The sequence below is a fragment of the Haemaphysalis longicornis genome, unplaced genomic scaffold (genome assembly GCF_048455015.1).
Source record: "Haemaphysalis longicornis isolate Haplotype H1 unplaced genomic scaffold, Haemaphysalis longicornis Haplotype H1 scaffold_7, whole genome shotgun sequence".
NCBI classification, from domain to species: domain Eukaryota; kingdom Metazoa; phylum Arthropoda; class Arachnida; order Ixodida; family Ixodidae; genus Haemaphysalis; species Haemaphysalis longicornis.
This window is the reverse complement of record NW_027526422.1, coordinates 25,751,776-25,817,141: the sequence shown is the minus strand read 5'-3', so window position 1 is coordinate 25,817,141 and position 65,366 is coordinate 25,751,776. Positions and strand designations below refer to the sequence as shown.

At 46.6% G+C, this 65,366-nt stretch overlaps 1 protein-coding gene across 1 annotated transcript; it reads left to right on the top strand.

Annotated features, from left to right (window-relative positions):
• The first annotated feature begins 9,527 nt into the window (after positions 1–9,527).
• Positions 9,528–50,101, top strand: LOC144144865 (sodium/glucose cotransporter 4-like). The gene is made up of 14 exons (XM_077676353.1): positions 9,528–10,136; positions 28,450–28,521; positions 29,348–29,452; positions 31,598–31,657; positions 32,352–32,456; positions 34,681–34,786; positions 34,986–35,066; positions 36,364–36,587; positions 38,747–38,882; positions 39,459–39,566; positions 40,463–40,782; positions 41,256–41,477; positions 43,897–44,125; positions 45,784–50,101. Exons 1-14 carry the CDS (start codon positions 10,005–10,007, stop codon positions 46,008–46,010), a joined length of 2,127 nt encoding a protein of 708 aa, XP_077532479.1. The 5' UTR covers positions 9,528–10,004; the 3' UTR covers positions 46,011–50,101.
• Positions 50,102–65,366: the final 15,265 nt, after the last annotated feature.

Below are 65,366 nucleotides of genomic sequence, written 5' to 3'. Positions count from 1 at the left end.
GTTACCCGTTTTAGCAGGGCCAGAATGTCGAGTTGACTTTTTATTGACTCTTTTGCAGGGGCGGCCATTTGCTGTACCTGACTGGAACAACTATAAAGGCAACATCAAGATTGATTGATTGATTGACTGTAGGGTTTAACGCGCCGACGCAACGCAGGTGATGAGGCGCGCCGTAGTGGAGGGCTCCGGATTAATTCTGACCACCTGCGGGGGATCTTTAACGTGCGTCGAAATCTCGTACACACTGGCGTTTTTACTTTTCGCCTCCATCAGAAAAGCGGCCTCCGCGGCGGGGATCGATCCCGCGACCTCATGCTCAGCAGCACAACGCCTTAGCCACTGTGCTACCAGGGCGCGTAACAGCAGAGACGGTTTTTTACCAAAAGGAGGTTTTCCCCTTCAAACGGCCGCGTAAGGCGGGATCGAACCCACGCCCGGTTGCTTAGTAGTACAAAGCTACTGACTTGCCACGAGGCCACCCCCGCTAGTACCAACCGGAGCTATAAACGACTAGGGCCGATGTGAGGCAGGCCACGGTGCCTCTGTGTCAGCGCAACACCACCTGAAAATGGAGAAGGCTTGCGTGCTGCCTTCTCTCCAAACGACAAACGTCGGGCTATATAGTCGGCAGTTTCCGCGCTTTCGATTGGGCGCCGTCTCTGGCAACTTCGAAGGCAACCAACGGAAGCGCGCGATTTTAATGTTGGTGTTTTCTTTATCGTTCTGCGCGACGACCTTTTTATCGAGTGGGGCTTGTCTGCCTTACTTCCTCGCTCGTCTTTTTTGTGCTGTTTTTTTCTTGTTTATCAGCATAAGAGAAGAGGTGCGGCTGCGAGTCAGAAGCGAACGGGAAGCGGGTGTGGTCCCGTCCGGGAACAGCAGACGACGCACTGACGTGCAGACTCTCCTCATCTCTAAGCGAAACCAAGTGACGACGTTATACCTGGAAGGACACTTCCCTGAATTTCTTCAGCGCCGCACTGAATGTGACCATAAAAGGATTAGACAGAAGTATAGGACGCTTGGTAGTTTTGTTCTCCAAAACATCCGTTTGTCCCCACACGTGAGGCATAAACTCAAAATAGCTGAATGGGAACAAACAGTTTCAGACATCCTCACCTGAGACTAACAACAACAACAACAACGACAACAACAACAACAACAACAACAACAACAGCAAGGCTTTGAAAGTCCCTTTCAGTCCTATGCACAAATGCTTTGCCGGGAGGACATTTTTTTTCTTTTTTTGTGCAATTAAGCAGTTTGACATCAAAATGGAAAGTCCCTAGGGCCGTTCAATAAATACCTCCATAAGACCCTAGGAATTCCTATATACACAGAACCTATATATTCCTCAATATGTGTATAAGTATTCTATATGCTATGTGCTATATAGGCTTATATGCTATATAAGCCTATATATGTATTCCAATATACACAGCATGTCGGCTTCGCTACCAAACACAAATGTATTGTTGAGGTGTTCTTTTTAGGGGCGATGTAGGTCGTCTTGTATAAAAGTATGAAAGGCTTAGCGCCTTTCATAAAGTACCGCCATGAGACCCTGGAAGATAGGCTTCACTACTAGAGAATCGCTGGAATGGAATGTATGCCTTTATTAGGAGGAGGCGAATAGGCCCTGTTGTGGGACGTGGGAAAAGCGGCAGGGGCAGATGGTTCATATGAATCTTTTCACTGCACTGTGAACGTTCACTTAGCACGTTACGGCACACTTGAAGTAGTGGTGAGGACACTCTAGTACGACGATCATCCAGCTATCCAAAAGGAACCGTTCAGGAGCCTCAAAGGGTGTGTTTTGGGGGCCACCTAGAGAGGGGGTGAATGATCCTCCATCGTACTACTTTATAGAGACCTGTTTTTAAACCGAATTTTGTAATGTGCTGTAACATTTGGGGTTTGTTTCTGACATGTTGGACGTGTTCCTCAGAAATCGTCGGACGCACTTGCGTTGTAAGGAACTGGTCGTGGTCAAATGAGCAAGCTGGAAAAACATTTTCTATAGGCTACATAGCCGGTCTTATATCAAGGTGTGAAACCATTAATAGCATTTTCTTATGTGGAGAGAGTAAGACACATCGAGCGTTACCGACGGACACACGGGGTTCTTCGTTGAGTTCGCTGTTTGAACAAATACCTTTTTAAAACACCAGATCAGCGTTCGCACAATCCTAATCCTTCAATTAGCTTGACGGAGGATCCGCTCCTCTGTGATAAGAATCAGCAGCCAGGCTAGCCCGTCTAATAAAATAGAATATACAATATTGACAATTGCCTCGCAGGCCTAGTCGCAAGCATGATGCTGTGCGTATACATGCGGCAACACGCGTACGTAAAACCTTACGTTATACACAAATCTAAATGCATGTGAGAGACAGGTGTAAACGCGATATACAACACCTTAATTCCAAATCTACCAAGGAAGCACGCAGTCAGGAAGTACTTATGCGTCAGTTCATTTTCATCTATTTACCTTCTTTTTGTCCTTCTCGAAAGGTCTTAGTGCTTACTTTTAAAAAGGCATCGCTAAAGCTTATGCAGCGTAAGCCTCAATTACGGTGGGATTCAGACGGCCGGTTCCCGGGCTTACCATTAGCAGCCCAGCGGACAATGCCACTTTGAAAGCGGCGGTTCCACTCAAAGAACGACCAAATAACGGACCGTGCTTGCGAGCGAAGAGTTTTGCGAATCTTAAAGGAGCCATGAAGAGAAAACACAAGTTTGGTTCATTCGAAAGATTGCCTCGTTAGGATCTAACGACACCACTTATAACGCAAACTTCGCTCAAATAAGCTACATAATTAGGAAAAAAGGAAATGACCATGCGACCCACCAGCTCATTTTCCGCAACAGAACCTGTGATGTCACTTGGGAATGCTCTGCGATTGGCGGAGGCCGGCAAAAGCAAACGCATGTTAGGCAGGGCTTACAGTTTGCATAGCGAGCTATATGCCCGTGAAACATGCTGCACATTCTTTTTATGACAAAGAATGGTGGAGTAAACGGTTGAAGGTCCGAACGAACTCGTAAGCGTGTGCGCCAATGCGTACGAAACTAGCGCCGGCCGAGCTCGACATCTCGCCGTCGCGCAGACGAATTTTCGCGTTTGAGGCTCTTCGGGGCCAACGAACCGTTCCAGCATGCACATCCGCGACCTTGCTTCGTATCGTAATCCCTTCACAGGAGGTTGGCCGTCATATCGCCAACCAGCAAAGGTAAAAATAGAAACGAGGGGAGTAAGGAACAGCAAGAAGCGACGAGATAGTGCCAGTCGTCGCGCAAGTTTCGAATGGTGTTGGCTTGCTGCTGTCGTTACGAGCTCGTTTCCAGTTTACAACCACTGAAAACTTCAGTTTGTTCGAGTACTTTACAATGAAATTTTGTTGCTGCGTTTTGAAATACCCATGTAGTACGGGCAAATCGTCGAGGGAGTGCGACATCCCCGCCGGTGAGGAGATCTCCTTTCATGTGCTGCCAAACGACGAACCTAGGCGAAGCAAGTGGCTACGTTTTGTGAACTTTGCAAACGGAGGAGAAAGAGAGCTAAAGGAAGTACGAGTGTGCTCGCTTCATTTCCGAGGAAGTGATTACGGCAGGGACCCTTACGTTAGCTCACTCCTGGTACATGCTGGCGCTCGTCGCCGACTTCGTCAAATCGCTCTGACCTTGGGGAAAAAAATGCCGTAAACACCGCGCATTGACGCTCGTATCTTTCTGGTCGAAGCAAAGAGCTCGCGCGAACGGCTTTCCATACACGACACCGGCCAACTGGCATAAGTGATACTGCTACTGAAATTGAACTATTATTAATCGTAATCAAAATACGGCACATACGTACCAGTCTATATTCGTCCGTCGCGACGGGGCTGACGAGGCAGCGGTGCCGACGGCTGGGCGTTCGTCTGTTGTGGCTATCGCGGAATGGTCGCTTTCCCGTCCACCGCGTATCCCACAACTCTTGCCGCTCGTGCACTTAGAAGCATTGAGCGTTTTAGTGGTGTGAGGTTGTTAAATGCAAGCCCGAGCTCCTCGGCGAGAGTTTTGTTCTCCGGATCAGGCGATTCCATGACTAGGGCTGCGGGTGCACTAGGTTTTACTAGTATTTTTAAAATGGCCGCCGTCTCGATCGACTCCCGCGTGTGGGTGCTATATGGAGTCGACATACTAAGTATCTGTTTCATGGACCGGCTCTATGACGCCATTGTACACGTCACGGAATGTTCAATTTTAGCGGGAGATTTAAAATTTTGGCTTAAATTGCCTTATTTCTCAGTGAATAAAGCATCATTTGCTTCCGGGAAAGCGCTTGGGGTACTATGAAACACCTAATCTTTCGAATAAAACAAACTTTTATTTTCTCTTCATGGCTCCTTTAAGCCCGATTGTACAAGTAGTTACTTATTAATTTTTTTACGATAATGAGCTTAGCTCAATTTCCTGTCTCTTGCAAGACTGGTGGAGCGTTAAAGAAAGCGAAACCAAAAGTGGCACATTTATTGTCTGTAGTTTGCGTTAAGAGCGGAACATATTTTTTTTTCTGCCCTATTTCTTGGGATTCATATGTTTTGTTGTTTTTCTTCTCCTGGGGCTTACACCCAAGAACACACTACAGTGGAAGCTAAATAATTTTCATTCCGAGTCCGTCTTAAGGATACGCGCGAGAAATGTTTTTTTTTTTTCTGGGCAGTGGATACGAAGTACAAAAAAAAAAACCACTTTACCATCCTTTCGTAAAGAATGTTGAGAGAAGCGCGAAAGCTTCCTTCCACCAAAACTGCACCAAAGGTGCCTCAGAACCTTTGCTAAAAGTGTGTCCAACCTTCGCTGAAAGTGCGTCATATCGATCGTCTAACCTACGAAGTCCGAAATCGCAAACGGAGAACGGGCACGTACGACGATATTTCGCGCACTAAGTTAACGCATATACGAACGGTCAAATTGTATAACGATACGTGGATCACGAAATAAAGATATACTCTTGTGCTCCTTATTCATGATCGATTGGTGCATTGTCTTATCCGGAACCGTTCCTTTCTCGCGATTTTCCAGTAACCGTCTTGACACAATCGGTTTCACGCACGCGCCGTGTGTCCAGAGATCTTATTAGAACCTTTATGTCGACCAACCGGTCTACGGGGAAATGCATTAGATTCTTGACAGGATGCCATTGGTCCCACTAAGAAAGCTATCGCTTTAAATAATAATTTAAAGTAAGAATGATTTGATTATATGTATCGTGTTTTGACCATCAGTATTGGGGAGGGCCAAACGCAGCGCAGCCCAGCGCAGAGCACGGATATAAATTTGATTTCGGAAAAATTCTGAAAAAAGAATTCAAATTTGAGCGTTTGACCCGCCAAAGCTGCACCTAGGCTGTGAGGCTCGCCTTAGTGACGGACTCCGGATTATTTTAGACCACCTGGAGATCGTAAACCCGAACCGAAGTCTCGACGCACGGAAGTTTTTCTTTTTCGTCTACACCAGAAAACCGGTCGCCCCAGCCACGATCGAACCCGCGTCCCCGAGCTCAGTAGCACGACGCCTTAGCCAAAGAGCCACCGTAGAAGGCAAACCTTTATATATAAAAAAAGAATGTTTAGAGAAGGTGGAACGAGAACTTCAGGTATCGTTCTGCAGAATCAAAATCTCAATGGGATTCGCACTAATAATTTATATCCCTTAAGTTCAACAAAATGAAGGAAGTTCACACTAACGCGTAAGACTTGAAGAAAGCGAAGCTGTACGCAACCTTCACGACCGTCACGAAGGTTTAAATCCACGATTGCAGCCTACTTGCTTCTTCTTCGCTGCCGCAACGATCTTTACTCCATCATTGTTGCTATGAGTGTGCGGGAGGTACGCACGCACGATCGTTTGGCATTGTCTTGTTTTTTTAACAGCCGGGCGGTCGCGGCAATCTTGGCCACTCTCACTAAGTGAGGATGCTTGGCTTGACAAACGTGCGCGGGGGACGCTGGGCATTCTTCGTGAGGTACGCACACACGAGCACTAGGTATTTTCTTGGTTTAACTTCCGGGCGGTCGCCGCGAGGCCCGCGCTCACGTTCGGATGCTCGGCATTTTCTGTGTATTTTTAAGTGCGGTCACGAAAAATTAAGATTTGTTAAAGAGCTCTGCTCTTAAAAAAGACAAAGAGCTTTAGTCCCCGTGTTTGCATTGTGACTCGAACTTACTGAACTAAATGCGACACGCTGCAATCCTCAGATCTTCAAGCCCAGTACTGCAAGTGAATTTTGAGTATCGCTTGTACCAACCCTTCGCTTAGTACATGGCCAGGTATGACGTAGAAGGTGCGCGAATTAGTCAGACACCATCGTATAAGCTAATACCGCACATTCCGGCAGATGCCTGCTGCGGCGGCCAGACTGGAGGATTTCTCCTCGACTCGACGGTTCGCCGATCAATGGCACCAGACAAAACTAGGGTCTGCTCAAAGCTTTTACTATCATTTACTGGTTTTGCCAAACGGAAAACATAATAGAGCGTAGTAGGTCAAATTTAGGGCAGCGCCCGCTTCCTGTTTTCGTTTGCCCACAGACGTATAGCACGTCTCCAAAGGAGGAGGAGGAGGAACAAAAAAGAAAAGGAGGCAGAGCTACATATAGCGTGGATACCTGCAAATAATACCTTTTGAGCTCATTCTGGCCGTCAATGCACAAAAATATAAGAAAACGGCATGCAGTAACGGGCACGTTGTTTACACCATCTGCCGTTCTCACAGTACATCAGCGATTCCAAGGCGAGGGCATTGGAAAAGGTCGCGTACATGGGCCCGACAAGGGAGGCTTGAGTTGAGATAAACAGGTTTGATTTTTTAGTTGAAAATCCGACTGGCCTGTTTGAAAGCGCTTCGCCAATCGCCCCCCACCTCCATTGTTGGCATGCAGTTGATATGCACGTTGTGGGGTCCAGGTTAGTTGAACCCGCCAATCAGCTCAACCCGCCCCGTCAGATCCGTCGCCCCGAAAACACATTGCTTGAAAGAGCAAGCACACAAGAGGAAAGAAACTAGCAACGACCGCTCGCGTCGGCGTCGAGCGATACTCATTCATAAATAAAAACACGTGCTGCAGGTTGACTATATCGCCCTGTTGTTTCACAAAAGGAAGATATAATTGTCATTCGGTTTCATTCCACAGGTGGTTCCTCCCAGAGAAGTCCCTCCCCCCCCCCCCCCCCTTCCTTTCTCAGACGTATCGGTCGTTGCCCTTCACCTGGGGCCAGGAAGCTATAATTAGCGTGACTGCCCCATCGCGGCGGGCGTTGTTTGATTGTCCGAACTTTCCGGCCACGCGATGGACACGAGGTCAACGAAGTCAGCGCAACAGAAATATTCCGGTGAAAACACTGTTAACGTCTCTCTGGAGATCGCTGAGGACACGCACTGGCGCGCCCCGTAGAACGACTACTATTCATTTGATAGGGTGAGGGAAGGAAACGCACTAAGAATATTATTGACACACAGAAAACAAGCGCAGTAAAAAAACAGAGGACGAGGCGTCGACAGGACAAGCGCTACGCCTCGTCCTCTGGTTTTTACTGCGCTTGTTTTCTGCATGGCTACGAACCAACACACCCAAACCTTTTCCGGGTGGCTGAATCGAGGGGCAGAAAGACCAGAATTTTAGCGTTTAATAAGGCCAAGGAAGACTACTGTTTTTAAAAGTCTATGCTACGCTAGCGCGTCAGAAATGCCTCGGAGCTGGAAGGGATGCGCGGTCCGGTCTACAGCCGCTGCGTGAGGCCGGTCGTGTCCAGGTAGTGGAGCAGCTGGCCGAAGAATTTCCATTGCGTGGCGGCAGACCCCTTCGTCTCACAAACTAATGCTGAGGCGACCTGCCACTCGGCTGCCTGCCGGTCCGAGGATACCTGGTCGCGAGATCGCGGTTTCTCTCTTTCTCTCTCTCCCCCCCCTCTCTCTCTCTCTATCACACACACACACACACACACACACACACACACACACACACACACGCACACACACACACACACACACACACACACACACACACACACACACACACACACACACACGCGCGCGCGCGCGCGCACGCGCGCGCTTGCGCGCGGGACAGCAAAAAAGAAATTCCTTGTCTGATTATCGCATACCTCTTCCGACACACGAGTGTCCCGCAGAAACAAAAAGGTCAATTTAAAGGAACAAGTGGCGAGGGGCATTCTTTATTTATTGAGCTGCTACTAACTAAGGCTTAAGTCTCAAATGCCCGTGTTTCGAGATTTAGATGGACGTACAAGTGTCCCAAGGGGGGTATGAATTAAGCCGTAGCGTACCTCATAGCCCTGGTGTAGCGTTCCCAACATTTATCGATGATTTAGTCTGAACTCGAAACTAAATTTTCAGTAAGGATCTGGTAATGTCAACCTTGGGCTAGGGGTTGTATTTTATACTTTATTTCTGGCTTGTTGTTTTTGTTGTATTTTGGTTGTTGTTGTTGTTTGGTTTGATGTTTAACACCAACATCCTTATTTAGTGATGTTGGTTTTAAGGCAGTGAGTAATATATTGCCGCATCCACACACTTTGTATGTGTCTTCAAGTTTCCTGTTTCTTTGGGGACTAGTAGTGAACGGATGTGAGCCCTTGGCCGTAAAAAGAGGTTATCCTAGAGGCAGATTTTAGCAGGACGCCTATTGTGGCCACAATAAACAAAGGGTAAGCTTATTCTTCATCGACTTCACAGCGGAGCACTCGCGGACTTAGGTCCCTTATTATTTTCGGCTGTTCACGTTCCACAAACGCATTTATTTAAATCTGGAACGCAAGTATGTGTACTCAAACGTCTGCCCAGCTTTCGTGAAATAAAATTTTCCTCTGACCACACACATTTTTTATCAAGTTTTTCTAGCCAAACTGCCACTTCGGCTGTTATACTGGTCACATTGAAAGACTGTCGGAGGAACTCCTTCTCAATTCCTCTTGCTACATGTCACTGCTTTTCTAAATTGGAACACACAACAAATGAAGACCACTTAGCTTCAGGTCTTCGTCAGCAGCCTACCATGTGGGGTCAGATCTTTAAGCCTTTCTCCTCTACATGCGGCTAACCGGGCACCAAATGGCGGGGTTTTTGTAAAAATTCGTGCCCCTGCCGACCTCGCCCGTCTCTTGGGGGGACCCCATCCCTTGGCGCTCGCTTTTGCATCGCGCGACGCGCACTGTTGATACCGACGTTGCGGGTTCGACTCCCGGCTACGGATTCTACGATATTCCCACACCCCGTGATTCTACGATTCTACGATACTCCGCGGCCTAACTGAATGAACCCGGAATGTAGGTACCTAAGAATTCACTCTCCGGAAAAACCGAGCGTGGAACGGAAGCGGCAATCGCGCGGCAAACGCGGATAAAGCTTTGACGCACAAGGTGGCACGTCGGCGTGCAACGGTGAAGGAGGGCGCAGCACCTGACAGGGAGGAGGCACCGGTGCGACGACGGGCGTCCGCTTTGTTGCCCTGGCAGCGAGCGCGTTTCCAGCCGCCTCCTCATGAACGGCTATCCTCAGCGCCTCGCCCTTTCCACGTGTGCGCGTTTCGTTATAAGCGCAGCCGCTGCGCCGGTGAGCACCCTAGAAACGAAAGGCGCGCCGGACAGATCCAGCGCGACGAAGCTCTTCGGTCAACCCGTTCGCTCCCTTCCCCGGCAGCGCACGTGCGCTAGAAATTCACTTCTGCGATCGCCTTGCCGATATCGCTTTCCTCGCCGTTAGTTTGTCTTTTCCCCGAGGTTCAGAGCGCAACAGGAATAATTTCGACACTGCATCGTTTGATCGTCAGCTGTGCGTGAATGACTGCCGAGAGAAGAGCGTGGTACAACGCCGGTACTACTGTGAGTGTTGTGTGTCCGAGGTCGTCGTTGACAGCAAAAGTGATCGCGCGTCTGTGCGCCAAATCGTTTTCCGTGTTGTGTGGGTAATTTGGGAGTTTGTTTGAGTAAAGAGTTACAGCCATGACGGAAGTCACAACGGAAGCCATGACGGAAGCCGGCGAAGCTTCTTCGTTCAACAGCATCAACTTGGAATCGTGGGACATTGTGGTGATTGTGGCCTACTTCGTCGGAGTTATCGCCGTCGGTGTCTGGGTGAGTGGTCGTCACTTATGGATGCTTGGTTTGGCACATAAAGTAACATTTCCTCACAAAAAAAGAACCGCTTGAAAAAAAAAAAAAAAAAGCAACCTCTACCGTGTTTATTGTGGGAGGTAGGATTTGGGGGTTCGTCAAAATGGTGTCAAAATAATGCACGATTAACATCGACAAAAAAAGGGGACGCAGATAGTAGTACGCGTGCAAAAAGAAAACGTTACATCTTCTTTTATTCGTTAAATTGCGCTTACATTTATGGCTGTGTTCTAAGTTTGCTCCAGTAGGCTTCAGGTTATGTCGAACTAAGCATCCAGGGTCCACCCTTTATCGTGTCATGTTTTGCAACCCATAGCCGTATACCTCCCCGGGTGCATTTGAAACTGCAAGCCGCGTTCCTTAGAACCTCGATAATATACTTTATTAGGAAATGGTTTTAAGTGGCGCTGTAAATTCGGTTCCGTAATATTAACACCACGGCAGGGTCAACATTTTTTCGGCGCTGTCTGCGTATTTCGTCATTTTTTACGCTTCTGTTCCTTCGGTAGAAAAAAAATAAGAAACGGAAAAAAAAGAAACCTTACCACAACGCCTGTGAAGGTTGGGCTGAACTAATTTTTGTTATCATACACGGGACACACGTCTTGAAAAATGAGGGAGACAGAGAGATAAAGAGAAAAGGAGCGGCCCATCGACGCTTTTGTATTGTCTAGTCTGCACCTACTGAACCAGTTCACAGCCGTTCAACAAGAGTCCCGCCATCCTGCATGAATAGCGGCACCAGACCTGCACTTTTATCGTCTGTTTCTGCACCAGTGCAGACAAAGCTGTGAACTCCTCCTGCACTCGTCTCCACCGCCTGTGAACCGAACGACGCAGTGCAAACGTCGCGAGCTGTAGTTTCCGAGGTGATTGCCGAAGGGCTGCACCAATAGACCTAGTTCGCGTGTTGCAAGCAAATGAACGCACCCTAAGATGAGAAGGAAACCTTGCGTACCGCCAGAGAAATCTAAGACCACGACGTCAGTCCCTCTTGCACGCCGGCCTCAGTGCGTTCTCAACAGAGTGCGGCGTGTGGCCGTAGTCTATGCAATATAGCGGTCGCCGCCAAGCTGCGTGAAGTGCTTTAATCTATACAACCTGCCCGAGAGCACACGAGACAGCCAGAGAAGGCGGGGAGGGCGGAAAGCCGAGGTCGACCACGCGTCACGGCTTCTACCGCCGCCGATAACGACCGGATAGAATCCAGGGAATAAAACAAAAACCGGTAATAAAATATCGAGCGTCCATTCTTCGCTGCGTAGCCTTGACAGTCTCCCCGCTACCCTTATGATTACCAGTAACTCCTCCGTGGTGCTTTGTGCCATATGTGCCAACTTGTCTTTGAACTTCGCGGTATCAGCCCGTGCGCGTCTAATCTCGGCACTTCCTAGCTACGTGGCTCACTGGCCGCTATTCCAAAAAAAAAAAAAAAAGAAACACAAACAGCTGCATAACATCGTGTAAATTGACAATCGGGTGCGTGCATGATATCCTCGTGTGTACAGACTATTTACGCGTAAAGACACAGAGCACTCGTCAGTGGCGAATTGATTTCGCTAGTGAACTATCTGCCGCCGGGACTTTATCAAAAATCATTTGTCTGCTCTTTCTTGTCGACGTTGTGCACGAAGTGAGAGTGCTGCTTTGGTCGAGAGCACGGTCGTTGTGCAACTTTGGACGATGACAAAAGAATTAAGCAGCCGCCCGCGAAAATGGTTCCAAATGCCATCAAAACACCCCATCGTTAAATAATGGAAGAAATCATGGCCTTTGTTTCAAAACAGCATATTAGCGGGAACCCTCAATGAAATAGTCACTCAATCATTTTATATCAAAACTACCACATGTTCTAAACTCCCAGCTAACGACATATTGTGAAACTTTCCGGAATTTAAATGCATGTAAAGGCAGTGGTAGAAACTGGCAAGCCTAGATTGCTCATGCATGTGTCGTAAACTGGCTTAAGCGCACGCGCCAAAATGTCACTATTGAATCAAACCGTTTATAGTTTTCTTTACCCTCAAATGAAAACAGGAAGGTTTCCTTCGTTTGCAAACTCCCACGTAACTTACCTCTTCCCTTCCTCGTTTTGTCCTAATATTTGCGCTAACTCAAAATACGAAGTCAGAAATACCACCGCTATGAGTTTGCACTGAGCCTTATCGGCCGAGGTAATAAATAAAATATGCCAGAAAGACGAATAGGGAAGGCACACACCACGTGTTCTTTCCCTGCAATGCCTCCTCCAGCAACCACAGTGACTATACAAATCAACAAATTTATTTTTTTTGTGACTTATAACTTAGAACATCCGTAATTGTTAGCAAGGCATTGCCGCTGTCACATATCGTTTGCAAGCACGTGTGAAAGGAACTTACGGCGGTTTCACTACTTTCAACTTGTGGCACGCGGTCGATCGGGCAAGCGGAAAAAAAAAATCTTTTGGTCTGATCAGTGATTGGGCAGCGTACGCTAACAAGCATTTACAACGTGGACGGCATGGCATTGACGTGAACTAAATCTTTAAACAGATTTTAGTGGCCGAAGCAAACGAACTAAAATCAACCTGCACGCTACGTGTGCGTTCGTGAATGCGCTAAGAAATGTAGCGACCACCAGTAGAAAAAAGAAAGACTTAAGGTTGGGTTAATTGAAAGTGAAATAAGTTAATTCAGACATTTCTTAACAGGCGTTGACTCAGGTACGCGAATTTTTTTTTGTTTTCGTTGGCTGCTTTGGCAACGACATCGCCGCCGCCTAACTGGCAAGCTAATGCTGCCAAAGATATTTAGATAAACGGTCTTCTGTTGCCTTGTGTGAGCAGAATTTTAAAGTGATAACACCGCTTTTGTACGTTTGTTCATTTAAAGCTATTAAGGATATTACACAAACTGAGCTACTCATTGCGCAAGGTCACGCGCCCGTACGCACGAGCTATACATTTTGTAACCGGAAAACCGGAAATTTTATTATTAAAACTCGCTCCTTACTTTTGTTTTGCAACGGAGCGCTGAAAAATTTTCCATGCTCCCCAGCGAATCTTCCACTATTCGCATGATCGCTCCGCTTTCTTTCTTTTTTAGTGGTTTCATGTGACGTCGAAACAATGGAAACGTTCCACGATGATTACTTAAAACTCCGTTTTAAAGCGGATTACTGTAATTAAGAAAAGGGAAATATGTCTCAGCAGGTGATCATTTTGGCATTGCAACCTACTATTTAATTTAATCTAATACCCCTGTCACACGGCATATTTAAGGACATTTGGAGCAAATGTCGTTCGCTCTAAATATCATTAATTCGGCGCTACGCGAGAATACCGAATGACAGTTGAGGCGAATGGCATCTAGCAGATAACTGAGGTCCCGGAACTCAGTTAGCGGCCGAATGAGTAGCCTCGACAGCAGTGGCGAATCACTAGACAAGAAAATTCAGTAATAAATCAAAGAATACTGTTTCTAGAAGCTGTCAGTAAACTTATATTTTTCCCTTGGTGCTGTTGTTCAAATAAAGAAAGACAAACAAGTACTAACAAAAAAGAAAATCCCATCCCCAGTGCGCGGGATAACCCAGTATACGGATTTTTGCGGACTTGTCTCGGCATGCATGTGATGTCTATTAATGTCACCAAAAGCGGCGGTTTTCTCATTGTTATTTAAAAAAAAAATATATTCCTTTGTTATGTTTAAAAAAATATGTATAAAAACATTCTAGACGCGCTTGAAATATAATTTTGTGATTCTGCGGGCTCGCTAAGCGTCACCGCTGTCACAGTAAAATGACATTTGTTTCGCCCTGTAGACCCGCACGGCCGAACAGAATGTCATTACCAGCTAATGTCATTCACTTTGAATGACGATGGATTTGCTGTGTGACAGGGGTATTAAATAATCTGCTATGGGAAGTATATCTTCATAAAAGCTTTCTTTGCCTTCTTTTTTTTTGTCGTTGGTATTTTGGCGTAGTCTACCAGCTTTGACTGGCGTTCTCTGCAGACAGGATCCAAAGTATCACACGGGACCAAGGAACACAGCGGACAAGTGCCTCGGTACGGTAACGGCGATGATAAATTGAAACTACTGCATCGATCAAAGATCACAGAAAGGGATAGGATAACAAAGCACAATCGCTAGCAAAAACTGAGAAGCATCTGTGTTTTCTTCTTGTTTTTGCTATCGAAAAAATGCGCTACATTATCCCGGCTCCCAAATTCTTGCGCATTAGTTCCGGGAAACAAACTTGCCACGCCGTCATACGAGTGCTGACGGGCCGCGTTGCATACCGTGTGTCGCTAACGCATGCAGTGCTCCGTTACGTGCCCGCGTCAATGTGACGCCAACTCGAGCTTCCTGCGATCAGTTTCTCATGCCGCACTTTCTTGGAGCCGCTACCGGCCGCCGTGCGCTCCCTTCCGAAGCAGGACGGATGTATACGTGAAGCACCTGACGTCTACCCCGCTAGGATGTCAGCGGTGGTACTGCTCAGAAAAATAAATATACATACTGCTCATAATATATATATACAGGGTGTCCCAGCTATCATGCACCAAGGTTTAAAAAAAGGAAAATTGCGTAGCTCGAAGAAAACCTAGTGCATATAGTTTGCAGTACTATGAAGAAGCGGAGAGTAATTTTTTCGTTAACGAGACCTAATTAATTAATTATAATTAATTATCTAACTCGAGAAATACTGTCCAAATCACTAAAGTGTCAATGAGGCACTTGTAGGTAACCACGAGGGGCATCTAACTACGCTATTTTCAGCGACGAACTAATTGCGTACTCATTTATTTTGACTGATAAAGGAAACCCGCGAAATATGAAAAATACCACGTGACGACGCTTAAGCGCGCATTGTAAAGCAGCGTCCCCAAACAAAGCTGATTGAAAGCAACTGCTCCGCGTGTTACCCGCCCGAAGAGACAGCGCATCACCTTGATAATAGCATGCATGGAAGGAGCAGCAGCAGCAAGATTCGCGGGACGCGTGTGCAGATAAGGAACAAACTCGGTCGCGATTTCTTCTTTCTTTCTTTTGTCTATTTCATTCTGGCTAACTCAGAGGCAGCCTGTTTGAGGGCGTTGCTTTAGGGTGCGCACGGAGGCGTCGTCACGTGGTATTTTTCATATTTCGCGGGTTTCCTTTATCAGTCAGAATAAATGTGTACGCAATTAGTTCATCGCCGAAAATACCGCAGATAGATTCCCCTCGTGGTTACCTACAAGTGCCTCATTGACACTTTAGTGATTAGGACAGTATTTCTCGAGTTAGATAAATAATTACAATTAGTTAATTAAATCTCATTAAAGAAAAAAATACTGTCCGCTTCTTCACAGTACTACAAACATTATGCACCTGGTTTCTTTCGAGTTACGCCTTTACTCTTTTTTTAAATCTTGGTGCATGATAGCTGGGACACCCTGTATATATATATATATATATATATATATATATATATATATATATATATATATATATATATATATATATATATATATATATATATATATATATCGTTTGCTGCGGAAGAAACCTCGTCAAATTATATGGTATAACTAAATGTGGTAAACTGCCAGTCAGGAAAAATTTATTATTGTGTTTGTGGTGGCACAAGACCTCCAGAACACCGTAATACCCATAGACGAAGGCTACTGTAGCTTACTCGATAATTTATCCACTGTTGGCGCGCGGGTATATAGGAAGGCGGCATGTGTGAGACAGAACGTTGACCCAGACGACGTGGGATGCCGTCCACTTCGCCGGGGCTAGCGGTAGATTTCATATATTCGGTTGAGTGTTTACAGTCGCATCGTTCGCTATCGGGTGCGGACGCCGCCGTTATTGGGTTTGCGGATCGAGATATAGCACGATGTGCCCGACTCCCTAAATAACCCTGTCCTGTCACAGCTGGGCGGCGCTCCAGCGGACAGCTGGACGTCGGCGTAGACGGCGGCGATGAAACCAAAGTTCAGCGACAGTGGGTTTTCATTTTCTGCAGCGATAGCTGCCAATGCATTGGCTGGGGCACAAGTTGTTACAACCCGTCATTTGTTGTTTGAGATATTCCTATCAGATAGTTGGTGTGGCAGCTAAAGAAATTTGCTTCTTTGAACTGCATTGTTTGTTGGTATGGTGATTCTGTATAAAGAAAAAACTTTGGGTTAGTCAGTTAATGCTTAACCATGGAGAAGCAGTATAGGTTAAGTCGTAAACATCCTCCAAAAACGTTCAGGCGTCCCAAAGAGTGAATGGAGCACGGCTTGAAGATTTTGAGGGGATTTCTCCGCCATGTGCCTAGGCAGTAACCTCAAAGTGACTTTTCAAGGGAGTCATTCTAACATAAAATCGGGCAGCACATATTCTATTTATGCTGGTAGCCGCATAAAATAGAAATTATTGTAATTTCACGAAGGCGTATTCAGTGTACATATAGGGGCCCCTGTGCATGCGTTTTGTTGCTCTCGATTCTGTAGTTTTTAGCATTTTCTGTCACAAAACCTTCACCTGTTAGGGAGGAGGAAGATAAGGGGAAGGAGGAGTAGGAAAACTTCATTGACGTGTGTTGTAGGCAAGAGAGCCGTAGGAACAAAGTCAGTGAAAAGTAGGGCACTGTTTCCTCCGAAAAATAAGCCGCCATGTTGTATTTCTCTTTCTCTATTTTTCTTTTCGTTGCAAGCAGCGATGTCGCCTTCCGCCCCGTTTTCGCTCGCGTGAGCTCCGCTTCGGAATGCGCCTTTCTCAACGCCATGACTGCACGTGCGGTACAAGCGTAAGGGCGAACGCTGCCGGCAGCCGTGACTTACGCTCTACACAGTCTCAGCCGCTACTTTCCATGGCCGTGTTCGCAAGGGCGCGCTGTGTCCCTGTACAGCACAGAAACTCGGTGAAGGGGATTGGCCGTGCCAGTAGAAATGGGTTTCTGAAGACAGGTTGATCTTGAATGGGAGCAGCTTCGCAACGAATTCAATTATAGACGCACACGAGCGCTATAGACCGGACACACATTTAGTTATAGTTATAGACACACATACAAAATTTAGCCACACATATGGACTATAGACACAAATGACTATAGAAATATATAGACTGGGCTATAGACAGACACACGAGCTATAGTTATCCTCTATAGCTTTCTTCAGTCTCTCCGCTGCAGAATAAGTACGAAAAACGTTAAAAAAACTTACTTCTAAAACCTTTTTATCCAGTAAAGCTTTCTTTTGCTTTTTATCGCCAAAAAAGCTTGTTGCAGAGAGGGCCAATTATGACGGAAGGGAAAGCTGTCATTGCTACCGTATCTGCTAAAGACACATGCTGCACATCTGTTCTGGAAATCTACCCGCCGTGGTGGCTCAGTGGCTAAGGTGTTGCGCTGCTGAGCACGAGGTCGCGGGTTCGATTCCCGGCCGCGGCGGCCGCTTGTCTGATGGAGGCGAAAAGCAAAAACGCCCGTGTGTACGAGATTTCGGCGCACGTTAAAGATCCCCAGGTGGTCAAAATTAATCCGGAGCCCTCCACTCCGGCGCGCCTCATCGCCTACGTTGCGTCGGCGCATTAAACCCTACAATCAATCAATCAATGTTCTGGAAATCTACAAAGGCTTAAACTACACAAAACTCCACGAAATTATATCATGTGCGTACGCGTTAAAGGAAAAATTGGGGTTTTATAGAGCTTTAGGTCCGCACCGCATTGTCTTCAAGGCAAGCACCGGTGACCTCTTTCAGCGAACACAGAGCTCTTTTGCGTTATCTGTTAACAGATATCTGTTAAACTGTTATAGTACTTAGCAACCAAGGTACGGCCCGGGTCTTTCCACCGTTTATTTTACGCCAAATTCCGAGACGAGGTTCTGCAAGATTTCTAGAAAGAGGGACACCTCCACCGGAAGCGCAGCATGTGCGGGAAATAACAACAAAAATGGACGGTGCTGCCAGGATGGCGATAAATTAAACGCTTCAGTACGATGCATCCCATCTTCACCAGGCTGGCGCATCAGCTGAGTAGTTTCCCTTCGGACGAAATTTTATACTTCCTCTCGACCGCTTGAGAGCGCGAGTCGTTGACGATAAACGGTCATTCCTGCCAATAGAGAATATCCGGCAATCGTACAGGACACTCCAGGCAGCGTTCCTCAATAGCTTCATTGCATTAAAAGAGCCCTGGGACCTCTGCATACATTCATTCATGGGAGTCTGACCTGGCCGAGAGGAAACCCGCAAAACCAGGCGGGGTCGGCCTACCCAGAGGCAATGCCAATGCCACGCCGCCCCCCGCGGTATCACTGTGTTGTCGGAGAAGATTGGGCGTGATTACGGCGCATTACGGCGTGTAGCCGCCAGACGGCGGGCTGCGCGACTAATGGCCGGCAATTTCGTCCTTGCACGCAATCCTGTCCTCCGCCGTTTGCCTCGTCGGGAATTCCGTCGAAACACGTTCGTGTTTGGCCTCGAGAGGTAGACCCCGAATTCAAGGTTCGTTCCCCACGTGCGTCCTCTTGTGTTGGCCTGCTCGAAGCCTTTGGGCACGCACGACACGCCGGCCTGTCGGGGTCATTCATCGCGCCGTGCTGCAACGGCTGAGTCAGTGGCATCTTTCGAACGACGCCACGAGGCGTACCGACAAAAGCCCTCGTTTGAAACTCTCTGGCCGATTGTTGCGAACCAAGGTTTCATCGAATGAACCGATAAGCATTTGAGACAATTTTCAGTAGATATGCTAACAACACTCACCTCCTCACGAATAAAGATAAGGGGTAACAGGGTTTTACTTGGCACATTCTAAACGACAACAAAAAAATTTAGTTCGCTAGTGCGTGGTGTTTTTTTTTTATCTTATGGGTCACAATGAAGCGCACTTCGAGGTTTTGTTAGTTCAGCTTTCATGTAAGCAATTATCGGCGATAGTCTGGTTGCTACATCGCCTTTCGTAGCAGCAGAATGGCTCAGCTTGTTCTTGAACTGTTCAGAATAGGTTAAAAATAATCAAGAAATGTTCGGCTCTATAGCATTTTTATGTCAGTCTGTGTGGCTATTCTTTAATCAATTCGCAATTTATTTTAATGCAGCCTCCAGCTGTGCTGGTTGTTAAGGCTTTCTAAGGCGAAGGGAATTTCATTTTTAGGGAAGTGAGGAAACAGCACCAGCCAGCTGAGAGGAGTCATTGCTTCAGCGTTGTTTAAGCGGATCAGGAACGGCCTGTTTAGGTTTATGTATGGTTACAAACCTATACTAACGGAACATTTTCTTAGATGCCATGCCTCAGTAGAAGGTCACATGAATGGAGAAGAAGAGGAGGAGGAGGACAAACTTTATTGTATGCCTGGTGATGTGGGAGTGGTTCCTCAGTCCAGGAGAACATGGGAAGACCATGCTGCTTCAGCCCTAGGTTATGAGCGCTCCAAGATTACTGGTTAAGACTTTGAGTTGGCGCGATTTGTAGGAGAGGATGTAACGCACACGTCTGTTCTTTGAGCATACAAAAAATGATCAACGACGCATGATGTGCGCATTGTTTAACTTTTATTGTAACTTGTTGGTGCGAAAATGCATGTAAGACGCGGGATCGAAAACACATACGATCCATTTTATACGTGTGCTGGTGCCTGTAGGCCTTATCTGTGTCTATAAGTGGAGCTATGAGACTAAACTAATCGGTGGGTAGCTACACTGATTAGAGGGTGACACTACTCAGTGAACACAAGGAATGTTCTCACTGAGACCAACAGTAGGCGAAAGATGACGTTATCGTCGTATTCCTACGCGGCCCCCCAGGCCCTGCGTCCCCCCTGTTAATGGACGTTCACTTTCACACAATCCTATTTACGTGGGGCTAACAGCAAATGACGTAAAAGATTTGATGAAAGAGAGGGAACAACAGATATATAACGTATTAGAACATGGGCAGTTTTTAGTACATACTAAAATGAATTGTTTCGTGAATGAGTGTATTGCAACGGGCGTGAGGAAGATTTTTAATACTGCTAAAGTAAGCGGCGCCACATCATGCTGCGCATAAACAGTCCCCAGTCTTGTTCCACGCACGCAATACGAGCCGCATCCTTCAAGGCCGCCCAGCCATTATTATTTTACGGCTTTGACCGGCAGCTCAGAGGTCGGCAGGCACAAAACAAAATTCCCGCGGCTGCGTCATGTTGCCTGAAGCTGAGCAAAACAAAACTGCGAGCGACAGGAGGCGACGCGACGAGAGGACACAGCAAAGGGCGAAAGTGGAGAGTTAGCATAGGCTCCGGTGAATTGTCGGCTGCGGAAAAGGTACGGAGCATGAATCCGGTTCTGGCAGCTCTGTTTCTCTTGCTTTTTGTTTTTCGCCTGGACGGCGCGTCCCTTTCTTCATCCGCTCCGTTGGCGCGAACACGTGGCGAGGTCTTTAAATGCTGTTTTGGCGTGCAGGCCTGCTGGCAACGCCGTTCATGGTCATATCTGTGTGAAGGGAAACGTTGCTCAGCTGAGTTTAATTACAGGACGAGCGTACTTGCATTCCACTTCAGAACAGTATGGTAGGTTATCTGACATTTGAACGCGGAAGGTCCCGAACATTAAAACATAATATTTTGTTGCGCTTAACTATAGTTACGCTAGTATATATTCAGGGTGACCAGCAAATTCGGGTAATGCGGGAGTGGGATGATGATGATGAATAAACTTTATCTGATGTTAGGGCACTCGCCCGGTGGGAGGCTTCCTTAGTCCGGGATGCCTTGGGCTATGCTGGCCATCCGTGCCCTCTCCGCCAATCGTCGCTGGTGTGTAAGGTCGGAGCTGGTCAGCAGCTCCACCCACTGCTCATAGGTAGGGTTGGGGTTAGGAGTTAGGGAAGGGGATTGCTGGCACTCCCATATAATGTGGTACTGGGTGCCTGGTTGGGGGGCAGGATTTGCATGTGGCATGGTATAGGGTGGGATACATGGCATTTAGCAGGGTGTTATGTGGGTAGGAGTTAGTCTGTAGTCGCTGGAAGGTAGTAGCTTCATCACGAGAGAGGTTCCGGTGGGGGAATGGGTATTTGCGACGCGCGTTCCTGTAGCGGGCGAGTATTTCGGCGTATGTTTGCAGCGGGGTGGGCTTAACTGTTGCTTCCGATGGGGGTTCGTGGCCCTCGTGGGAAACGGCCCGGTGTGAATGAGCGCAGGCAGCGGCGTATGCCGCTTCGTTACCGCCGAGGGATTAGTGACCTGGAGTCCAAATTCGGGAGTGGGAAAAAAAAACTGAGAATGACAGAGCACAGCAGTCGTATTAGCGCCCGTAATGACTTTAAAATTTCTGCAGAATATAAAAAAAGTGAAGTCTCCGTCTCTGCTTGCGACATTATTTATGGATATGGTAGTGGGGCCAACGTGCTCGCAGATTACGCAAGAGACCAACTTCGTAATATAAAAGATGCGGGAACACAAGACCATTATGGCGGTATATACAGCGTCGTGTTGGAAATGTGTAGGCAAACTACAGACGCAGCAAGAAACTGTGTAGAACAAAAGCTTGCCGCTTCACACTTTCTTCCCTCACGTTAAGGATAGGGCAGTTTAGCTACGCAGAAAAAATGGCTGGTAACGTAAAAATATGGTGTCACACTCCGATCTCGGATACCTAAATACCCGATATTCGGGCAGTATCAAACCAGAGGAAGGCCGTCAAAAAGAAATTCAAATTTTGGGCATTTAACGCGCCTAAGCTACGCATAGCCCGTAATGCGCGCCATAGTGGAGGGCTCCGGGATTAATTTTGACAATCTGGGGATCTTTCAAGTGCGACGAAATCTCGACGCACTGGCGTTTTCGTTTTTCGCCTCCATTAAAAAAAAAAGCCTGCACCCGCGTCCTGCTTGCACCATGTCTTAGGCTCTGCAACACAACGCCTTAGTCGTTGAGTCTCAGTGGCGGGCATATCGGCGCAGTAAGACACACGTCACCATTTTGCTGTCCGATACGGATGATAGCTACACTTACGCAGAGGCTTTTTATTCTCCTTAATAGAGAGAGAGCGAAAAAAAACATTGCATATTCGCAAGCCTAAACAATGATGTAAAAGTTTCGTTGCTGAGCTGGCCTTTCGACGCAAACTGTTTTGCAAACAAGGATTTAGCTGTGAGACGTAAACCGGCGTTTATTGAACCTCAGTACCGGTATAATCGGTACTGAGATCGAGGTACAGACGAGCTTGAGAGCCATAGCCGTTCTCACGATCGTTGCCAACTGCAACGGGTACGCGCACTATCATCAGACAAGGATCTTGTTCGTCTCAAACTGTTCTTTCTAATTTGGGCCTCGTCTTGGCTTGGTAACGTGCGAAAGCGCGTCACCTACGTACGCTTGAAACCACCCTCTCGCACCTTGCACAAGACTCTGAAACAAGCGCTTAAAAAAGACCGCGCCACGCGGAAGACCGCGAATGCAAGCATGCGTGCAATAATACGGCGGGAACGATCAGGATAATCTGGCGGCGGGGAAAAAGACGTGAGTTGGAAGCTTTGATGCCGCCAGGCCGAACACCACCCGCCTCGTGCGGCAAGTAGCGAGCGTAGCGCTTATCGTCGACCTTGCTCGACGAGCGATTTCCACTCGCTTTCATAGCTTGTGGGTCGCCGAGCGCTGACCAGTTGTTGGCGGACGCTCTCGCCGTGTTACGCAATGGTGGTGACATACGGCGGCCACTTGTGAATGCTCCGTACGCTTTGGATTTTTTGTTCCTTGTCGGTCCCTTTCGTGTTTGCTTTTTGTTTTGGAACTCGTATTTTTCTCTCGGTCGTTACCCGCCCAATGGGACGTCATAATAAACAAGGGAAAGATGTTACACCACGACGCGGCACGCGCGGATCGCCTCCGTGGAGGTAAATATTGTACCTGCTACGTGCGTGGTAGAAGGGTATACCGAGTGACGCTGCGTCGAAACGAAACACTATTCCTGTTGTTGTTCTTTGCACGTCTTATTTGGCAGCACGGGGCAGAGTTCCAGGAATCCTTGTTATTCCTTTTGGAACATAGAGAGAAAAAAACAACATACTGCCAAGAAAAAGTCAATGTCGGTCATTGCAAAAACTTGTGTTCTCCACCACCGGCTGGGTGTCGGCTCACGCTTATGATTTTTTGGGCTAAACTCTAAGAACAAGAATTGTTGTAAAGAACAGAAACTAAAAATAACTGCCATCATCGTAAACACACGGCTAATTTCAGCATGTCTTCACGATGTGTGGGTGTGTGCGCGTGTGTGCACCATGATTTGCGCTGAAGGGGGAAGATTTTCCTTCACGAGCAAGCGCGAACGATAAATCATGGCACCTAGTAGCTGATTGCATTTGGCCGCGTGTACCTCTGCTTCAGGCGGCCGCAAGGAGCCAGAAGTAGACAACATAAAGTTAGAAAAAGAAACGAATGGGAAAGAAAAATGAATAAATGGCAAAAGAAAACTAAGCGCGATCAGGGGACGTGCATGGAGTGAATGGGAAGCGGCTGCTGTGGGCGTTCATAAGAATTCCTTAGAACAAGAACTGTGCAGCGCGAAAGCTAAAACTTGCATAACGCCTCTACGGCTATAAGCGAGGTAGCTGAAACATTTGAGATGATGTCGGGACGAGAAAGATAGCTTGTGTAATCTCCCCTCCCACCGAGCTTGCCAGCACAGCAAGCACAATCTTTCATAACCTCTCCCTGTTTTTACTCATGGTTTTATCTATTATCCCCCCTGCTCCTTGCATTTCGTGTTACGGCACCCCGCATTAAAAATTAGGGGACAGCTAAGCGATTGGCATCAGTTGTGAATGCGAAAGCATTGATTGAACGCCCGTGAGTGTTCCTTTCGGTTTTGCGATTAAAGCAGTACGGGTTATTTTTTAGAGTTTCTACGTTAGCGGGCTGGCTGTAGACAGAAGTCATTTGAACGATATTGATGAGACATTCCACTGCCTGGCTTGCTGGTGACTGTTTCGCTACTGGGTGAGGCCAGTGCGATAAGCGCTTGATGACGTGTCGCAGCCAGCAGACGCCAAGCGGTGGCCGCAGCCATTGCCGTGCTTCCACGTGGCTCTGTGCGTGCTTAGGAGGGGCGTAGGAGCGCGGCCCTTTGTATGAGATTAATGCCAAGCGCGCACTACAAAAAGCAGTGCAGTCACGTGGGTTTAAAGGCCATTTCGCTTATAGAGACGCCGCCAACGCCTCATTTTTTCCTCAATGGGCCATTTAATGTTCAGTTAAGACAGTGATTTGCGCCACTTGGGGGCATACTAAAGGCATTCAAAACAGCTACAGTAAACAGGACAGCGCCGTGTGTTTTCGTTTCTTGTCCCGTTTATTAGCGCTGTTTTGAACTGTGTTTTCATTTAATGCTGCCGCTTCCTGCCGTGCCCGAGCGATCCGCAGACGCCCGAACGCGTCTGCAGATGCTATAATGGCGATAGCCACGACAGTTCGAATCAAGGGATCTGTTTTGTCTGATTCTCTCAGATGCACCTGCAACAGAAACCACTTCGATGGTTCGTTCACGGTCAACGTGATTGCACAGCGCAAGTGTCGTCGTCTTTTGCGCGCTGTGCACTCGTGTCAACAGTAAATCGCTATAACTATCCCAAGCTTCCACTCCCCCACATTTATGGCGTCTCACTCAGGCAGGAACGTCCTCTTATCTGCTTCCTCTTCAAAATAACGCGAGAAAACGGCGCTAAGCACCGCATACACGTTGTCTATCGTATACATGTCCCAGCCACGAGCGCCCATATCTTGTCCATTCACAGCAGGTGTTTAGAGACACTTTCACCTGGGACATTTGATGGCTGCCGAAAAAGGAAGCACTTTGTCTTTGAATTAACGTTTTCACACGTAATGTGGCCATACTGAAGTGTAAACGTACGTCGCTTGGAATTACTATAGTTCATTTCACAAGATGTGGGCTCCGCAGCGGACGCTGCGCGGCTCTCAAGAAAACAGCCCAACGAGCGACCCTAACTGGGTGTGACATTCGAGGGATTTAGGAAGAAAAACGGATTTGAAAGAGAATTTCCGTTCTTCCGCTGGCAAGGTGGGTGGAGAGAGAGAGAGAGAGAGAGAGAGAGAGAGAGAGAGAGAGAGAGAGAGAGAGAGAGAGAGAGAGAGAGAGAGAGAGAGAGAGAGAGAGAGAGAGAGAGAGAGAGAGAGAGAGAGCTTTAATGTCAACTGTTGTGAAATTTTGTGCCCCATTTGCGAACTCTTACGTAAAACCACAGGATCTTTACGCTAGCTGAAGTTGCCAATGTGCGACATTCACATTCCCGCGAACTGTGTGTAACACGGCACGTCCTCCCAGCGAATCACAAAGAGGGCTTAGGCTACAAGTCATATTCTTGTTGAATAGCAAAAACAGGCCCACGGTGTCATGTTTGTTGCATTTAGTCCAGTTTCAGAATGCCGGCCAAGAATTATGCATCTTCAACAGCTAGAAAAAAAGGGAACTTTAGAACTGGTGCCGGCAAGCATCATGGAATGTCAAAATGACGACAACACGCACAGCCATTTGGACAGGCGGAAGCACGTGACAAAATTGAAAGTCAATTAGATAAAGCTTCCGGTCAAGGTGGCGAATCCACGGAGAATTCACGAAGTCGCGAATGGTGAGGTCAGCGCTGGGGGAAGGTGGAACCGTCTCTGTAAGCTTCGTAGCACGGCTCTGCTGCACGCAACTTGTGAAATTGACTATATGTCACGTTTCCGGTTTTTGTACTGCCCGCATGCTGATGTGGCTCTACCAGGTCGGCAGGTATATCTGAACCTACTTTAATTTCGTACAGGGAAAAGGCGCGCGTCGTGAGAATCGCTTTCATGTCATTCCGTGTCCATACTTTCGCGCACGGGCCGCGCAGTTTGCGTAAGCCATATTGTCAGCCCTACAACGCAGCTATCTTCGCGACAGCTGTAAATCTTCTTATCGCCGTTTGAACGGCTGACAACCACATTTTTGCGTGTTGCGATATAAGCTACGCTTGCGAAACATTAAAGAGCTCTCTCTCTCTCTCTCTCTCTCTCTCTCTCTCTCTCTCTCTCTCTCTCTCTCTCTCTCTCTCCATGAGCTGTCTGCGTATCGTAGATCTGCGTCTTCGTCCTGAGACCCAAGGCTCATGAGGATCTTCCTGCTGAGCACGAGGTCTCGGGTTCGAATCCTATAGCGACCGCGTTAACGAACCCCAGGAGGCCGAAATAAACTTTCAGCCCTCTTAATCAACGGCGCATCTCATATATGACGTTTTCTTTGGTGGACAAACTACACGTCAACTTCCTCCTCCTCCCCCACTACTATGCAAAAGTTGCATTCCACGGCACGTTAAACTTCTAACAACGTTTCTGTTTTTGTTCCTCAAGTTTGATTCGCCTTTCTAGTTGCAAGCTTAATTTTTGGATCCCGAATTTTCGACTAAGGTTTATGAATTACGTCATATCTAGCGCTCCTCAACATAATGAAAATATTTGATCTTGTGTGTGGTTATAAGGAGCTATTCTTACCATGAAATTAACCCTGACATTAACACATGCAGCTTTCGCAGCACCTGGCAGCATTGCACGTTCGTCTCCTACGCGAATTTCACCACGCATGGCCGCTACACCATGTCATCGTGTCAGCACAGCACTTTTAGTTTCACATCAACTCCAACGAGACGTAATTTCGCGCTACTGGTAACCGAACCACAGACACGTCTTTACTGAATTACCAAGCCTCCCCCGCAATAGCACCCCTGACCCCAATGAAGCTGTTTATCGCTCACCTGTGCCCGAACCACTGCCCACGACGTTGGATGATTGAAAGGATACACCTGCCAACGCCTTGTTTCAGCTTAATATTTCATGCAAATTCTCGGGAAATTAATCCCGGGCTAATACGCATGCGAGGTAACGCAGCCCACGCCCGTTTATTAACGTCAGGTATAACCGTCCGGTACGCAGCGAGTCTTGCTTAGCTGACTGACAGGCCGCTGACACGATAATCGTCTGGCGCGATCCCTACGCCGGTCGGACCACCTGTGCTTCGGGCCGACCTTGGTTTGCAGACAAGCCGGGCACGCGACATTGCCAAAGAAGAGCGCGGGAACAAATAGAATGATCAAGGGCGTCCATTATTCTATCATAGGCGCGACTGAAAAGCCATTAAAATTCCTGTCTGCGCGCCCCGCGTTGAAGATTGTGAGTGATGACTTCAGTGATGGATTTCGTAACGCGACGTTCCGTTCCAATGGACAGAACCTTATGAGCGCGAGCATTTGCCACGTGCAGCTATGCGTACACGTGCAGTTTGTTGCGCTAAGAATTTGAAAATGAAAGGAAATTTAGAAATTCGCAAGATTCGATATTTTTGTGCTGTTTTATTTGTAGCGCACTGCCACGAGTGAATAACAAGAGATTTTTCCCATTGGTCTCATTAGGCTGTCTTTTACTTATGAAGAGCATAGGGGTTAGGTTCGGTGACAAGCCCAGCAGAGAAATGGTGATCGCTTAGCTGAGTGAATGAATGCATAAAATCTTTATTCAACAACAGGGGCGGCTGTTAGGGCACAATTCTCGTTAACATAGATGGTATTTATACACACGTTTTCACGAGAAAACAGACCTATCAGGTGGTCACGTTCGGGCGACGCACGCTTCGGAAATAAAAAGGAGAACTGAAGCTAGAGGGCGACAAAGAACAGCACACAGAGGACCGTAGAGGCCACGGGGCCTGTAGTACGTCGTTTAAAAAAACACTGTTCACTGCGTGGCAAACGCGTTTTCCAACTACTAACACTGTTTTATAGTATGTCGTTCATTGTATTTTGCTAAGACATAATGAAATACAAGGTTATTCATATTTTATGGGGTCTTGTGCATATTTGTCAAAATACATGACAATTAATGATAGCAACTCGAAAAAAAAATTTGGGCCCCTCTGTGTTACCCGTTGGTTCTCGCCAATCCCCCTGAGTCGCTAGACTTCAAGTAAAGTGTGAAATCCCTATCATCAGATAAAATAAATGTGCAGGGCGATTTAGTGAACGGAACACCTATTCTGGGTGAGCCATGTCTGGCATTTCTTGTTCCGTGCCCTGCGTTCCAATTTTAAAATTTGTTGTCTTGAAGTTGTTGCTCGCATCTATCAGCTGATATGTCGCAGCAATACGAATTCTTCATTGGTTAATCCAATGAAGGGAGTACGAGGCATAATTTCCGAGTGTAATAACAGTCAGAGCTCGTGAACTTTAAGGGCGAAGGACAACCTCGTTGCCTGACAACATGTTCTTTCCTTTTTTCTTTCTTGCTAACTGTGCAGTCCTCATGGCGGAGCAGTTCGGGCTCTATGAGCGGCTACTTTCTGGCCAGCAGAAGCATGCACTGGATACCGGTGAGTACAGATCACGCATCCTGAAAAATATGGAACAGCAACGTTCGAAAAGGCAATTCCGCTGCTAAAGCCTTAGTGTAGGCTCATTACAACAGAATTCAGCTCTCCCTGTCACTGGCGTTCGTCATGTGCTCTCCTATAGGCTAGACCAGCGTGTAGCACCAACAACTTCGAATAGACATATTTTGACCGGTCGAAACGTGATCCGAAAAATAAAGGAGCAAATCAGAAAATTAACTGTGCATGTCAGTCCTCAACATGGTACAATGCTGCGAGTTACCAAGCTCCTGATTACGGGGGTGTAGAACGGTCCTCAGAGGACAGGAAAAACGTTTTATGCTCCGATGCAGCAGGACTTGAACTCTTAAACTCAGGACAAATAGCAACGCAACTTTTAATCATGTAAGTGTGGTCCGCTGGTTCACAGGTTCGCTCCGACAAGCAGTTTTCCATGGATTACATTTGTCGTTGAATAAATAGTGACTGTCACTTTATCATGAGGTAGCATATATAACTGGCTACGAAATTACTCGTTGAATCATTCTGTCGTCCGTTTCCAACCTATACAGACCTATGGGGGAACTCATCTTCACATTTTCTGCCTTTTGAAACTGTCATTATTTTGCGGACATAAACGTAATTGTGCAGCATAGACATAATAAACGAAACAATGAGCAACTGCACTTGATTAAAAACCAGCAGTGGAAAGAGAAAAATAGGAAATATTTTTATAGGGAATATTTTATATGGAATATTTTTAATAGGGAATATAGGGAATAGGGAATAGGGAATAAATAGGGACACTTGTTTCTCCTTCATCGAACAGGTTGGTGCCTCCTTGTTCGCCAGCAACATCGGCAGCGGTCACTTCGTCGGCCTCGCTGGTTCCGGAGCTGCAACAGGCATCGGCATCGCGGGATTTGAGCTGAACGTACGTGACCGCCTTCCTGACATATTTACTGCTACAGAGGGACATCAAGGCTGACTGAATTCTCGCGTTAACTGATAAAAAAAGCTTACATTCCGCTTCTTTTTACCCTTCACTTGTTCCTTTCATTTCATTTTTTGTTGTAACGGGTAACAAATGGTGAGCTGTGAACTTCTACGTTTCCACTGCAATCTTTAAAAAAGAGGTTGATGGTGCAATCCTTTACACACCAACGCTTGTTCTACCACCTTCGCGTGAACTTTAAATTTTAAGTGGCAGTTTTTGAATATAGAATTGAGCTGGCCCTACAGTAACCACTACGAGAAAGGGGAAAAATATTTAAAAGCAGCAAGATATTTGGCACCAACATTAAGAGAATTCATTTCCCCAACTTCCTTTTTTGTTGGGCTGACCTGACGCTAGTAATTCGCACATTTGCTAACAACCCCAGCAGTTACATGTAGCATATTCAGTGCCGCCTTAATGCTTTCCTCAACACGCTGGTTACTGATCGATCGCGATCACTCGCTGCTTAAAATCCAACGCCGCTCTTTTCTTGGTTTCACCTTAGCTCGGAGGTATAGAAAAGAGCGCAATTATTTGATAAATGCCAAATATTACCAATAATAAAAACAACGTATAATTCCGGGCGCAGCACTATAGTTCGCTTCACTGGTGAATTGCTTTATTTCTTTGTCCGTGCGCAAGCTTCTCATTCTATTCGAAGCAGCAAGGTTTGACCGACAAGTGCTAAAAGATATTCCATCAGGTGGAGCTAAATACCGATTCCCTGGAGTTACGCCAAACATTTCTCCTCCGTACATTGTTCAAGGTTGCGCGTACACCTCCCACTTGAGCGGCGATAGGATGTCCGCAACAAACGGAGAAAGTCACGCCCTTCACGAGGCGAAGTGCCTGTTTGTCACGACGATAGAATCTCTCGGAACCGATCTTCCGAGTAAGGAAACAAAAACCCAAGCGATAAGATGTCGGCGTAGCATGTGACGAGGGGAATAATGCAGGGAAGCGGGAGCGTGCGGATGAAAGCACCAAGGCTTGACCTTTTCTTTGCCACGTCAAGTATTACACGCACTGTGGTGTGCAAAACAATGGCCGTAACAATTAACAATGCTCGCCATCTCCCATTAGGCGAATGAAGTAGCAGCTTGGCAGATATCTGAATATTATACTGAGTTAGCAGCCATGTAATCGTTTCCAAAGTGGTTAATAAATTATATTTCTTTGAAATGGAGTTTGAACAAGACATTGTGCTTAATTTTAGAAAATTTATTCTCCGCAACCGGATGAAAATTTGTTAAAATAAAGTTTGAACGGTTTTTGTAGATGCCTTTTCATGATCACCAGCCGATCTACGCTCACTGCAGGGCAAAGGCCTCTCCCATTAATGTCCAATTACCCCGGTTCTGTGCTAACTGCGGCCAATTTATCCCCGCAAACTTCCTGATATCATCTGACCATCTAACTTTCTGCCGCCCTCTGCCCCGCTTGCCTTCTCTAGGGATCCACCCCGTTACCCTTAATGACCAACGGTTATCTTGCCTTTGCATCACATGCACTGCCCACGTCCATTTCTTCTTCTTAATTTCTACTAATATGTCCTTAACACGCATTTGACTGTGTCAAAAAATACAAAAAAGAACATACTTGACGCTTACGGAAAGAACGAAATAAGGAAAATAAGTTACAACTAGACTATATTAAAATCCATCTCCGATTTTGGAGCATCAGTGGGTAGCTTCTTTGACCCCCATATGAAGGTGTTGATCTTTTGCAAAAGGAGGACAATAGCATGAAACATCTGTTTTGTGTATTTACTAGCTGCGACCGCTGTCGTATGATTCCTGGCTACACTGAATCTCTTTACACTTTTCACAGTACGCCGTGCTTACACTGGGCCTCCTACTCTAGTTTTGCAAAGTTGAACAGTTCGTCTCCCCAATATCGCTAATGGCCACAGGACTGGCTTCCGCAACCCTGACTGTTCGCATAGCACTGTCCCTCCAAGCAAAAGTGAGAATCATAGGAGCAAGCCACCACTGTTTTTGGCGCCTTTGAAGGGGGCAGGGCAGAACAGCTGCCGTTTTTAGTTGCGCACTCTGATATTCTGTTGCTTTTCTCCGTGTGCAGGCCATCTTCGTGCTCATGCTCCTTGGCTGGTTCTTCGTACCAGTCTACGTTGCCTCCGGGGTGAGTATTTTTCTTGCTACTGGTGCCTGGCCTATGGCGGAAAATCCAAACTGTTCACTTTGCGTGTAATGCCATGATGATATTGAATCATGTAATGCATTATGCCAGTTTTCGCGGCAGTGTTTTATTTTCTCACTTTAACACTCTGACAATTTAGGCTTCAGGCGTAGCACCGCTTGGCGGTGACAACTTAATGGTCTGAATGTTCACTCGCGTCTGAATCACGTCTTAGAGAAGAAACGAAGGGGTGGCATAGAAACAGATATTTCGAGCTTGACAAATTTGCGCATTCCTGGAAAGCGGTTATTAAAGGGGAGATTAAACTACGCTGCTTTTGAAGGTATGGCGTTCCGGAAGGTATTGCATGTGAATGCAATTAAAAAAAAAGGGTTAACATTTTTTGCTCGTGTACGAAATGACAGAAACTGTTGGGTTTGGTGCCGTCATACGACACACCTTGAGATAAAAAGAAACTCTTCTAGATCAGTTTTCGAGACTGTATTGGCAGACAAAATAAAACGACGGATGGGTGAGCTGGTTAGGGCTAACTGCATGCGACAAGGAAAAATAAAGCAAAAAGAAAGACAGAAAGAAGTTAAGAAAAAATATGAAGGAAGGACTCCAACGCAACGGACTCACTTTGTGGTCTAGACTAGGAATTCGAGCCAACCTTAGCTATTTTCCCCATTCGCAGGTTTACACGATGCCGGAGTATCTGCGCAAGAGGTTCGGCGGCCAACGGATACGAGTGTACCTGTCCGTGCTGGCCCTTCTTCTGTCTATTTTCACTAAGATCTCGGTAAGTGGCGGGGGTGCAAGTGCATGCACAGCTTAGACCTGAAATGGTTCGCTATAATGACCTTGGCCTGAACGTGAGAAAATTCACATTGCGATTTTTTTCTCATCGAACTCTGGAAAAAAATCTTTGAGAGAAATATGTTTGCGTAACAAAAGCGTCACTAAAATGAAAGGTGTTCAGTTCTTCAAACATTAGAAGCGAAAATAGGACACAAAATAGTCGAACCTTGGTGTAACAAAATTCTCCATGTGGTGATTATTTTTCGTTTTCAATTTTCGCCCCATTTCAAGCCGCCTGTTTTTTTTTTTTAATTAATGATTTTTTACCTCGCTTTCAAGTCCACGGTGATTGCATATACATACCAGGCGCCTTCTGGCGAGCAGAAGAACCGAATTTTCACCTGCATATACCAAGAGCGGGATATATCCCGTTCTTGCATACAAACTGCAGCCAAATATTGCTGACTGATAAAAAAAATAAGCAATAAAAGTTACCTACACAGTTGACCACCTAATTTAACCTGTAAGGGTTAATGAAAAATCAGTACAGCGCAATTACATTCAATTGGTCATATAACGAACGCATAGTTTCTTATGATCATCAAACTTTTGCCGCCGCGCGTGAAACAGCCGCTCTTTAAACAAACAAGCAATGCAGACAAAACCATCTTGCAGTACGACTAGGCGCATCTGCCGAGCTGATTCCTCACAGGTAGCTACTACGTTGCAAGAATCTCACCGCTCCTTTGAGCGAGCGGCGGCCCCTGTTATCTAATCCTCCTCGAGGTTTTTACATCTGCGCGGTGGCATCCGACCTTGAAGGGCAAGCGCACTTGCGATAAATATATATAGGATAAAGTCATGGCCCAGGCTGATCAGCGAAACTTCTCCTTTTATTGCTTACGATAGTGAACCACTAGAATAGAGCAGTAGGGCACGTGACAACACTTGCATTACGACGCATCACTCATTGCGGTGAATCCGCACTTCGGGGCGAAATTCGCTTATTAACCCGGCCCCAACTTTGCTCGAAATATTGTGATATTCGTTAGGTTATGTGAGCGAAAATGTGGTAAACAAAAATGTAAGCCGAGGGAGACAATAATTTACACGCGTTATTTCTCGCAAAGACGTTGCCGGCGGACAGCACTCAGCCGAGCAGAGGAGCAGACCGTATCGCTTTGCTGTCCTGTCATGCGCATAGGAAAGTCGCGCTGGGGCTCTACTTCTGTCCTTGCGGGAATTTATGAGTACTTCGGAAGCTCTAGAATGGAAAGCGCCATCTGGAGATGAGCTTACGAGCAGGTCAGTAATGAAGAAAGAAAACGTGCGTCGGCTTCGTCGTGCTTTGGCCCTGGAGATTGAAGTTTTCAAGACGCGATTTGAACAATCAAGGTTTATTCTTCCACTGAGTGGTGTTAGCTCAGCTCATGCTACGCGTGTGATGATGATACTGTGAAGCGTAATGCTTTGCTCGGGAATATAAATCAAGTGCCGAGCCACCACAGAGCAGACCAATTAACTTTGCAAGTCGGAACCGCATCCTAGCAACTTCTGTCCCAGGGTGCACACCGTGCAGGTCTGGCCGGGTTACTTGCTCTAAAAGGCGTGGTTTATTGGGAATTTCTTTCGTATGTTACCGACAATTACCAGGAGCCTTCTAATAAGCACCTTATCTGCTGCTGGTATGCACGGTTCTCGGCGTAACGCAATTTGCGATTTAACAACGTTTTCCGCTGCAAGTAGGACTACGTTATATCGAGGTTCGACTGTACCACACGACATTCGTAGTTATTAAGTGTTAACCTGGAGCCGTACAGAGGCCGGCGTATTTCTGAAAGTGTTCGTAACATGCGTCGTACTGAGCGAATACCTGTTCGCATTGGTTGAGTGAGACGACTGCAGGAATCTTAAAAAGAAAAGTTTGTTGGTATTAAGAATTGACTCGGCGGGTATTACTTCACGAGTTCAACTTCGAGCAAATCGAAATTGCTATTCATGCAGCTCTTTGGACTTCCGACTTCGCAGCAGCATGCTTACGTAAATGGTTCTTAATGCTGACAGGGGAGCGCTTGCATTTGTGAGAAGGGGGCGCGTTGAATGTAGTTATTAATAATTAACTAGCAGCCATTGCCCGTCCTGTACAGCAACTAATTTTGTTGGTTGTAAAATTGCAAACTAAAATATTCCCCACGGGAAAGTCACAACGATGGATGCATCTGCAGGCGGATCTCTTTGCTGGGGCCGTCTTTATCAAGCAAGCGCTGGACTGGAATATCTACCTGTCTGTCTGCGTTCTGCTTGCCATCGCCTGCATTTTTACCGTTGCTGGTAAGCGTCCTCATGTTCCCCCAATCCTCAAAACTCTCCTGTTTTTTGCTTTTTATATGGTTACTCACTACCATTCAGTTACAAGATGCCGTGAGTCATTTGGTCAGCTTCTATTTGTCCCGAGCATTTTTTTGTGTGTACGGTTGACTTGGTGGTACGGTTGCCCTGAACTCTTTCCTTATATCTTTCCCGTTCGCAGGTGGACTCAGCGCTGTGATATGGACGGACTTTGTTCAGACGATCCTCATTGTTATCGGCGCCTTTGTCCTCATGGTATTGAGTAAGTGCGCTTGAACGAAGCATTCTTGTCCCTTCTTTCTGCTCTCCTTTCTACTTGTTTGTCTTCCCGAGGCCGAATTGCGAAAGAATTAGCACAGCCGGTTTGGGATACACTTTCCCGCTCTCCATACGCGACTAACTAATAAAAAACGCAGAAATTAGAACTTCTTTTGAAAGGAACTGCTTTCCTGCGGACCGCCCCCTCTCCCTCCTTCCTGCTTTTTTTCCACACTTCCTTTGAATAGAGGAGGTCCCGTCTCTCGTGTTCCTCTCTTCTTTCCTACGAATTCCACGTAGGTCTGGCTGGGACATTGTAGTCTCTCCCACGAGCTGGTCACCAGCGCAAGAGAGAGAGAGAGAGAGAGAGAGAGAGAGAGAGAGAGAGAGAGAGAGAGAGAGAGAGAGAGAGAGAGAGAGAGAGAGAGAGAGAGAGAGAGAGAGAGAGAGAGAGAGAGAGAGAGAGCAAGCCTCACTTCTCCTTCCAAGCCCTCCTTCCTGTCCTGATCCTTTGGGGGGACAACGCGTAACCTCTCAGGGAAGTTAGATCAGTTCACTTCACTAATTGGGCCGCTATTTAATAAAAAGGGTTAGTTGCGGATGTCGATACGTTTTTTAAAATTCTACTGAAACGAAAAAGGCAGACCACACGGAGTTGGTCCCTCAGACAAAAATGCAAAAAAGAGGCAGGGTTATTGAAGCCAGCTTGCGTGCATGCAAGAATGCGCAAAAATAAACCCCTTAAAAGCTGCAATCTCATGGTCGCGTGCGGATTTCTAGCCTAGCCTAACCTTAAAACTAAACTGACCAGCAAAATCGTAGTTTAAAGCACCGAAGCTACACATTGTCTATGAGTGCACTGCTGTGGAGGATTCTGGTTAAATCAAACCAGCTGGATCTTTTTACCAGGCAACTAACGTCATGCGCACCACGTGCTTTTTCTTTTTTTTTCATCATAAAAAGGCTAACTTTGTGAAGATAAAGAAAAAAGACATGGTCAGAGTCTTAATTGGGCAGCATTTTTGGCTTAAAATTTGATATTAGCGTACCTACTAACGATCGAAACTAACACGAAAGCTCCGGGGAGTTGGGGATGCATATATTAAGTAAAAGAGAACAGACAGAAAAGACGAAACGGATCATTGTTCTTGTTGTCGTCTGTTTGCACTGCCTCGCTCTCATTTGCCAATTAGACTTGCATGTGAAAATACGTGTGCCTCGCCTGCCCACGGACGACATTAGCAGAAATTGTTGCAATGGCGATATTCAGCGGTAGTTTTGTCTACGTTTTTGTCCCCCAGGTCTGATCAAGGTGGGCGGCTACGAGCGGCTGATGCGCGAGTTCGCCCTGGCCGAGCCGAGGAACAGTAGCCACGTGACATTCAGCCTGACCAACGAGTCGTGCTCCAAGGTTCCTGACAACTACAACCACCTACTGCGCACAGCGACGGACCCTCAGCTCCCGTGGACGGGCATGGTGTTCGGAATCACTATCTCAGCCGTCTGGTACTGGTGCTCGGACCAGGTGAGCTTTACTTCCGATAGATAGATATAGATATGGATATGGATACAGACATAGATATAGATAGAGATAGAGACAGATCGATATAGACATAGATAGATATAGATATAGATAGATAGAGATATAGATAGATATAGATATAGATAGATATAGATATAGATATAAATAGATTTAGATAGATAGACATACATATAGATGTATACATTAAGAGCAGATAGATAGATATAGACAGATATTAAGAGTAGATTTAGATGTAGATGTAGATGTAGATATAGGTAGAGAGGGGCATAGTGCCCAAACAGCTATATAAAATGTGAAGGCAGGACAAGTGGTGCACGAAGATACATTGATGCATTCACTAGATAAAATCAGAAAGAGGCTGTAACAAAACGGTATCAGCTACCAACTAATATTGAAGGTATTTGTTTGTGTTTCAAGGGTACGCGAATATCTTTAACTTTTGAATATCGAAGCCAATAATCTTGTGTTCGTTTCGGCTTAGAATAGAAAAATCGCTAATCGAAAATTCCGAATATTTTCAAAGTATCTTGAAGCTTGAAAACACAAATGCTCAGTTGTTTCAGTAAATTTGTATGATGCTTATTTGAAAACCACAACTGGTACACTAAAACACATGCAAAAAAAAAATTATTTGCAACAAGTGAGAACCAGTTGGGCACGGGATGTATCGAACTTAGACAGCTCACGCGCGACTGCCGCAAACAAGCACCGATTTTGTCCGCTGGCGGCGACACGCCTTTCCGCAATACACCGGTGACGTGAGGTTAAATGGCAGGAGGAACGGGCTTTTCGAGAGCGCATCTTGTCTCCTTGGAATTGGGCCAACTCCGTCAGTGTGCTCCTTACATTATCGCTTCGCACCCTGATAACGTGGTCGCGCTCAAGCTGCCCCGGTCAACACACCCGAGATATAGCCAGCTGCCTACTGACATAGTTTTCTAATCAAACGATGCGCAGGCTTGACCATTTTATGACCTCTAATGCTTGTAATTTTTTATGCGGAGCATCGGAAAGATAATACTACTGTCTAGCTTCGTTCTCCTAGAAACGATGACAAAGCTTTCGTAACACAAGGCGTTGACACCGAGCACTCGTCAAGTTAGTTTGCCGACCCTGCACGTTTATTATCGCGCACTTTCTGGCGTCAATTTGGGTCTCAGTAATTTTGACAAGTTTATACTGGACATGAAATTCCTCTCGCGGAACCCATATTTTGGCCTCTTGTGCGTGCGGCGCCAGTGTGTTGCTTTGTTTTATAAGCGAAACTCATGTGTTGCTAGTACGGAAAAAGAGACCCGCGTGCAGAGGGTTGGAAAACGGGGATCATGCGATCACACCATCAGAGCATGCCCGAGAGGGTCTAGAAATCAGCTTAATTTTGCACGTCTTGCGCTGGCCCATACGCCCAGTTTTATTCCTTGAGCTGACATGAAAGTTCATGGCACATTCGTTTACGTTATTTTTCATAAGGGGATTGTGTTAATCATATTGCTTGTCAAAATGTACTGTTATGCCCTGATTATACTAATACGCTACAGCACTTGGGGTTGAGGTCACCACGTGAAATGAAAGTTGGCCACATGAAATTTAATATTATCTAAAAGCACCAGGATAGCTTATTTGTGTGCTTCATGCTACAGCGCAAGCCCTTTAAAATGAACTTAGTTCTCTGCAGACTAGTTCCTAAAGCATGCTTTAGAAATATTACATTTCAGTTTTTTTGTTGGAAATTACTAAATAGTCACTTTGATTTGATAACATTCGCGTTGATTTTCAAGTATTCAAACGAAATAAATATTCACTTCATATTGACTTCGATAGCAAACATTGCTTTTTTAACTTCTATTGTATTTATTTATTTGTAAATGTAACAATATTATGCAACCTACGCTAGATATAGCAAAACAGAACACGTGTTGTGCGATATCACGAGCCGAAGCTAAACACGATGGAGGATCCGGTACAGCTAAAATGTCAAGGGCTCATGGTGGTGATGCTGTATGCAAAGAGTCTCCCCCCGGGATGCGGAGCTGCTCATAAGAATAATCAAAATGCGATTCGTGAGGCCGGCTGTTGCAGTAATGTGGAGAGATAGCTAGTGTTCGCAAAACTGCCCCCTGAGGAACCCCCGTTCTCCGCAGGTCATTGTCCAGCGGGCCCTGTCGGCCAAGAACATGGTGCATGCCAAGGCTGGCTGCGTGATGGCCGGCTACCTCAAACTGCTCCCACTCTATCTGCTTGTGCTGCCCGGAATGGCGGCGCGTGTCCTGTACCCAGGTACGTGACAACATACGTGCAACTTCTTTATGCCGGTGAAAATGAATTTCGCAGATTGAAAACTTGCCCCCGAATGCAAAATATGTCCAGTTGTAATGATATCTTCTCGTGGGCGTCTGCAAACGTCGCAGGAATACTAGCAGTATTCTTTTATGGGTTGGGCATACAATCAAGATAGAGTTAAACCGAAGCATGAAAATGTAAATGAAGCTGAAAATGCTTCTGTATTTTGGGATTTAAATTTTCAACGAGGTTGCAGATAAATGCTACTTACACAGTTGGATGACTGAGCGTTAGAATAATAAGAATTTCTGACTGTTGGGTCACGCCAGCAAGCCAATTTTTATTGATTTGTGTGCTGCCGGTCATTCTGACGTCTGCTCATTTCAATTGTTGCTCTCTGTATGTCGCAGGTAATAGGAGGGGGATTGAAATTTGTAGGGGTGTGAGTGGTAGCTTGTTTATGCTACAATTGAAGCGAAATGGAAAAATTAAATAAAATAGACTCATTAAAAGGGCCGCGGAATGACGTTCCTCTGACGTTTGTTTATGTTTGGCTCCCTTCATTGCAAACAGACCTTGTGGCGTGCTCCAACCCTGACCGCTGCCGTGAAATCTGTGGAAGCGAAAATGGCTGCACCAACATCGCGTACCCTCTCCTCGTGGTCAAGCTGATGCCCATCGGTGAGCGAATATCACCTAAGAGTAAAATTATGAACAAAGTATTGACTGAAAACATGCTATACAGAGAAATAAAAGATTGCTCCTTTCTTTCGCCTTTATTGAAAGTGGGTTCTTTATGCTCGCTCAGCGGTCGAAATTGTTCAGGACTCCGCTGTTTTCCTGTTGGGCTCTGAACACCTAGGGAAAGCAGCCAGCTCAAGCAAAGTTCTAGAAGCAACGTAATTGTTCGAATTAACTGAGTACACTATCATTTTGCTTCAGTCATACAAGGTTCTATTGCACCTATTGCTTCCGAACACTTGAGCCTGATTCCACAGGCACTTTAAATTTTTATTTCTTAAAAATGTAGCACTGAAATACGAAGCAAGTCAGGGGTTACGAAACGACACGTGCACTACGAAGCACTACTACCAACTGTTTACTGGAAGCATACCTGCCATTGGAAACAAACAAAGGGTGGGAGGGGGATAACACACACCACATAACAATCCCAAACTAGATCGTGGTTCCTCTCTACGCGTACACTTCTTTGCCGTGTTGTCAGAGATATTACTGCAGTTTTTTTAGAGATTTTCATACTTATTGGTTATGCGCAGTTTGTTGATACTTTCGAAATAATTATAAAATTGTCAGTCTGCGGCTACTGATAATTTTATGTTAATGTGATGACCAAGACCAGTCAGCGTATCTCGACGTTTCGTTTGTATTCTTACCTCAGATAGCTTTCTTTGTGATTATGGTACAATCGCAGGGCTTTCAAAATATTCAAGTCCGGACATTGCTTCTTTTCTCTGGAATTTCCCTTTCTTCATTCCTTAATAGATTGTGAAAAGCAAAAAAAAAAAACATTATGCTGCCCAGAGCCAGACATCTCACTTTCTTCCTTCTCGCTGCAGGTGCCCGCGGCATGATGCTGTCGGTAATGCTGGCGGCCCTGATGTCCTCGCTGACGTCCATCTTCAACAGCTCGTCGACCATCTTCACCATCGACATCTGGAAGAAGTTCCGCAAGAACGCCTCCGACGTCGAACTGCTCATCGTGGGCCGCTCGTTCGTCGTGGTCCTGGTGGGGCTGAGCATCGTCTGGATCCCGATCATCGAGCAGTTCCCCAACAGCCAGCTCTTCCACTACATCCAGAGCGTCACCAGCTACCTGGCGCCACCAGTCTGTGCGGTCTACGTGCTTGCAGTCTCTTGGAAGCGTATCAATGAACCTGTGAGTCGCTGTGCCCGGCCTTCTACTCAACACCCAACTTTTGCGTCAACTACCCATGCAATGCCCTACCGAACACTGTTTTACTCCAGGCAATGAGACAATGCGCTCGGCTATCAAATTGAGACCTGCATACTGCAGGCAACTTACTCGGTTGTTGCTGAATCTTTTCCTAAAATGGAGATCTTGCAGCAAGAGTTAGCGCGTGAGTTCAAGGTAACGAGGAGCGCGGGATTACATGGATTATAGATTAGGATTTGTTTCAGGGTGCTTTATGAGAACTAGACCACCCAAAAAATAAATAAAAAAGCCCTTGAAGCTGCAAAATGCCGGCAAGCAAGCGCGTACCACACCAACGTTGTGAATTTTGATCACACACCCGAAGTTTACAAAAAATTAATAGGGGGAAAAGTTTCTGATTTGCTGTAATTTTAAACGGCCGCTGTATTTGATTGCAACAGATGTTCTCTCCGTAGGGCGCCTTTTGGGGCCTGATGATCGGCTTAGCTGTGGGCCTGATCCGGTTCGGCTGGGAATTCTCGTACGCGGTGCCCAGCTGTGGCAGCACGGTCCAGGATCCCCGACCGGACATCATTGCCAACATGCACTACCTCCACTTCGGCGTGCTCCTGTTCGTCATCTCCGTCATCGCCACAATCACCATCAGCCTGCTGACGCCTCCCATCGACGACAGCAAGGCAAGTGCGCTGTGCGGCGCCATTTTGGTTTCTGCAAATATGACTGCCTGAGGCGGGTATGCTGTTTGGAGCTCCTCACGTGATACAGCTTTCCAGTTGCTGCTCCTGGAGTGTGAAGGTTGAAGTTAATGGACCTGCCTGAAATTCTGTAACAAGTTGTTAAATTGTGGGTTGTGAGTTGAAGTTGAAAGAGTCGTTCCCGGCGGAGGAAAGGAGGGCAGGGCTGGAATTTGAGGTTTTGACTTTGGAATTAGAAGGGGAAATGTTGCTGCTCTTAATGTGTAGCATTCTTAGGCTACACATTATGTGAATTTTTTATGTGCATGTTTTGGTGCCCCCACGCTTTTCATGGCGCGGAAAACCACTAGCGCTATCTATAAGCCACGCATAGTAGTGAGCCTGAAGTATATATAAGCAAGAACTTCTCAAACTACCAGTATTATTGGTGACACAGTTCATACATGTCAACATTACTGGTGCACAGGTAGCCTTGAGCAGACTTAAAACAAACTGCAAGTAGAGTAAAAGTTAGAATTATTTTTATTTGAAAATTTGTCACTTCGGTTGTTACGAAAATGAAGACAATATCATTGGTTAGAAAACTGCATTGAAGAAAAGCGAGATAAAAAGCGCAGCAACAACACAATTAAATTACGAGAGTATGCAAGCAGCTCGAAACGCAGCAAAAGCACACCGTTGAGAAGAACACTCCGTCTGGGTTAAAAAAAAGTGACATCGGCGAGACACGACATAAAAGTCGAACAGAAGTAACATTCTACCTTGCATCATCATTAGCGGTGCAAACATAATACAAACAAAACATACAACTGCGTTCATCTGGTTTATAGAGCGCACACATCTTGCCATGTTGGTGGCTGAAAAGAACAGAGAATGAAGACAATTCAAATGACTGCTACGCACTGTATATAGCAAATTTTTTGTGCTATTTTTTTGTGACGTAGGCTATGAATATCTCAATGCACAGTACTGAGCGAATTTAAGGGATACCATTTTTTCTGCAGCGCAATAAAATCTCACTGCAATGACCATTCTGTAATAAACATCTGTAAGCTGACAAGTCTTCTGGCAAGGAAATTAAAGTTGGCTGTGCTTCTCGCTAAGTGACGTTGTGAAATGAAGATAGGACACTTCATTTATGCTGAAGCTACTTTATCAAGTTTAATGTAATGTCCTAAGCATGTTTTCCTAATTCGCATGTCTCACTCAACCTTTCACAAACTCGCCAAACATTTTCCTGGTCTAACAAAATTGGGGGTTTAATGTGCCGAAGCAACACCTGGGCAATAAGACGCGCCGTAATAAAAAAACTCCGAACTAATTTAAACTACCTGGGGATCTTTAACGTGTGCCGAAATCTCAATACATGAGTGGTTTTGATTATTGCCATCTGAAAAGCGGCCGTAACGGCCGGGAATCGAACCCGCGTCCTTGGGCTCAGCAGCAAAATGTTTTATCCCCTGAGTCACTGCGGCGGGTATTTTGCTGATCTTGCGCAGTGCCTCCTTTTATTTTTGCCTGGGGAAACTGTCTATTCACACCTTTCATGCACCTATCACTGGTAATCCCAGGGCAGCACTACATTTATCGTTTATTTCTTCATTCATTCATTAGCCAAGGTTTTTTCTGGAACTTTGGCAAATATTTTGGCAAACATTTCTGAAACTTTCGCCTTCTTCACATTGTTTCCACTATTGCGCAGACAGGTAAGAATTAAAAACTATCATGCTCACAAGAGGAAGGGCCGTGATATGGAAAAGGCCCGTCTGATGTTAACCTCGCGAGTGACCAAATTTAGGCTTCGTTTTTGGACGATTCTTGAAAGTGTCCCTGCCAGGAGCCAGTGCTTCTGATTTCCCAAATATCTTTGGTGGGTCCTCATTTGTGTGGGTGCCTGGTAGGAATGCCATAATAAGCCAAATAAGAAAGTTTCTCGTAACGACTTCACTGGCTCATGAAATTCATGGCACTTGAGAGCAAAAGAAAGTGAAATTCACGTAATTTTTTGGGGAAATTATGTCTCAAATAAACGTAAAAAATAACATTTCTTAACTTTTGAAACTGTGCAGATTTTAGGGCCTTGGCTTTCACACGAAAAATAACATCGTGGTTTTAGTGCATTGACGAAACATGACTAGCACGTTTCATCGTTATAGGTGTGCTGTTATTTATACCTTGATAGAACACACATGTTTTCGTGTTTTAGTGAAAATTCGGACGGACGCAATACTATGCTGCAAGGGAATAAACCATATATTAATGACAACCAATGTGATTTTAAATGCAAGGACAATAGCGTTACTAGTATACCCGTAACTTAGAAAATCGATGCCATTTTAGCGCTACACGCGTGCCCTCTTAGTTGATACCTGTACTTATATTTCTTTGTTCGTCTGCGTAGCTCCACAGGCTGACCTTCGGGAGTAGGAACAGCACCGAGATCCGGGAAGACCTAGACAAGCCTCAAAAGAAGGTGCAGGAGATGACTGTTATCAGTGACGGTGTGGTCAACATAGCCTACAACAAGAGCACGGACAACCTGGCTTCTGGCAATGGCAACGATGTTCCCATGACCGTCCGAAGCCACACGTCGCCCCACGAAGCCATGCAGGCGGCTCCGATGAGAAAAGGTACGTGGCCGCAATGGGCGCAGGGAGGCTGCATTAATACATTGTATCTCTTTCGCGAATGACCTATGGAGGCTTAATATGCATTCTAGCACTCAGCAGAGGCTAGCCAGAACTCACCTAGCGGGAACACGTAAGATTCCTGTAAACTCTAGGGAGGCCAGCCTATGGTAGTGGCTAACTAAGGATTGATGATAGCAGCAAGTCACCAGGTCGGCAGCGGCATGTCATTGAACGCTTTTCTTAGCTTGCGAATGACTGTTATTTGGTGCCTGAGGGCATGACAACTGGCAAACTATGCAGCCTAAACATGCACACTGTCGTAAATCAGCAGAAGATCCTTTAAGAGTAAAATGCAGGGTATCTTTCATGTAAAGAAAATCGTAATAAACGTTAAGGATAAAATTTGAAGGACTTTTACTATATTCTGAATAATATTATAACTGCAATGCTGTAATCTCTGTTCTCTGTCGTTAGGCCAATAAGGTTGTTAAATTGCAACGTTTTCATCGAACGAACTGTGTAATAGTGTTGCACGGACTCATTTTATTGGTTGTACGAATTGACTCCGGTCAGCACCTCTCCACTAATTATACAGTTATGAACTGGACAGGTGGTGGCACAACAAAAGGAAAGGGGCTCTGTGGGCCTTGCTGTTCAATGTGGCTTGGCTCATGTTTTTCTCTTGCGCGTTACTTTTTCTCTGTCTTATCATCGGGCTTAATTACACAACGGGCTTGAGGTGTGCAATTGAACGGATTAGTGTTACACAGCAAGAACTTCTTACACAGTCAATCATTATTTGTCCAATTCTCCATATAGCTCTGAACAGCCAAGGTTAACAAATGCTAGCTGATGGGACGGTCCGCTGCATCAGTTCTCGTTAGTCGTCTAAATGGTTGAGAGGCAGCGCTTCGCATTCCTGTTAAGCTGGCTATTGCTCTAGCAGAAATGGTCTACACCTCGTAAGGCTCATCATCCTGTTGCCTGAAAAATTCAATACAGACGAGGAAACTTCACACTTATCTTGTCTTAGTTCCTTGCAAATTACATGTATTAATTAGTACAGAATTGATAGTAAAGAGTAGTTCAGTACTTCTCACCTTAATTGTTCGCTAAGGTTGTGGGCGCGCGTATTGCGTTTGAACATATATTATGTCCTACCTTGCGGATACATGTGCCCTGCAGTAATTTTTGACCTAGGGCAGACAAGTAATCGTCTTGCTTGAAACACTCGTGCTACGCTTCCTGATTTGCAGTTTCAAAGAATGAAAATATATCGTTCTGAAAATACATAAATGAAAATATATGAATAAATGAAAATATATTTAGTGGCGGTTCTCAGTACCCTTAGTGCCCTGTGACTATTTTTTTTATGTATAGCAGTGTGCATTACAATTCATGCAATAAGCAATCGTATCACAAAGTGGCATTGGAGGTGAAAAGTGCGGGCGCAAAGTGTCACATTCACTACAAGAAAGGGAAATTACGAGGAGTAGAACACAGGTGCGGGCACTTTAATTCCATTTTAAAACATCCACACTAGAAGCTAGAGGCTACATTGCCTTCGTCTAGCTGCCCTTTCGCAGTATACACCCCGAGTCCTAGCCCGCACAAACTACCGGAGTTAAGTTCTTCTCTGCCCTTATTCCTGTGTGCAGAGCTGCGTGGTTTCAAGAAGGCACTGTTCTGCATTTGCGGAGTTACGTCGACTCACCTCGAAGAAGAGGAGATGGCAGCCAACCAAACACCCGCCATCAGTCCCGAGGAGGAGGCCAAAGAGGCTGTCAAGGCCCTCGACGAACATCCACTGTGGGGCTCCGTAGTCAGCATCAATGCTGTAATACTTATGGTTGTGTGTGCTTTCGTCTGGGGCTTCTATGCCTGAGAATCAGTTACGCTCTAGGTCATTGCCTCATCAACAAGTACTGGAGCTCTCTGCAAGATTAATCACGGAAGTCTCCAGAGTGATCGCCGATGTTAGATCCATTTTAAAGGAAACTTCCCCCGATACACCGGAGTCCCTGTTACTCCAGCGTAGGGAATATAGAAATGTTTGGGGTGCCCAGGGAAGTCATAACTCCGGCAGCATGAGACGTGATGGGTGCTTGTTATTGAACAGTGTGTACCTGTGATAGTATGTCGTATTGAGTGGAAGTTCGCTGCTATTAACTTTTGTTTTCTCTTTTATTGTTGATGACTACAATGAAGTGTATGCCCAGAATGCTTGTCTTAAACTAGGAAACAAAATGTATCCTTCAGGCCTGATGCGAGCAAATACTGGGTTAATATACACCGCACCTTAAGGTGCTGGTGTTAGGCGTCTGGTGTCCTTTTAAAACAACCCATATGCATATCTGCTTAGAAGGGGCCACCAGGGGATTCACTGGATGTAGGAGATGTTCTAGCGCTTCCACTGATTCCACCACTTAGCAAGAAGCACTCTAAGATGTCTGGCTGACTACTACTACTACTACTACGCACCCACCGTTACCTCAGCAGGTAGTGAAGGTTTAGGGAACGTTTTAATAAAATTTTAGAATTCTTGGTGAAGTTCACCAATGTAGCGATGTGCCTGTCGTTTCTGTTCTCCTATGCCGAGAGAAGGGATTTAGCGTAGCTTAAAAATATTTTAGAAGTTGGTGGTAGGAATGAGACCTAAATCTTGTTTATTGTGAACGGGAGCACTCTTGATTGAGCCCCTCATAACAGGTCACAGGCAAGTGTTGAAAGGAATGACAGGTACTTTTAAACGTCATCGTGCCGCACACGCAGGTGTTATGCGAAACGGTGCTAGATGTAGAGCTTGAGTGTGTGTATATTTATTTTTGGTGTTTGCGTCCTTGGCTTACTATTTTCGTAACTTTGCGATGTGGCCGTCCATGCCTAGCCTTATTACGCCGAATGATCTCTGTGTGAAGCTTTGGAAAAAGTGGATCAACCAGAGGATACAGTCGTGAGAAGGGCAGGTAAAGTGAACAGCTGTTGTGGGAAGCTAGACGGAAGGGAGAGGAAAAAACAGTGGGGAGAAAGGTAAGGGTGGGGGTGATAGGAACAATAAGTTAAGTCATTTATTACAGGCAAATGTGTTACACATCAGAATTCGCACAGCGAGCACAGACCGCCGTCCCTCCACTAATCGGAATGATTGCCCCAAGCTCACCCTGCATGGCACCGTATGCCAAGTGTGTTAGCGCAATAACTCTTGTGGTAGCAGTTCTTCGTTAAGCCTACTTTACCGGTGGCGCTACCCTTACTTGACTATAGAAGGTCAAATTTGAGAAGGTTACTGCTGAAATTTTTAGCATAGTGGCTACTGCCAAGGGCCAAGTGGGTGTAATGTCACCCACTACGTACCTACATTTGCCAATACAATGCCACTCCCATTTAGCCACATAATCGTAGCCTAAATCATGTTTCTGCCCTTAATTTTTATAAGTGGACGTCTAAGATTTTAGCGTATACCTTGCGGGCAGAATGACATTCCACACAAGGTTATTACCACCGTGGTATCGTTGCTCTCCTAAAAAAACCGAGTTGCGCCGAGTCTACCGTATGGGATGGAGTAAACCAAAGAGTTTGGTAATGTCACATTTTCATTCGCAACAGTTAAATGCAGCCTAGTTAAAGGCAGTTAGCTAGGGGATGTTCTATTCTCATTGGAAAGGAGATGAACATTGTCTGTTTGTTTATTGTATGCTTCTATTGTCAGGTCACCACATAGGTGGCGCGAAAACGCACGGGGCTGTAAGGGCACGTTGATGCGAACAAAGGTCGATGTTAAGTGAGCACTGGCAACACCGACGTTCTGTGGGCCCCATGTCCAGCCGGTTCAAATGTAGCCAAACATAAAGTATATGGGCAACTACTATATCCGAAGAAGGAAATGCAGAATAACCATAAACACTACACATCATTGCAGATGTGCAATAAGGGGGAATGGGCACTGTCCTCGCTACATCTTCCGTCCACACGATACGAAGATGAGTGTTAGTATTTGTAAATAGTACTCTCCTAACCTAGCTACTCATTCATGCTAAATACAGCAGTAACACCTAACGGGGTTGTTCCTGCTGTGCTTGTTAACGTTGCACGCTGCACCAGCTCAGCGTTAAACTAGTCTCAGTAGCTTCAGAAAACTACTGAAGCATGCCCCTTTTCTAAACTAGGGACCAACGCAATGAGCAAAATCAACATAATTTGTCGGGTTAGTGTTGCTACTTGTGTGAAATATTTTGTTGTTTGGTAGGTATCATTGTTATGCCTTCATTATTTACCCGAAGTATGATGAAATGATGAAGCTTGAACACTTAACTGCTTTTGGTGAGGCAGGCTTATGTCCACACAGGCGTCCCAAAGTTCTTTACAGTGGTGTACCGTATCGAACGTTTAAGCCATCGGTCCACCTGAATGGCTGAAAACGCTGACGTGCTGGAGCAGAATAGCAAAGCTCACGGTTACCAGCTTGGGAAATGCCTGCATGGGGAACATAAGCCTTCTAAACAATGGGAAGATTGTTAATCAACAGGATGTGGTGCGCAAAGTTACTCCTGTATATGTACAAATGAATGAAACTTTGTATCATGCCATATCCTTACTCACAGGGCTTCAGGCAATTTTCGATGGCTTGAATACCTTTGCGTTTTCACCAGGGTGCTAATGATTTTGGAAGATCATACTCAGTGGAGTTCGTTCGTATGTGGCTGTGCCACATTGTATCAGTTGGTATATATTATCAATGTTTCATCTAGGGTTCCTTTCTCATTGTCATCTTTTATGTGTGTTTTGCGTGTTTGTTATCATCTGCTTAATTATGTATTCGTTCACTATAAAGAAATTGGGGCACGAGTAAAACAATCTTGCGTAAATTTTTGTTTGGTACACTAGCAGAATTTTTTGGCCTTGCAGTACTTAATGCAACACCCGCTTAAACGGCAGAAAGCACCATGTCTAACATACCTCGTACCAGAGTGGTGCCCAAATCTTTTAGGCGCCGACATAAATTACATACAGTACGAGGAAAGATTTTTGGGGCTCCTGTAATTATAAAAACACTTGCTGGAAAGCCCCACAATGTATTCTTAGCATATGCAGAGATCGCCATGGAACAATTGAATTCCAAATATCGTTGGGCCTTACAGAGCTGGCCAAACTTAAGCATCACAAGGTTAAAGCTTTTTTTATTTTTTTTGGTGTACTTTACGCCTGGGTCAAAAATTGTTGTCCATAGAAATCCCTGCTACAAAAAAACAAAAGAACCAGAACACAATGTGCCATAACAATATCACCCCAGTATGCGATTGGAGCGCATTAGTACAAAACGGATTTGGTGCTAGTGTGGCCAAGAAAGTCGGCATTGTTTGAAAAGGGAAAACTCGCCTTTTTGAAGGTTGCGCACTACAACCTTGAAACGCTGCCTGTTTGTTTAGTTTTATAAATGAACACGACTGCACCTAACTATTGCTAACGCGAAGTCTTTACTTATTCTTTGAAAGTATACAACAGTTTGTCTTGTTATTCATTTGCGTCGCTCAATGAGCTGAAACATTTTTCATATGATTGCGGTGCTGTGACGTTACTCGGCTACATCAGCAAGCCAGGGCACATGCAAGGTTAAGTGGTTCTGTCGGCAACTTTTGTTTACTGTGGCATTGTGTTTGAGATTATTGAAAGTTTGCCCGACGGAATGTCGATGAAATGACGTCAAAACACCTTGGGCTGTTACGTTTTCTCAAGTCTGTGTGCGCGACATACATTGTACAGAAGTCGTAAAAATACACATGACGAAGTGTGGGTTCATGGTTTATCTAATTTGGTGATATTGCTACTTCCGGTACTGTGCGCCTTTGGTGCAGATTGCAAACGTTTTAAAGTATTTGAAGGGACATTTCTCACGGCAGCACACTGCTAGTATGTCGCCATCAATGAGTGACTTGTTTTGTGTACAGTGAACTCAATAAATTCATTTTCGTATTTTCATCCCTTGCTCTTCCTTTTAAAACCTTGCCTTGCACTAGTTAACCTAAGAGTCCAAATTTTGTTAAACTATTTGCCACATAGCTGAATATGAAGTACAAGGTGGGGCTAGTCTATAGATTAGTAGAATGAAAAATGCCTAAACAACAGAACACGGCGAGCCGATGGAGACAGGCAATGGCCGATTTGTTTATTTATTTATTTATTTATTTATTTATTTATTTATTTATTTATTTATTTATTTATTTATTTATTTATTTACAGGTACATTCAGGGCCGAAGCATTGTAGAGGGAAGTGGGTTTTTACATTTTTGAACAAGTACAGCTTACAGTGCATATCAAGCAATCATACAAAAAAGAATTGCGCAAGAACACAGAATAAAAAAAGCTCACATATTCTCTACAAGAAGGGTCAATGACTACAAGGAGACGCCAAAAATGATTTTACACGAAAAATTAAACCAACACAACAGGAAATTTAGTACTCATTCGAGGCTATTGGAGTAGTTTTCATTACTAATAACTGATCGGAAAGCACCACTGTTTAAAACTGTCGCAGTTGCCGCCGGAAGGCCGTTTCAGTGACGTGATGTTCGCGGAATGAATGAACATGCGTACGAATGCGTGTGACTCATAGGGATGGCAACCTTGTGGACGTGATCACGACGTGATGACACGTAGTTTGAAGGAGAAATCAGGTTGTAGCCTAATGTGGGATTATAAAATATTTTGTGGAATAAGCACAGTCGTTCTATTTTGTGACGGGTAATTAAGTCAGGTAGATTGAGGTTAGCTTTCATAGATGAGATACTGGCGGAACGATGAAAGTTGGAGAGAATAAAACGAGCAGAGGTATTTTGAACCATTTCTAGTCTATTGATTAAATATGCTTGGTCTGCGTCCCGCATAGCTGCTCCGTATTCATGTTTGGTTCTAACTAGTGTTTTATAAAGAAGTAACGTCAGGGAGAAGGGGGCACAGCAAAGTTTCTTCGCTTAATGTATCCTATGGTCCGGTTAGCGTTATTAATAATGTGATCAATGTGGACATTACAGGTTAAGTTCTCGGATGTGTGGACCTCAAGGTGTTTATAATTTTTTACTACTCCCAGTTGTAGGACTTTTATTAAGTAAGAAGCCAAGTTTCTCGATGCACAGGTGCCGTCATAAGTAAAGGGAACAAGGATTGGTGAATATCACAAAATATTTGTCTTACCGGCACAATGACAGCCATTAGCGGTTTACAGGAAGCTTTTTCTATTAGGGACGGCTCCTTTAAATGTACACCAATGCAGCCAGGCAGTTTCCGGAAGAGAAATTCCTGTAAATTTACAAGACCATGTTCCAATTACTTTTGAAGGTACCTGTACGTGTTATCCGCATTGACTGACATTTGGAGATATTTAAATTCATGAGCCAATCTTCTCACCAAGTGCAAATTTTATCTGGGCCTGAATGTTGTGGATGTGTGTCGTCGCTATTGGTAATTTCTCGAAAAAGAACGCAGTCATCAGCGTACAAGTGGATGTTGGATGTAACGCAGTTTGGTAGATCGTTCACATATATAAGGAATAATAATGCGCCAAGCACGGAGCCTTGCGGAACTCCAGATGTGGCAGCAATTGAGGGTTAGTCATAGTTGTTAACGGTAACAAACTGCTGTCGGTTAAGTAAGAAACACTCGATTCATTTAAAAAAGGTATGATCTATATTAAAGCAACTGAGTTTATAGAGTTTAATTGATGATATACTTGGTCGAATGTTTTCGAAAAGTCTAAAAATATGCAATCTACAATGGAATGGTCAAATGGCGTGTATTTTCTATGTAAAAGATACGAGCTGCGTTTCACAGGAGTAGTGCTTACGAAAGCCATGCTGTGCTTCACTAAAGAACGAGTATGACTCATATTCTCTAACAAGGTTAGAGAATATGACATGTCAAAAAATTTTGCAAGGGATGTTTCTGAGAGATATGGGGCGGTAATTTAGAGGACACTGTTGCCGGATTTAAATACTGAAACGACCTTCCGAATTATACAGTCGTCGAGAAGAAGTCCTGACTGCAAAGATTGTGGAAAAAATTTTGAGAGTATTAATTATGACTACGTACAAGCACTTTTCAGAAATTTCACGTAAATTACATCGACACCAGCAGCAGAATACGTCTTTAATTAGCGCATAGCTTTCTCAGCGCCAAATGAATCAACTGTTATGGGAAGTATGTTCGGGTATTCACAAGCATTAAACGGTGAATATCCAAAGAATCGGAAGAGCAAAAATTCAAAGCGAACAAGGTGCTTAACACAATGGGTCAGTCACTATCTGCAATTGCTTCGCCATTGGCGTCGACAAGAGCAACCAGGCGTGACGCACTCGGGTTTATACAGTTCCAGAACTTTTTTGGTTTATCTCAAAGCATCAAGGGTAGCTTATTTCTCTGAAAAAGTCTTCAGCAACGCTGACAGCATTAGTGTGGGTTCGAATATAGGCCTCCTGCGCTGCCCAGGGGGCGCTGCGAAACCGGCTTCCAGGCAGTACTTCCGGGTAGTACAAAGCTGCTGGGGTCCCATAGGATCCCATGTTGACAAAAGCAAAATGAGCTCGATACTGCCGATTGTTTTGCAACACGGTCTCCAGCCCATCCCCGACGCGTCCGATCTCGCCCGGCGATCAACTTGGCATTAGGGAAAAAAGCTTTGCAGCGCTAAATACGTTTACGGCGTCGACGAAAGGGCTGGGACGGTGACGGCGCCCTGCCACTCGCAGATTCACCGATCGATGGACGTATGAAATTAAATTTGAAGTGAAAGCTTCTTGTTTATTCTAATACGCTTAATGATAAGGACTTTTCAACAACAGCCGATCAAACAAGAAGAGTAACGCAATCGGCGATGATCGCGCGTAACAGCCAACGAGTCTCGCGGACCGCAGGCTCGTCCGCTCCGGTGAGCCGTACTTTTGCGCACCTGCGCACTTATGCGTGTATTTTCAATAAACACTATTGGTTTGCGTCATCGTTACGAATACATATTGCAGCGCTAGCCTGCCGTTTTTTCCGTGGCTCAGTCACAAAATGCAGCGAGAGTCATAAGCGTCAAATATGTTTGTGATTCTGAAAGTAGTGGCCGTAAAACAAAGTGGTCGGGTGAACTGAGTGGCCGTTGTGTTTTCTTGATGATCTCACCGTATGTAAGTACAGAGGTCAAAACTTTTAACAACAACGCGCAAACGCGTGGCTTTCGATACTTGCAGCGCAGCCTGCTGATAGCCACCGGCGTGGCCAGCGAGATTAGGTGACGGTACTGCGGCGGCTTTGCATGCGAAAGCTATTGCGAATGCTTCCTTGTTTTGGGGGGAGAGAATCGGCACCAAAAGGCCCTCACCCCGACCGCCACCAACGCCTACATTAAACATTATCTGACGCTGATAAGCAGCGCAGTCTCGTTTTCGCCTTTGGCATGTTTCCTACATTCTCCTTTTTTTATATTGAAACCATACCAAAGGCTGCACTGGTTATCAGCGTAAGATAACGTATAATATTGTCGGGAACCGCGGGGTAGCAGTGCAGCGCAAGAGAGAGAGTACCAGCGTGGCAGGCTTTTGGAATCGAACTGCCAGTGCGTGCTCATGCACCCAGCACACGCAGCTCGTCTCTTTATTGTCGTCGTCTTTAATAGCCAGCACCTTGGCGCCGGATAAAAGCGCTGACAAAAGGGCGCTACAATATATGCTTTGGTGGCGGTCGTGGTGAGGGACTTTCGGTGTCGGACCTTGCCCACCAAAACACAAAACCATTGGCAGTAGCTTTCGCATGCCAAGCCGCCGCAGCGCCGTCAGCTAATCTCGCTGGTCACGCCGGTGGCTACAGCAGGCTGCGCTGCACGTATCGAAAGCCAGGCGTTCGCGCGTTGTTGTTAACAGTTTTGACCTCTGTACGCTCTTGCATCATATATTACAAACTCGCTCTTAATAGACTAAAGTAACGATCGCCAACGTTTCGAGGTGTAGTGCCGAGTTGCATGAAGGTGACACGGCGGAGGGCTGGACGGAAAATCGGGTGGGAGAAGGGGGGGGGGGGTGGCTTTGAAGGAAAAAGAAAAAAAATCAGCGAATTGACAATAATATTTGACAATAATCTTGCGAAGTGTGGAGGGGGGGGGGGACATTGCAACTGGAAGCGATGGATTCTGATCTGTTATTGTCTCACCGTCCAATCCCTTTTGAGGACAAAACTGGCGTGTCGGCGTTCATATTAGCGACGACCCCTTCACTAGAAGATAACGAACACAGCCAGTGACGATCTTATGTAAATATTTGGCCCGTGCACCGTGTAGCGACTGTGTTATGTTGCACATCTAAGCAGGCAACGGACTTGCGATTCGGTGCTTGATTCGCGTCCTTTAGTTGCGCTCAATTTGTTTATTTGATGGTATTGCCTCACCTACTCGCTAGTATACGTGTACCCCGCTGTTCGTAAACCGTGTGGCGTGAAATGTTGAGCAAGAATAATTTAGTTTGAGGAAATACAAAACACATTTTCCACTCGTTTTCGAGGCGTTTCCAGGCCAGCAGCGTCCGCTGAATCGGCTGCGCTCCGCGCATCCGCTGGCATGCACCTGCTGAAGCGATCATTTACAGTTACCTCAGGCTCAGCAACGTTCTGTTTATGCTACTTGTGAACTTTCCTTTGTCGCCCTCACGCAAGAAGAACGAACGATAATTATCGTCAAGAAGTTAGACCACCAGACCTGGCGATACTGCTCCAAGCCGCCAACGCCGCGACGATCACGACAGCTCGCTCAAAACAACGCCGATAAATCGGCTCGTTGGAGGGGATATTATTTTGTTTAGCCTCTGCAAATACTCTAAGGGCATTTTATATGGTATGCAGTCAATTAAACGCACAACAATGTGATTAAATTAAGTACAACCAAATTTCTTTCTGGCTCGTAATTGAAAACACATGGAGGGCGGTGAGGGTCCTCTGCTTTTGGGTCCCCAGGGTCCCCAGGGTCCCCAGAGGCGTCGGCCACTAGGGGCGCTGCATGTCTTCAAAACTCCAGCGCAGGAGGCCTATTTCGAAAAAAAAAAAAAAACTCCTCATAATAGCTTTGACAGGGTTGCATTTATGTCCGGTAACAAACTTTCGCGTTTTTCTCGAAATCTGTTTAGGTGTGTTTGACTCATTTCGAAAAAAAAAAAAACTAATTTCATAAGACGCTTGTTACATGTTGGTATACTTTAGCTACAAGCCTCTGTGAAATAATGCGAAATTACAATCCACGACAAGAAGGGCCTGTTGACATTATTAGCTGCATGCTCTTTTTCTTGCACACGTGTGAGACACCGACTCACGCCTGCACCTTGGCTTTTTAGTACTTTTTGGCATACAGGCTGAACCTTACGAGCAGTGTGCTCGGTACACGGTTCGCAGGGGACAGGAGGCGTGGAAGTCCTCCATACTAAGAGGTATGCGAGCTGTAAGTGGGGAGTGCGTGCTTGCCTCAATACAATCACCATACCGATAAGACCAATTGCCGTTCAAAGAGAGTGGACGCATCCCCAATGTCATCGTAGGCTTCGAATTACGAGAAATAGGAAGCAGAAGAGCGCACTCTTAGAAAACAGTCGCTGGATGGAGATCATACTCGCTAGAAACAAGGGGTAGCGTTATGTAGGAACATGCAATTAAGAGCAAAAAGATGCAGGAGGAAAACGAATAATCCGCACCTCGAGAGGTCACACGGTGGTTGAGGGATCATGCAATTTTTATTGATTCCAACACAATTCAGGTAAACCAAATGATTTTAAACGCATGTGAGAAAAACACATTTTAATGAAAAACAGTAGACGATTCCTGCAAACATTAGTATAGCAGCATATACATATATCGTCCGCAATCATGTATAGCCACAATATTACAAGTGCCATGTCTTCGTAATTTCATCAGAATATTAGCAACCGGTTCTTACAAAGTAGAAGATCGGTCTGTGCAGTTCTCTTTCCGATTGCTTCCCAAATGTTCGTGCTCCCTGGACACGCTGAACCAAACAAGAAAAAAAAAGAAAAACACCGAGTGAACCAGGTAGGCACCGAGGACAGTGGGCCGAGAGGCGCGGAAATGCAGCGCCGAAGACAAGCAGGCGTATCCCGGGAGGCGCATACCGACCAGAGGGTGTGATCCACGAGCGCCACGCACAACGTTCCTGCAGCACCTGCCGGAGTGCCGCCTCGATGCCAAGGTATCCTCGGGAAATCACGGGTCGTTCCGCTCACCACGGCGGTTGTACACGCCGTCGCCTCCGTTTCAGTCGCTGATGCTGCAACTAGGGGCCCAGTACAGCAGCGTGGGGCCGCCGAAAGCCGAGGAGCTATGACCTGTTCCATGGGTAGATGACGAGATGATGCGGTGGGCGATCAGAAGAACACGAGCACGAGCACAGAAGAGCACGAGCTACGCGGGGGTCTTAGCTCTGTCGTCATCGGGGGGCACTGCTCAGCCCAGTGTTGTTGTTCCTCGAGGTGTGGCACATATCCAATCAGGGGATCCGCCAAACATAAGCGAAACCTTTCTTATCTAATTACAGGGCACTGTATAAAGATGATTGTACAAGGTTTGAAAGCATTTTGGACTGATAAATTGGTAAGACATAACTGAAAAATTTAAAGTGAGACGAATTTTCACGGATATCTCGACATCGCACACGAACGACCGGCATAGTTTGTAAGAAGGGCCACTGACTTGGCGAAAACGGGCCAACCATGGCCGCTGCAAAAAAATAGATCTACTACGGAACGTAGATGAAATCGTACCGCTGTGATCTCAATCGCTGTCCACACTGCGGACGCAGTACAAAGACTGCTCGCGGCAAAATACGTGTCCCCGACATGGGCCGCCTTCGTGGCGCGTTTTAAGTGCAATGCACTTCTTAAGCGACCCTGAACCTGCGTCCACCGGCGATGTCCGCATAACATACCCACGTGGGGGATTGGCCAGTTAAGTGCGAATGCACTTCTTAAGCGACCCTGAACCTGCGTCCACCGGCGATGTCCGCATAGCATACCCACGAGGGGGATTGGCCAGGAATCTCCTCGTCTTCCTTGGCAACGGGGGGAGATGGGCGCGCGCTGCCTGGCCGCTGACATGGCACATACCCACGTGGGGGATTGGCCAGGAATCGGGCGTGAGAAAGGCTAATGCACCCGCTTAAAGGAGTACTGACACGAAATTTCAAAGCTGAGATCCGCTATAGCAATCAAGTACAACGACAACACAAATAGGTGTCTGTGAATAAATGCATCTTTTTTTCTTTGTAGTTGTGTGTGTGTGTGTGTGTGTGTGATCTCTCTTTCGCGAACATTACCGAACCGCGCAAATTCAACTCGTGCATTCGCACTTTCACATTCTTCCCCTCGGGGAAATGCGGGGAATTTTTTCCCAGCAAACGCCGGCAGCTGCCGCCCGCCATCTAAACAAGTATGCGAACACGGGGCCACCATCTCCCACAACGGCATTTCTTCTAAATTTCAGTCGCAAGGCAAATAAATGACTTATTAGGCTGCACCTCAGAGCCAGCCAAGAATTTTTTTCTAACCATGTTAATTTTCCGGTATCGTCATTATTGCCATGAAGAGAAGGGTACAAAGAGGCATGGTTCCCAGCCTAAAGGAGGAGGAGGTGGAGAATAGGTAGGAGAAAATTGTTGCCAATAACCAAAGAACATCATCATCAGTTTTAGTATCATCATTATCTGCAGGAGCATTATTTCATCATCGTGTTTGCTTTTGCAGCAGGTGTCTGCTCGAAGAGTTCCAGGCCTGTTTGCTCCCCTGTAAATGGTGGTGAAAGACTTTAATAATTTGAGCCTAGTGATGTGGGACTGGTCCCTAAGTCCAGAGTCAATGTGACAACCATTCACATTTCAGCCTTGGAGACCAGGAGTTGCTGGGTAAACAAGGCGGCGCTGGTAGTCAGGTTCTCCCAGAGATTAGGGAAGTGAAAGGGAGTGAATATCGGCAATGGATATATGCGCAACCCATGATCACGTTGATTATTGTACGTGAATGAGGTCCGAATTTACATGTGGCAGGGTACTAAGGGGGAAACATTTTATATAGCGAAGTTGGATGAGAAAGTTTCCGGAGAGTTTGATTTATTCTGATTTGGTAGCCTTCGGATGAGGAGGTCCGCCGCCGAACAGAAACAAGTCGCTGCTTACCACTCAGCAAGTACGCGTGCGTCGTCACCGTCATCGGTGCCCGTGTGGTTGTCGTCGTCAGCTTCACCTTATACCAGCCGGGGATCGGCTACTGACATTAATGCTTTCTGCGAATGGGCTCTGTTTATTGCACAGAAAGGGTCGCCTGGTCCAATTACCTCAAAAAGGGCTTCTTGGTTCTGCCCCCCCCCCCCCCTTCAGCTTCAGCTCAACGCAAAGCACAAGCGGCGTTGCTTGATTACATAGACGATCTCAGTGTCACTAAAAAAAATTAGAACAATACCGTGATGTCCATCAAACTGCTGACAGAAACTGGACGCTGTGATTTTTTCCCTCGTCACTTGTTTTTTTTTTCGCCTTTTCTATCCTCCCATCCCATTTGCCTAACCTATTAGAATGCCCTGGTAGCATGTCCGAGTAGCATGTGTGCCATGTCGTAGTCCCGGGACAGGAAGCCCTGATTCTGGACTCCTTAGGGCTAGCCCTGCCTGTATGCTATCGGTATGCTTATCTACCAGGCCGCGATTTCCCCATTCCTCTGCCACTAAGCGATTCACGCTCGCTGAGTAGGCTTAGAGTAGGCTTGGAGTGAGCTTAGAGCGGATAACACCAGCACGCCGCAGCTCATGACTGGTTGTTCCCACGCTTCCGTACATTGAAAACTGCTAGCTACGAGCCAAAGGCTGAACGGTTTAAGCGCGCGCCCTTGTTTATAAGGGTGTAGTAGCGGCATCACCATCTGCATTAATCGCCACTGTCGTCATCATGAGCGCCCGCCACCATCATCATCAGCTGTGCCTGTACTGGCGCGTAGAATTTGTCACAGAAGATACATCGAACGCGACTGCGCACCTGGGCGGTCACTTGTCTTCGCCGTTACCAGCACCAGTCGGGCCTAGGCATCAATAAATGTAGGAGGCCGCATCCGCTCTACCGAGTTCGCGGCTCCTGCCTACATGTGGCGACTCGGAAGTTACGCGTTTGTTACACGGACAGCGGCACACCGGCATGGCGACCTGGGAACCACCGGTGCCAGCCACGCTATCCCAGAGGTTGGTTCCACCATTTTGAGAGCATCTTCTGGCTCAATGGCGTCACAATACAGCTGATGAAACATTCCATCCTCCGGGAAACGCTCCCGATTGAGCCCCGCTGTGTCATCGCCGTACAGCCGCCCGGCGCAACCCCTTACGATGACCCCCGCGGTGCCGTGCTCGTGCACGTATTCGGTTACGGGGACGACCTGCCTCCGCCTGCAGCACACGAAGTACCCGCACAGCTTTCGCACGCTACGCCGCCGCACAGGGTACCCTTCCTGCCACCCACCCTCGCGACGTCCTCGGCCACAGACGCCGACACCCTGGCCTCCATCTCCAGCGCGGCAGCCGCACCTTCAACGACAGGACTTACAGCCGACGACACTGCTGACGCCCATCGACCACCGCCTGGCTCGCCCAGTACTACCGCACCATGCGAAGGTACCGGTGATCCACACAGTACCGAGGCGGTGATCTCACTTCCTCCTTGGTTGACACAACTGCAAACTACGACCACTGCAAGCCCGGCCTTGACACCACCCCACGACCTGCGCACCTCAACGCTGCGCCCTCAGTGCCAGACTACACGGCAGTTTACAGTCGACCGCGGATGAGACGCACATGGGAGCACCCAGCATCTGACGCCATGACGTTACGTCTCCCGTTTTGGTGAAGCCAGAGCAATACCGTGATTCTTCCGGCACGACGTTCTCAGCCGCAACAACATTCTTGACGTGGTTACCGTTCCTCCACGTGACATGACCGACAACCACGAACCATGTGGACTGGCGAAACCTGAGCAAGCGACCGTAGGCGTCCCAAAACTACCTACGGACGTAGCTCTGACGAGTCCAGTAAGTCGGAACGTATTAAACCCCACTCGTCCTCCTAACTATACACCTCCGCAATCGCCTGCTTCTTCGCTAAAAGACACCACGCCTCTTGCTTCTCGCCATCGAAGCTGCAAGGAAAACATAAACGTCGTGCGCCTTGCGGCCGACTAGTTCGTCCGCATCGACCAGCCCCTTTCACGACATTGCCGGCGTCTCAAGTTCCGCGGAGGAAGCTTTTCGCGTGCCAACACCGACAACCACAGTTTCGCGTCCACCGGAAACTAAGGCCATGTATGCGTTCTTCGAATGGTTTCACAGGTCACAAGATTAGTAACTTGATTAAGCCCCGACGACTTTCACTGGCAAGTCAGTCTTTGCGACTTAAACGAACGCGGCACCGACTGCTCCACATCAGCGCACACGTGTTCCTTTTCCGTGCAACGACAAAGCTGCCTACATGACGGAGCCATCCAAAACTCGTACGCCATGTACTTCCGGTTCTTTGGTCGGTTTTGTGGTTCAGACCACCGTTTATAGATACTTTTCTATAAACGTTGGTTCAGACAGTGCACTCGAGCTGTATGGGGCATATCTGTACCACATGGGCGCTTTTAAAAGGGTCTGCACCTCAGGACGCCCGTTGCCGCCTGTGACCGCTGGGCCACTCCCAGGCAAGACCACTTGAGGGAAATCCACGCCCCGGGCGCCCTCATCAGACTGACGTGGACTGCTTTGTGTCATATCTTGAACCCGGACATAGCTCGTCTATTCTCTGTACATAACTTTACCTATTTTGTTTAGTTTCTCGCAGTACATGTTATGCATCTGTCGCTACGCGATAGGGAGGGAGCCTTCTAGGGGCGGCATCACCATCTGCATTCATCGCCACTAACACCATTGTGAGTTCCCGCAACCATCATCATCAGCGGCACCTGGACTGGCACGTGAGCTTTGCCACATCACACAGATCGAACGCGACTGCGCACCTGGGCGGTCACTTTGCTGGTTGGTTGGTTGAACTTTATTTGAGCCCATAGAGGGGTCACCATCACCATCAAGGCGGCCGATGGGGCGGTCCCCTATTCTCGGGTCCCGTATGCTTCCAGCACCTCCAGGCCCCGAGCCACGAGGGCTATGTGGGTCGACACGGTAGCGCTGGACCGCAAGATCTCCAATCGCTCTTTGGGTGAAGGGTTGGGTGAGGTGAGGGAGGAGGGTGATGATGGGGGTGGAATCTGTGGGATGGGGGTCTTGAGGGACGTGCACTCTGCAATTACGTGACGCAGAGTGCCCCTTTCTTGTTTGCAGAATGGGCATATGTCATCACAGCGATTTGGAAACATTTTATGTAGAATTGTTGGATGTACTAATGACCCTGCCTGTATTCTTCGTAGTATTGTTTGTTCTTTTCGTGTTAGTGAACGGTGAGGCTCTGGTAGTGTGAGGCTCTGGTAGTGTACACCAATCCTCTCTGTACATCTGTGGGATGTCTGTGTAGCTCGTGACGGGGATCGGGTAGTCCTCCCCTCCGCTTGACTCCTCGTGTACCCGGCGTGCCATCTCTCGGGCGTGGTAGTCAGCGATGGTGTTGCCAACTGGTGAGGAGTCTGCCGGGGTCCACACGAGCTCGACGGCTTGTCCCGGTGGCTCTTTCTTGTTTACGATCGCTAGTGCCAAGGAGGAGATGGAGCCCATTCGGTAGCCGCTAGATGTCTTCTTGCTATCCGTCACCACAACCTCGACGCCGGGTTGAACTAGCGCCAAGGCTATGGCCACTTCTTCCGGTGTCGTGGATTCCGTGGTCCTCGTCGAAGCCGAGGCGACCAGTCGGTCTCTCGTTGTCACAACCGCTGCCGCCCGGTCGCTGCCCTTCTGAAGGGAAGCGTCTGCGTAGAGGACGCGGGAGTTTCCCCCCAATCTTCGCGCTAGCGCTGTTGTCCTAGCGTTTCGTCTGTCGTCGTCTACTCCCGGTGCCATGTTTCTTGGCAGAAGCTTCGGTGTGAGCGCTTCTCGCCATTTTTCTGGTAGTTTACTCGTCGTTAGTGTGGGTTCGACTGTCCATCCCAACTTCTGGAGTAACCGTCTTCCGTGCTCGGTCTGACTAAGCCGTACTCTGTGACTAGAAAGGTGGGCCTCCACAAGTTCGTCGACGGTGTTGTGGACCCCCATCTCATACAAGCACTTTGTTGATGAGTATATGGGGAGTCCCAGAGCCTGTTTCATTGCCTTTCGTATAAGTACTTTTGGTGCCTCTCGCTGTGTCCTCGTCATCTGCAGGTACGGTGCTGAATACGTAATCCGCGAGATGACGAAGGCCCGTACTATATGGATGGAGTCGTCTTCCTTGATGCCACGGTTGCAATTTGCTACTCGCCGGAGCATACCCAGCACTTGCTCGGTCGTTGTTGGGACCTTAGCTATCTCTGTGTCTGCTTTCCCGTCGTTCCGTAGCATCAATCCCAGTATCCGACACTGTTGGGTTGGCTTGACTTCAACTCCATCGATTTGGACAGTGATCCTGCATCTTGTCTTCTTGTTGACACCCGGTTGGACAAGCAAGAGCTCGGACTTGTGCGGTGCGCAGCTCAAGCCACAAGATTTTGGCGTATTCGTGTACCGTCATGGCTGTTTGTTGTAGTGTTTCCTCCATCAACCCTTCAGATCCGGCTCTTGTCGTCCATACCATAATGTCATCTGCGTAGAAGGCGTGGTCTATTCCTTCGATCTGCTCTAATAGCTCTGGCCAGGTTGAAAAGCAAGGATGAAATCACAGACCCTTGAGGCGTGCCTCTTTCCCCGAGTGTTATGGGGTTTGATTTCGTCCCGCCGATGGCTATTGTCGCAGTCCTGTCCGTGAGGAAGTCTTGAATGTACTTGAATGTTTTGCGCCCGCACCCGTCTCGTTGAGATTTCGCAACACGCTGGCGTGCGTCACATTGTCGAACGCTCCTTTGAGGTCTAAGGCTAGGATGGCTCTTGGTCCGTTCTTTGTGGCTTGCTTGACTACCAAGTCGTGGAACTTTGCTTCGCCGCTGCAAGTTCTGGCCGGGCAGTGTGTTTCCGAAAGCTGCGTTGTACACCCCCCCCCCTTCCCCACGTGACCTGAGTGATGTCACTGCACGCGCTATTCCATTGAGTGCCTGCTAACAGGAGCCCACTTTTCGGGCTCTGTGGCCTCGAGGCAGATGTCTGAGTACTGGCTCGGACAGCTTGGGTTCGAGCCCCAGCAGTTCTACTTTTTAATTAATTGTTTCTCTTTTCTAGATTCAATTTAATGTGTTATTTTTGTTGATAATGGTGATTTGTTAGGTTCTGGGTTGCTTTAGGGGGTGGCGAAACCTCTGACCACGTGTAATTACCGTTCTGCATCGCGCATAGACATGCCACGTGGGAGCGTTTGGAAATAAGCCGGCCCTATGCATCAATAAATGTAGGAAGCTGCATCCGCTCTACTGAGTCAACGGCTCCTTTCTACAAAGGCTTCTTGGACCTGCATCATTACCCTGTTATCACTCTATTTAAAGCGGAGCTTCTATTGGCTGACTTGTTGCGTCGGTTGTGGCGCACGCGGAAACGCCTTGCGGCAAAGCCAACTTTATCACCGTGCTCTAATGACAAATATGACGATTATGATGCGCTTGGAGTGTTTGGAGCGTGCCCATCTGGGGGGATGGGCCAAGGATAAAGTGTTAACTGTTCCGTTGCTGGAGCTCATATAACGAGATTGAACGGCAAAGCCAACTTTATCCACGTACTTTTCGGGCGCACCTTTCACTCGCAGTTGTTGTTGTTGCTGTTGATGATGATGATGTTGATGTTGTTCCTGGTGTCCTGGCCAAACCCACGTGGGGATTGGCCAGGAATCGGTCATGAGGAGGGCTAATGCGACCGCTTAAAACAGCGTAAAATTAAACACATAGCGATTTAGCAGCTGGCGCGGGCACGCGCGCACAGCTGTCGCGCTATATCACGCCCCAACGGTGGCCAATCAGCGTGGTCGCTCGCGTCACGCCCTATCGTAGGGGCGTTCCCTCGCTGTCGTCAGGTGGTTCAGCTTCTAACCCGGGATCGGTACGCCGCGTGTGATTCGCTCTGCGGAATAGCGGGCAGCTATTGAAAAACGAAAACATTTCCTATAATCGCAGAAGAATGATTTACAATAACGTATAGCAAACATTCGAATTATGGTAGAGCTGAGCGAAATAACAAGCTTTCGGTTTGGTCGATCGTTGGCTCGCGTTTTCATTTCGGTCGCCTTTTGATTTTCACACAAGTGTTTTTGCATTCGCTATGCGGTCGTTGATGATGACGCCCTCAATGTTTTTGTCCAGCGCTATTTCACTGATTTAACGGCGATTGGACTTTAAACAACTAATTTGTTTGCAGAAAAAAAGAGGGCCGTGGAATGAAAGTTCGCCTATTGAAACCCCAATTACCAATTAATTATGTGTTCTTCAGCCATTCAAGCGACCTGTAGCAGAAAGGTAAGGTAAGATGAATACTACAATCATATATATATATATATATATATATATATATATATATATAGGGTTCGGAAAAATGAGGGGCTCGTTAGGAAAATACAGAAAGAAATGCCGACAGTCTACAACGCCAAAGAAGGCATAGGGGAATGGTTAGACTATTTTTTACCGTTAGTGACGTTACATTATTATTTTTTAATTATTACGTGAGAAAGAAAGAAAGAAAGAAAAACACGCGCCCAGAGTGGGGACCGAACACACGCCTTTCGATTAGATCTCGAATGCCTTACGTCACTACCGGTAAAAAATAGTCTAACCATTCCCCTATACCTTCTTTGGCGTTCTAGACTGCCGGCATTTCTTTGTGTATTTTCCTAACGAGCCGCTCATTTTTTCAAACCCTATTATCGTGCGAAAGCTTAGCGAGGGCCTCGGCTTTGGCAGCCTTGATGCCAAGGTAGCATAAGAGGGTTTCCCGCCAGTTACACGCTTATGACAGGCTGTAGTCATTCGCGTCCCGCCCCGGGGGTTGAAAAGAAGGTCCCCTTCTCCCCGTGTAGTCTAAGTGGCGCTGGCTACCACCCTCAAGCGTCAGATACAGTTGTAGTAAATATAAATACCCCAGAAAGTGAAGGAGAACACAGTCGCCCAGATAGCCGAATTGGTAAGGCATTCAAGATCTAGTCGAAAGGCGTGGG

Bases quoted from the DNA above. Each gene is read 5' to 3' on its own strand.
- LOC144144865 (XM_077676353.1), top strand. From the start codon at position 10,005: ATGACGGAAGTCACAACGGAAGCCATGACGGAAGCCGGCGAAGCTTCT. The intron at 28,522-29,347 runs GTGAGTACAGAT...TTCATCGAACAG, and splicing joins GAAGCATGCACTGGATACCG to GTTGGTGCCTCCTTGTTCGC. The intron at 39,567-40,462 runs GTGAGCGAATAT...TTCTCGCTGCAG, and splicing joins GGTCAAGCTGATGCCCATCG to GTGCCCGCGGCATGATGCTG.